This window comes from Vigna unguiculata, chromosome 4, assembly GCF_037176805.1.
Source record: "Vigna unguiculata cultivar grain cowpea cultivar isolate G323 ecotype 2 chromosome 4, ASM3717680v1, whole genome shotgun sequence".
Classification (NCBI taxonomy): domain Eukaryota; kingdom Viridiplantae; phylum Streptophyta; class Magnoliopsida; order Fabales; family Fabaceae; genus Vigna; species Vigna unguiculata.
Window position 1 is genome coordinate 16,528,702 of NC_140795.1, and position 72,089 is coordinate 16,600,790.

General features: G+C 33.8%; 2 protein-coding genes and 1 pseudogene across 4 annotated transcripts; 1 reads left to right on the forward strand and 2 right to left on the reverse strand.

Annotated features, from left to right (window-relative positions):
- Nucleotides 1-25: 25 nt before the first annotated feature.
- Nucleotides 26-4,649, reverse strand: LOC114182109 (E3 ubiquitin-protein ligase RGLG2-like). 3 transcript variants are annotated; one of them, XM_085672696.1, is made up of 13 exons: nt 3,905-3,983; nt 3,590-3,627; nt 3,112-3,447; nt 2,741-2,825; nt 2,505-2,645; nt 2,294-2,407; nt 2,091-2,188; nt 1,768-1,847; nt 1,586-1,691; nt 1,349-1,476; nt 961-1,246; nt 435-491; nt 26-341 (listed from the first exon to the last, which is right to left on the reverse strand). In XM_085672696.1, exons 1-13 carry the CDS (start codon nt 3,966-3,968, stop codon nt 261-263), a joined length of 1,614 nt encoding a protein of 537 aa, XP_085528822.1. In that variant the 5' UTR covers nt 3,969-3,983; the 3' UTR covers nt 26-260. The 3 variants fall into 3 exon arrangements, with proteins under 3 accessions (XP_085528822.1, XP_027924666.1, XP_027924667.1); XM_028068865.1 differs by lacking the exons at nt 3,590-3,627; nt 3,905-3,983 and adding an exon at nt 4,346-4,649; XM_028068866.2 differs by lacking the exon at nt 3,905-3,983 and having other exon boundaries at nt 3,590-3,604.
- Nucleotides 4,650-25,123: 20,474 nt separating this feature from the next.
- LOC146886862 (uncharacterized) lies at nt 25,124-49,035 on the forward strand (annotated as a pseudogene).
- Nucleotides 49,036-67,050: 18,015 nt separating this feature from the next.
- On the reverse strand, nt 67,051-69,227 carry LOC114180315 (uncharacterized). Its single transcript, XM_028066611.2, has 2 exons — nt 68,798-69,227; nt 67,051-67,751 (listed from the first exon to the last, which is right to left on the reverse strand). The coding sequence occupies exons 1-2, from the start codon at nt 69,132-69,134 to the stop codon at nt 67,216-67,218; spliced, it is 873 nt and encodes a 290-aa protein (XP_027922412.1). The 5' UTR covers nt 69,135-69,227; the 3' UTR covers nt 67,051-67,215.
- Between the last annotated feature and the right edge of the window lie 2,862 nt (nt 69,228-72,089).

Here is a 72,089-nt window from a genome sequence, read left to right on the forward strand (position 1 = left end):
GTAAACATTTCTCTTTGGACAACACTGAACCGAACAGAACCAACCTGCTTTTAATTTATAGACTAGTTCGGCTTGGATTTCACGAATGTTTTTTACAAATCCAAACCAAATAAAATTAATTGGTTGGGATTTTTTTTCTTTTACTGTATCATTTTTCAATGGAAACCGAGAGATGATCTAACGTTGTATACAACAAGAAACATTAAAAAATCAAAGAATTTTTGTTCACACCACAAAATTACTTCACAATGAAAGACGCCCTAGTAAAGCTTAATTCTGGTATTAATGGGGCTCCTACATATAGGACACGTCTGAAGATCTGGTCCACACTCACAGCATGTCTGTCATTTAACATAAACAAATATATTATTCATAAACACTTATCTGATTTTTCCCTGAAAAGGTATAGCAAGAAATTGAAAATATTGTTTTACCTGATGCCCACATCCAAAGGCCATGTCCTTCGGATTGGTCAGACATATGGGGCAAAGCTGAAAAATACGAATTGAATTCGTTAATTGAACAGTATGACAAGGACAAAATCATCACAACCATTTCAAATTTAGTCCTTATATTGCAGATATAAAATGCAAACCAGGAAACAAGAAAATGAAACTATGTAACTATAATCTTGATTCATTCAGGACAAGCACAATTTCAGTCTCTAGAAATAGAAGATAGAGTATGAAAATATGCAACAAAATTAAGCAGGTAAATTGATACCATTGGTCTCTCCCCATTAGACCAGCAAGAAGCTCCTATGTAATATCATTTCTCAACTAAGGCACGTAAAAATAATCCAAAAATAAAAGCAAGATTGGAACGGAAAAAAATGGTGTCTATTCACGTAATTTCAAGCAATGCCATGTTACATTTGCATTTTGCATTTGCTTCAAAACTACTTGATCAAGAACATGACATATTTCTATTCGAGCACTTTGTACTTTGTAGGGTTCGTACCTGATTGTCATATGTGGAACTTGGGGCTGGAGGAGCTGTGCCAACTGCATCGATGTTGTCATAATAAGAAGGGGCACTCTTCTCAAAGCCAGTAGCATGAGAAGGTTTTGAGGTGTCAAAAGATGCTGAGCCATATGGTTTTGAGGTGTCAAAAGATGCTGAACCGTACGGTTTTGAAGCACCAAAAGATGCTGCGGAACCATAAGGTTTTGAGGTGCCCATAGACGCTGAACCATATGTTGGAGTTGGGAGGGCAACTCTCTGAGGAGCATTGGCATTTCGACGACTATTTAATAAAATAAACAGAGCCACCAAAATTTTGTCAGAAACTTAACTGAAGGCTTATTTCAGAAAAGAAAAGTATAAATGGTATAAAACAAAAGTTTACCCCAACAGATTGAGTTCTATTGCTGCCTTATACTGAGAAGGAATCTCCATCAGTGCTGCAAGAGCAAATGCTGCCTCTTTTCGAGAAGGAGGAATGTTCTTTGACATAATGTCTGTGAAATTCACAAACTAAAGAAGCACAAAGAAATCACGATAAAATGAATCAAAGAATTCCCACTGATTATAACATTTTAACAGTTATTAATCAACATTATTATGTATGCTCTTCGTCAATTACCTGAAAATTATCGAACGCCCTGGATGGAATATTGTCGTCAAACTCCTTCATCATGTCCCAAGGACCATCTCCAACTCCAACCAATATGATTGAAAGGGGAAATTTACTGTGATAACGCAGGTAAGTAAGAAAAGATATTCAAACACATAAATCATCATTGAACAAATCTACAGGATACTCACCTCGCCTCAACAATGGCATCCACAGTCTTCTGCTCCTGTGGACTCAGCCTCCCATGTTCAGTGTCAATACTTCTTGTTACCTGAAGAAAATATCAACGTAGGTGGTTACACTAAGCTAAGTACCATTATAGCAATTGAAAGTGAGACAAACTACTTTAAATTGCATGGTAGCAACCATGACTTTAAATCAAAATTAGAAGAGTGGAATTTCATGAATGACAAATATATGTTTCCTCTCCATTTAAAGTCTATGTCACATAGATCAGAAAAATGGTTTAATTCAAGACAACTCTACGTTCTGGATATAGAAAAGAATAGAATACCTGGCCATCTGCGATTATCACCAAAACATGGTACTGGCCTCCACTCTGCTCAACAATTGTCATGGCCATTTCAACAATTGGTGCAAATGAGGTAGGACCTGACATAAAACCATTAGTCCAAATTAGCATCAGCACTACAGTAACTACAACAGGAATAAATAAAATTTACAAAAGAAGAACGGGACAAGTAGTAGAAATATAACCTGCAAGTCGAATATTAGGAACAATTTCCCTATAACGACCCAACACTTCTTCAAATCCATTGCAAAATCGCTCATCTGGATAGAAACTGAAGACATCCTGATCATGTGTTGATGCTGCCATGATGTCACAGTATTGCTCATTATTACCACATTTAAACAACAAACAGAACATCGATCAAATAGAAAGTTATCAGAACTTATAGAAACATACCATCCCCAAATCCAAAACAAGGAATCAAGTTATCCTCATCAAATGCAGCCAAGGTTTTCCCAATAATAGATATTGCTTGTTCGTAGGGATTTGGACCATTCCCAATGTGATGCAAACTTTTTCTGTTAAATGAATGCTTTCCTGAAAGAGGCATCAAGTTTAGCAAACATTTCACAAAACACTTAATAAATTGCAATTTTATTGAAAAACCTAAATGTATATCAATAAGGCCTAACCTGTCCACTCATTGCTCTTAGTGAAATCAATACCCAGAATAAGATTTGACGATTCAAGGCCTGCACGTGCAAGAGCCTCAGTCACCTGTAATGAAACGGAAGCAACAAATGTGAACACATAAGAATTAAATTGATCATAAAGCACAAAAGCATTTCATAAAATATGAAAATGAATAGGAAGTATCATCAGTGTAGAAATAAGCAAATTGGAAGACAGTATCATGACCAGCTAAGTCATACCTGATCATACAACAATACACTTAAAAATAGTCATAAACATGCAGAGTCTTAGCCTTTTATTTATGTGAATTCAGTTCTGTACAGTATGTTAAAAATGATAGTACATCAAATATAATTAAACCATTTCTTACCTCATCTATGGAATTGTAGTTATCTGCGATTCTTGAGTACTTCCTGTCTAACCGCTTCTCATTTCTATGGTTGGCCACTCTACCACTATCATGAGGCTGAGGCTGAGGCTGAGGCTCATAGCCATAGTTTTGTTGCGGAGGTGGAGGGGCATAATAGCTCTGCTGTGTAGGGTACGAAGGCTGTTGAGGCTCATAGGCGTAGCCCCCCTGACCGTAACCCGAGTGGGGGTCAGGATATGCACCCCAAGAAGAAGCAGAGGGACTTGAACGCACAGATGAGTTCTGCCTCCAATTATTATCCTCCTTAGAATTGTTACCCCCCATCAACTCAATTCTCTAAAAAATCAAAACAATATCAATAAATCAATAAATAATTACAAAACTCAAAATCCCTCAGCAAAACTGAGCAGAACACAATCCAAAATCAAAACCCTAAGAAACAACAAATACTCCAAAGCCAATTCCAGATGCTATATACCGTGTTTACAAACCCGTCGAGAAGGAAGAGATCACGTCAGCAATGTGAAAGATAGAATGAATATCTAGAATGTGGAACTTGAGATGCAAAAGCTAAACAATTGTCCTCTTATTAGAGGCGAAAACACTACGTCTGGACGTCTGAAACGTGAAACCCAACACACCAAAAATACCAAAATAACAGAATCTCCAAACCTCAGTTATATCTCCTTAACAAAACCAAGAGGAAACACAGTCCAAATTCCAAAACCCAGCATGCAGTATAAGAACTCCAAAGTCAATTCCTGGTGCTATAAATGGAGACAGGGAACTCTCCTCCAACGTTGAATCTTCAAAACTTCTAGGCAAATGCTCAAGATTAAAGACAAGGACCAATTCATAAAACGCTCACCGACTCAAAGAAACACAGCCTTGTTAAGTAAACAACTTAAACGCAAGAAAAAACCCTGTAGCCGCCATGTGTCTTCAAACACATTCAACACACGGCACCTCTGTTTGGTCGCACACCGAAACAAATAACGTGACAAAATCCCGTTCAACGATAAATGGAAACTAAACAATTCAAATTCAAAATAATAATAAAAAAAAAAAAGTTGCCTTAAATATCAATTCAATTTCCTCACGAACTCTATCCATCACCCCAGGATTGCAAAAATCCTTATATTAACTTGTGAGTATGAAAAAAAAGCAATGGCGTAATTAGTGAAAAGCATGGAAACGACATCGGTGGAGAGTGGAGGTTGCGTTTGGGAGATACCTGGATCTGGACGGCGATGAAACATGGCGTTCGGAATATTCTGGAATCGGTGTGGGACTTTGATTAATGGCGAAATGGAGAGTGTATGTGAGAGAGAGAGATGATGGAATAATTATGAAGTCTCGTGAAGGAGAAAAGTGAATACTGGAAGAGACACACTTTCTCTATCTGTTTTTTATGTTTTTTAATTTGTTAGTTTTTGTTTTGTAGCGTTGAAGATGGAGTTTGCAGAAGAGGATGCACATGGAGGCGTAGACGTGTAAACTATGACATGATTAACTCTGGTTTGCAAGCAAGTTAAAAAACAAAACTAATGAATGTATCATGTGTTTCCCTTTCTTGCTTAATTAGGTTATCTCGTAAATTATTAAAAAAAAATGTTCTAATTGATGTTTAAAATACTTTTTATTTTCGGTTGATTGTTGCTGGCATCGGGTTTTTCTTTCTTAAATTTTCTCCAATTTGTCGTTTGTTTCTTTTCTTTTCTTTAAATAAAATAAATTGAAAGAGATAGAAGAAGAAAGGGAAAAAACTTAAATAAAAATAAAAGATATTTTAATTGTTAAATAGAATAGGTGATGTTGGGATACCAACGGATCCGATACGCAATAAAAAAATTAAAAAAATTATCCGTTAAGTAATCTTTAAAAGATATTTGTTGATATTTTAAAATCCACGAATACATGTAAATATTAACAAATATTTTATAAAATTTTAAAATAAAATTTATATAAAATTACAAAAATTATATAAATTAAATTAAATATAAATTATATTTTAGTTTTAATTTAATTAAATTTAACTTCATAAAATATAATTAAATTTTAGATTTTAATTTTTCCGGATAAATAAAATAATACAAATAAAAGTTACAATTATTTTAATATTTTATTTCTTTAAGTGAAGCACTTCATTTATATATATTATATGGTTAATTTCTTAACTTAATTATATATATATATATATATATATATATATATATGAAAATTTTCTTTTCTTTTCACATTTATTTTTTAATTTTATCCTTTAAATAAATATTGTTTCTATAAGTTAACTAAATTATTTTATCAATTTTAGTTTTTAAGTAATTGTTTGCATTAAATTTAATTGTTATTTTTTCTTGATTTAACTATTTTTCTAAACTTAACTACTTTTAAAGTTAACTATTTTTTTAAATTATAAAACTTGTAAATCTTCCTTGGGCTCGCTTGAGCGAGAAAATCTTTCTGCCTGAACAAGGACTTCTAGCTTGAGTGAGACTGGTGCATGGACGTGCTTTAGTTCTGTTTTCTTCTCTAATTTGGTTGTTTGTCTACATGATAGAGTGATTTACTTTAAAAGCATAAAGTATGATGCCATGTAGGTTGTATGAGATTAAATGAGACTGAGATTTTACTATATTCAGTATGAAATGATTTATGAATTTGTTGGTTGGTTGGACATTGGTATGAGATTATAATGCTTGAGATAGCATGCAGAACGATGATGGTAAAAGAGTTTCACGGGAAACTCTTAGTGATGGTGTGGTTAATGTATACCTTGATATAGGAGATGTTTAGATAAAGGAAGGTATCTTGAACTCTAATAATTGTTCACACTCATATAGAGCAAAATGATTTATATGGTGGGAGTGATAGGAGGTCCTAGTTTTTTTGCAGGATAATGGCCTTAGATGATCATGGGATTAACCTTGGAGTGTGGTTGAGTGATAATCTCTTGTGTCTAAACTCTGCAGAGTTTAGAAACCAACATAGGTGCATACTTCATTTAGAATTTTATATCAAGAGTATAATCCGGATAATTGAGTTAGAAGGTCTTGCATTTGTTTGTTATCACATGGTTTGGGTGTCTACTGCTTTGTATGTTTATAACCTGATTTAACATTTACTTGCTCAATAACATGATTAAAAACCTTTTACTCTAGCTTACCCTTTCTTTTTGTGTTTGTTTCCTGCTTAGTTTTCCTTTTTGCGATGATCATCAAATCCTTGGTGTGAGCAAATGTGGAAATTCCTAGAGATCGTTTAGATGGTGGTGATGTTGTTGTCCAATTGAGGGGCGTTAGTTATGACTCTTTTGAGCAACTTTTGAGGCGCTGATGCCTAGGTAGTTTCTTGCTCTGTGAGCAATTCTTTTGCCAAACTATTTCTTTTAATCTTGAACGTGGGCATTTTATTGTGCCTTTGGGTATTCCTTTCAGTATACGATGAATAACTGTAATGGTTGATTCTTATATACTTCTTATCGGTGCTCTATTTTCGACTATAAACATGCGACATTTTATTTATTAGAATTATTCTACTAAATTGGGACGTTATATTTATGGTATCAGAGCAGTTCGTCCTTAAGATGACCTGAGGGTCGTGGGTTTGTCTTATCTCGCAGGCTTAAGTATTCAAGTTTAGTCAAGTTTGTCTGTGGAACCAAAAGTATTAAGAACAGAAAACGTCTTGATAAAGTAATGAGGTTGCACAGTCATGACTATATCAGAGATAGTTTTCCTTTCTGAATTCTGAAGGTTTGGGAAGAAAGGAGTTAGAATTATCATTTGAGTTTTGTCTTTTATACCTTTTCTTGTCATGTTTGTGCCTCTATGGTTTGTGTTTGGTGTTTGTGATTGTAGAGGAATGCAGATTCAAGGTCAAACTTGACCTGCTTACCTTTGCAAGGGTTAAATAAGGCCCTTGGCATAATCTTTTGCCTCTATGAAGTGGTGGTAGGTGGTATATCGGTGAACAAGGAAAGCTAAGTTTTGGTTTATGGGCTAAGAAATGAAGTTGGTGTTCAGAAGTAACACTTTGGACTAAGGAAGCTGCAAGAACAAATTCTGAGATCGTATACCACAAGTTTTACAAGAGGATTTAAGTTCAAGGGTTAGAATAAGAGAAGATATCGGAGTGTGTTCATGTAGTAAGGTATGAGAAATCAACTTGGTTCTACATCTCGATAATGTTTGAGTTCTAAGGTGGAAAGTTGTTGAAAGTTTGAGGTTAAAGCTAAGAAGGCTAAAGACCATGAGGTTTATAAGGATGGCAAACCCTCTGATGGGAGGTTAAGTTGAGGTGGAATTTGGAAGAGCACAATGATGGAGGTAATGAAAAGAGAGTATTATTAAATTATTAAATATTTAATATTAAAAGAGAGTATTATTGTTTCTTCAATATCAACTATTTAGAAAAAAAATTATAATTGTATACATTTCAAATTAATACTAAATAAAAGTTCATAAGTCAAAACATTTATTAAATTTACAAACGATAATGTTATCTAGTTGATAAAATTTAAAAATATTTTAAAAAAATATAAAATGAAAACAAATGTGACATCCATTTAAATAGAGCAATCTATTAAACAAAACATCGCATAATATGGAACAACAGAGTTATCAGATGAAACAGTACACATAATGAACTACCATTACAGTCATCCAAGAAGTTCTTAAAGGAAAGGAGGCATGTCTATCACACATGCCTCTAACAAAACATACATTACAGGGGTACAACAGTACACAAAAGAAAAGCTCTAGAGCTCGGAAAACAAAAAAAAACACTGATGCCTTAAAATGCTCTGTTGAAAGCCAGAGGTGATAGGACCCTCTATGCCGCACCATTGTTACCATCAGGTCCACCTTCAGCGTGCTTCCCATCTGCTCCCACCAAGAGGTGATCATCGCAAAAGAGGTAGCAAAAACAAGAACACAGAGAACGAAAGGGGGTAAGCTAGTGAAAATAACATTTAACATATTATACAACATGTACAAGACCAGGCAGATTATCAACAATCGACTCATAAACATTTCAATCATAAGAGAGCAGACAAATGCAAGTTACTACGACTCGATATCCGGATCATACACTTGATATAGGATTCTAAAGGAAGTATGCGCCTGTGCCAGTTTCTAAACTCTGCAGAGTCTAGACGCAAGGGGTATTCACCCAACCACACACAGGGTTAATCCTCTATTATCTTGAGCCCAAACCGTCCCAAGACTAGGACCTCCTGCCACTCTCACCACATTAACCATTCTGCTCTACGTGAGCGTGAACAATTATTAGAGTTCAGGATACCCTCCTTTATCTAGACATCTCCTATATCAAGGTATACACTAGGCATATATATATATATGTCACCAAGAGTTTCCCATGAAACTCCCTCCCCAACACATTCCACATGCCTTACAATCACCCAATTCTCATGAAATTTCACCAACAAATATATCATGTTCCCAATTCTCATGCCTTAATCTTTGTATACAACTTATGATAATATTCTTAATAAAATTGACATTTTTATTAAATATTTATAGAAATATTTTTAATTTTTTTTAGTTTTATTATTAAACAAAATTAAACCCCAAACTTAATTTTAAAAATTAACAATTTTGTCATCATATATAAAGGCATCAAGTGTATCATATTATACAAACTTGGTAAAGATTAAAAATCAAATAACTTGTCACACATAAATTTAGGAACTAAATTTCAAGTTCAAAACAAAATCAAAGTCTAATGTTTTGTGTAGAATTTAAAGTTAATTTAAAATATTTATAGAAATATTTAATAAAAACGTTAATTTTAGTAAGAATATCACCATAAAATTTATAAGAAAGTAAATTTAGTGTCAATTTGAGAAAGGACAATATTGCTTCATTTTTACAAAAATTGGGACTAAATTGAAACTAAAAACAAATATAGGGACCAAATTGAGTCACTTTGACACGTGGCAAAACTGTGAAGTGACACGTGTCAAAAATAAAAAAATAAAAAAAAATTCAAAAAAAAAATTCAAAAAAAAATTCAAAAAATATTAAAAAAATTCAAAAAAAACCAGAAATTGACACGTGGCGTTGACTTTAACACCGTCTGGTCAAAGTTAACGGTGAGGACCAAATTGAGTCATTTTTAAGAAAATGAGGACCAAATTAAGACAACGAAAAACGTGAGGACCAAAATGAAATTTTATGACAAATAGAGGGACCAAAAGAGTAATTTAACAAAAAAAAAACTAGGACCAAATTGAAAACAAATAACGAATATTAGGACCAAATTAAATATAAAAATCTGATTTTGACACGTGGCATGATATTAGCTTGACACGTGAATTTTTTTTAATTAAAAAAAAATAAAAATAAAAAATGACACGTGGCATAATATGAGCTTGACACGTGTACATTTTAAAAAAACTTAAAAAAAAATAAAAAATTTAAAAAATTTAAAAAAATCATAAAATGACACGTGGCGGTTACTGTTCACATCCGTGAACTATTTTAACGGTGTTAGCGAAAATGACCAAATTGAAAAAAATTTACCAATATTAAGACCAAATTGAAAAAAAAATCAAAAGTAGGACCATATTAAAAAAAACCGAACGAAAACTATGACTAAACTACTATTTAAGCCATTATAAAATTTATTGGTTTAACTTTATAATCAATAATAATATTTTACTACAAAGGAAAACATTTATTTCTATTTTGTAACCGTAGTTTACATAACTTGTTATTAATTTTATCACTATTAATATATCTCATTTTACTATTTTATTGTTTGAGTTTTTTAACTTCTTTTCTTAAACTTAATTAACTATCCACGATAAAAAAATAAATTATAAAAAAATTTATTTTATTATACTTAATTTATAATTATGTATATATAATTTATACTAATATATAAAGAGATTGTTTATTTTGATTTTTATATTTTTTCCCAATTTAATTCTTTTAATAAATATTTTAAATTAAAATATCTATTTTATCAATTTTGTTTTGTAAGCCATCATTTCTTTAAATTTAACTGTTTGTTCTTTGATTTGACTATTTTATTTTTTAACTTAACCGCTTTATTATAAAATAAATAAAAACTATTTACAATAAAACTATAACAACTATTTTGATTTTATGATTATAATAATAATAATAATAATAATAATAAATTTATTCTATTTTATTATCATTAAAAAAATATTAATAAGCATGTATTTTCACTATTTATTATATATATAAAAAAAATCGGTGTTCACATTTCTCTTTTTATTTTACTCTTTCCGTAATTTTAAATTTAAATAATGTTTTATTTAACAGTGTTTTTTTTATAAATTTAACCATTTTTAAATTAAATAAACAAAAATAATCTAGTATATTGTTATTAGTTTTATCATAATCAATATACCTCTTTTTATTAATTTAATCTTTAGATTTCATAACTTTATTTTAAATTTAATTGACTACCCACAGTAAATATAAATTATAAAAGATATTTATTTTATGACTTCTTCTTTATAATAAGAATTAATTTAATAATTTTTTTCAATACTTATTTACATATAAGGATTCAGTTTTATAACGCTTTTTAGTTTATATCATTTTTGCAAATTTTATTCTTTATTAATATATCCTATTTTATTATTTTATCCTTCTTACTTCTGTACATAAAGTTTTTAAACTCAATTAACTATCTATTATTTAAAAATTTATGTCTAATAAAATTACCAATTATTCGTTTTATGAATACTTTCCATATTTTTTTATTTCAATAATTATAATAAAAGTTAATCTTTTATTTCTTTTATCACAAGAAAAAAAAATTGGATACACATTTGTCGGTGTGCGGATGTATTTTTCACTAATTATTAACATCCTTATAAATATTTTTAAGTGTTACTTTTAGTACACATAATTTATTACTAATTGTACTCTTACCAATATAACTCATTTTAATATTTTAGAATTTAAGTTTTGTAACTGTTTAACTACTCACAATAGAAAAACTACTGTAGTAAAATGATAAAAATTATTTATTTTATAACTACTTTATGATAAAAAAATAATTTAATAATATTTTTTATTTTCATATTTATCTATAACTATTAATGTATAACTATTAAAAAATAGATTTTCTTTTGTAATCATGATTTTTAGTGTTTCATTACCAATTTTATATTTATCAATATAATTTATTATTTGTATATGTTTTCTTAAACTTAATTAAATATATAAAAAATTTGACTACAATAAAATCATAAAAATTATTTATAAAAAAACTCTCTCTATTCTTACCTTTCTCTTTCCCTTTCTTCTCATGCTCTTTCTTTTGTATCTCTCCCTTCTGTTTTCTTATATGTACATCATTTCTTTTTTCAAAATCTAATCGTACTACAGTAAAATTAAGGAGTAAATAAACATAATTGATTAGATCTCAAACCAAGAGTAAATTTTTATTTATCAAATAAAATTGTTCCTTTTCAGTTTTATTAGTATTTTAGTCTCAATATTAATGGGGCACTTGAGAAGTGATCAACTCAACTTAATCTACCTTGTATTAAATTTTTGTTTTATTTGGATACCTTATACTAAGTCTTTAAATGTGAATAGCTCAATCGGTTAAGTCGTGAAGTTTAGCTTTGGGAAAACCTATTTTTGAGATAAAGAAGCTTATTATTTTTATAAGTTCAACACTTGATTTGTTGTATGATTTCTAGATTGGTTAGTTTGAATTACTTCTTAGAATTTTGTGAGTCGTTGGTGCAATGATTTGTTGTACTTGTATTATGTGTGGAATCCTTGTGACTGAAATGGAATTGTTGGTATGATGATTAAAAGAATTGTTGTTTTGGTTGATAAATGAGTCCAATTTGAAATGGCAAAAGGTTATGTGAAACATGAATGAGTGGGAGGTTTTTTTGAATTTGGTTACAATATTTTTCTTTTATTTAATTTAGTCATTTTGTTTAATATCATTTAAATAATTAACCGACAATGAACAATGTTTGTCACGTGTCATTTCTATAATTTTTTTGCTTTTCTTTAATCTTTTTTAATTTTTTAATTTTATAAAAATGTCAACGTGTCAAGTTAGTATTGTGCCACATGGTAGGAGTTAATGTCACGTGTCAAGGTCAGTTTTTTATATTCAATTTGGTCATAATATTTATTTTTTTTGTTCAATTCAATCCTTTTTTTTAATTTAGTAATTTTGTTCCTATCAAAATTGAGATCAAAATTAATTTTTATATAAAAGCTATACTGATATTTTTATTAGAATTCATATTTTTAATATTATTATTTTTATTTAGAATTTGATTTGATTTAAAGTTAAAATGAAAATTTTAAAACTGGAAAATAACACCATTTGTTTAAAATTTTAAGAAGTTAAAAATCAATTAAAGTAATATAATCGATTAACATAATGTTGTATGACATTTTTATATGATTTTTAATACTTTATGTGATTTTTAGCCTCTTAAAATTTTAAACCAATTTTATTAGTTCACTGTCTTGAAATTTTCATTCTAATTTTAAACCAACTCTAACCCTAAGTAAAAAATATTTAATAAAATTGTGAATTTTAATAAAAATATTAGTATAACATTTACATAAAAAGGAAATATGGTCTTATTTTGGAAAAGAAAAAATTCTCAATTTAAAAAAAAATGGGGCTGAATTGAATAAAAATAATAAATAATAGGACCAACTTGAATAATAGAAATTGACCATGACATGTAGCACTGACCTTGACATATGACACGATACTAGCTTGACAGGTGGACATTTAAAAAAAATCACGACATGATGCGTAGCAATCATTGTTCACCGTCTGTTAATTATTTAAATAGTGTTAGAATAAATGACTAAATTGAATAAAATTGATGGATATTATAACCAAATTGAAAAAAATAATATTATGACCAAATTGAACAAACATTAGGACCAAATAAGTATTTAAGCATGTGTGTGTGTGTGTGCACGTGTGCGTGTGTGTGTGTATGATTTGAGTAAGAATCTTAATCTAAGTATAGTGTGTAAAATTGATCAATTTAAACTATCATAGGGAGGTTCTCATTAAATTTGAGTCATTTTATACAAAAAGAAAGGAAAAATATCTCAAATAAAACCAATAAATCAACCTGATTTGCATATTAGAATGTTGTTTTCTCTACTTCAGTGCTAGACGGCGTATAAGGTCAGTTGGATGACATTGGTAAATTGAATTTTAGGGAGTTCAAAGGACCTTAGCGTTGGGCACAATATAGGTATCGTTGGGCATTGCTTGGAATTTCACATCCAGGGAGCTTTAAAGGCGTTCTGTGTTGGGCGCCAACTTTCTCTATTGGGACTGAGCGAGTGGCTAGGGAGATGGGTGCCAACTTCTGGTGTTGGACACTAGTTTTCGGATGTTGGATGTTGGGTTCTTGATGCTAAGTGCTAATTTGTATTTGAATTTTTTGTTTTTAATAAAAAGGCTTTCATAAACTCTTTTCTTAAATTGAAATATGAGGTTTCATTGGTTTTTATTAAGTTGATTGAATGGAGTATGGTTGTAAATATTGGAAAATAGTGAAACATGGAAGGATAATACTTTAGGGTGAATATGCATGTTGGATTGTATAGAGATTGGATTTTGTACTCATGCAACAAATGGGTTAAATATTTTATTTTATGTGTGGAAATGTGAAAATGAAGTAATTGGATATGAATGTGGACAATTGGTAAAGACGGAGGACTGCAAATACATGTTATATACTTTTAACTATTTTATTTTAAGTGTGGAAATGAAATAATTGATATGAATGTGGACAATTTATAAAGCTTGGGGATTGTAAATACATATTTTATACGTATAAGTCTTATCAAGCTCAATACTTGTAATATTTTAATTAGTAGAATAACTTGCTTAATTGGAGTTTTGTAGTACATATAGCTATTTCATGTGTGAGACCCCTTTTTCTTTTCTTAGTTTTTTTTAAAAGAAAGCCTTGGGCATGGCCTTACTAGGGGGCCCAAGTCAGCCCATAAGGGAGCCTTAGAAACCCACACTTAACACCTCACTTTCACTTTGGTCTCATTTTCAGAAACTGTTCCTATTCCTTCTCCCCTTTTTGCTACAGAGAGCTTTGCTAGGGTTTGAGTAAGCTCCCCTATTTTTCTCCTTGTTGACATTTTCCCTCATGTAAGTTAAACTCCACCCTCCTCTTCTCTTTTCCATTCCTATTGCCATGTTTCTGTCTTGGGGTCGTTCCTATAGGCTCATTCTTGCTCCTATGTTCGTACTCTACAACTGCTAAGTTCGTTCTTGGAGCTGAGGTGTCTCCTCTATCAGTGTTTAAAACCCCCTCAAGCTTACTCTACTCAAAGGTATGAGAAGCTAAGGTTTCTGCTTGTTTTCAAATATGTTGCATGTGTTTGGTCTGATTAATGTTCCTTAAGCTTGGATGTTACTGTTGATTGCGTGAAAATGTTTTGGTTGTACTTCTGGATGCTACGTTGTGTTGTTTTCTGTCTTACATGCGCAAATAATGGAGAAATATGATATTCTCGCCCAAGCGAGTGGGTCTCGCCTAAGCGAGAGTATCAGAAATCCTCCCACGCTTTTGCTCGAGTTGTCGCCTAGGCGACGAGCTCCAATTTTGAGCGAGAAGTCATCTCGCTAAGGCAAGGAGGTCTCGCCTAAGCGAGAAAACGCAAAAACCTCACTCTGTTCCACTACTCGAGCTCTCACCTAGGAGAAAAGGGCTCACCTGAGCGAGAGAATCTCTCTCGCTTGAGCGAGTGCTTCCAACCTGAGCGAGATCTATGTAGGGACGTGCTCTAGTGCTGTTTTCTTCTATGTTTTTTGTTGTTGGTTACATGATTGATTGGATTACCCTATTTAAAGCATGAAGTGTGTGAATATGCATGTATTATTTGATTTATGAACTGGAATTGATGAGCTTGGTATGAATAAAGTCATGAACCATGGGTGGTTGGTTGGTTGGATATTGGCATAAGATTGTTATGTATGATAAATTTGTGGTTGGTTGGAGAGACATGGTTGTGGTATGAGTTAACAAAATTCCATGAAACTCTTGGTGAGATTTCATGGTGGTACTGGTTGTGATGGACGTAATTCCATGAATCTCTTGATGAGATTTCATGGTGGTGTCATAGTGTATATAGTTAGGTAAGGATTGCATTCTGAAACTCTAAAGAGCCAGTTAGGCTCACGTAGAGTAGACTGACTCAAGTGTTGAGAGTAGTAAGAGGCCCTAGTATTTGGCAGGATAATGGCCTTAGATGTTTGAAGGCTAACCTTGTGCGTGGTAGGGTGAAACCCATTGACAATGGCTTTGCAGAGCAGTAGAGGCTACCACAAGTGCAAACATCTAGTGAATCCGACCGATTATATGTATTCAGATAAATTGAGTCTTAGAGTCTTATTGTTTGCTATCACATGTTGGAATGATTTATGTGTTCTTGATTTTGATGTTGCATGCTTAATTGCATGATAAAAATCTTTTTTACTCTAGCTTACCCTCTTGCTTGTTGTTTGTTTTCTTGTGTGGTTTTTCTTTTTGCAATGATCACCAATTCCTTGGTGTGAGCAGATGTGGGAACCCTTGGTGATCGCAGTGACGATGGGAATATTGCAGCTTAATTGGTCATGATTTGGGCTCACTGTTGAGCTCACGTTTGAAGAGTTTTTGTTGTTTTGTAATCTCTTGCTTATAAGCAAGCCTTTTGGATAACTGTTTAACTTTTATATTATGTCATTACATTGTGTTGTGCATCTGTTTTCCTTATTGGTATATTTGGATGATTGTAAATCCTTTATACTATAAATCTCGTACTCTTTGGATATTATTAAGGACAATGTTTTATTTAATTAAATTTATCTATTTAACGGGATGTTACATCATGAATTTGTACTCACATCTTAATTATAATAATATCACTGTTAATCAAGAGATTATTATTGTAACATAAGTTAAGTTTTTAATATTAACAACTTAGTTATTAATATCATTTTTATCGATATATATAATTTTGTTAATTTTTTTGTAGGTATCTTTTAGAGTGAATTAACTATTCAAATTAAAATATTATCCATTATAAAATTATAAAAATTAATTATTTTATAACTATTTTTTATTATAAAAATTAATTTTATTTTATTTTTATTAATAATTATAATAAAAAATAAGTTTTTTATTTATTTCTATTATAAAAAAAAAGCAAGTACACATACGACGTATTTATACGTGTTTCCAGTAATAATAAAAGAACGTAAATATTGATGGCATGTTTTAGTTCAATGATTTAATTAATAGTGATATACTTGTGAAAGAAGAAATAATTGAGCCACATTCATGCGTTTTTATTCAAAAGATATTCTTGAAAATATTCTATTTTATATTAGTACAATAGTAGCACTCAACCAAACTTAGTGGGTCTTAAGAAGAATTAATTAAGAATTTAATATTACTTTAATAATCACAAAAGTTAAACGTAAAGTTCTCTTTATTGACTTTAGCGGCCCGTATCCCTTTCCCTGCAATCAATCATAAGTTCTCCACAAAATAAGAATTGAAAACCGAAACTTTAATCGTCTTTTTTTACAATCATTACACGTGAATCATTCAATTCTTATTGTAAATAAAAAGCAGCAAGGGAAATACATTCGATTGCCCTTTTTTTCTAAGTTTGTCTTTTCGTTTTTGTATTTAATATTCTTATCTTGTTTTTCATTTTTTTAATATCAATTAGGATCATTCATACGTGAAGCTAAATTAGAATATCTGTCAATTTATTCTAGAAATATTTTGTGTTGTTTAGATATTATATTGGTTTAGATAGTAAGGAAATATGATTTTTGGACTAGTTTCTTATTTATTTAAAACATGATTGTTTTCTGTTATGTAGTTGATCCTCAAATCTTAGAATTTGATCAATTCTTGTGACTTCTTAACTTTAACTTGTACAGATAAAGAAGTAATCATTATTAATTTTTTTATATAGTCAAAGTTAAATGTTTAAGTTGGTGTATAATTTTTGAAAGTTTATGTTTTAGTTGAGATCAAACTTGAAAAATATGTTGAACATTATGATTTAGGAGAAATTTTGATAAGATACTTTAAGATGATTTTTGTACTCTTGTTGGATTGATTTAATAATTAGGTATGTGTTATGAAAATTTTGTAGGTAATAGTATTATATTGTGACGAATGTTGAATTGTATTATAACAATTGTAACTTATTGTGATGTTTGTTGTATAGTGAATACTTGAAGATGAATATTTTAACTTGGTTGAGAATGTGGAGAGAATATATTGAGTTTAAGAAGAAAGGTGAATTGAGCTTTGAAACAAAACCTTAGTTTCTTGTAAAATCATCTAAGAATTCAAAACAAAAATTGAATCAATTTGTACAGGGTCAAGTTTATTGAACAAGATTTTTGAGAAATTGCACCAATTTACCTTATATTTAATGAACAAACTCGATAGAGATAAAGAGAGAAATAAGAAACACATCACAAATTATACCTACATTTAGTTGTCTAATCAAGTTAGTCTACTAAGATCAAGATTTTACATGAACTCTATATATATATATATATATATATATATATATATATATATATATATATATATATATATATATATATAAAGTAGAACAAACACTAGATTTTAAACCCTTTAAGGTCCTTACACACTTGTGAAACTATCACTAACACAAAAAAGACATATTACGTCTGCGATTTTACATCTGACCAACCAGAATCAGACATAAAAATGACTGGTGGCAAACTTGTAATTAAATTATCAATTGCTTATGGACGCCTTAGGGTCAGACGTAAATCTGGTTTTTTTGGGTCTGACTAACACTAGTCAAACGTAAATTTACGTCTGACTGGCACTAGTCAGACATAAATTTACATCTGATTTCTCCTGTCAGATGTAAATTTACGTTTGATTAGTGTCAGTCAGACATAAATTTACGTCTAACTACAGTGCGTCAGACGTAAATGTTGAAAATTAAATCCCTAACATTCTTCTCCACAACGTCGTGACTGCGCGAGACAGGAATATGATTTTCACGTTTTTAAACTGCACCAGTGGACGATCAAGTGATTAATTGTTGAAAGGTTAGTTTCTCTTTTGATTTCGTTTTGGTGCACCTCCATTTACCTTGAAACCCCTAATTTACTGCAATTTTTGGTAGAGGTAGCGACAATAGAACTACAGCGGTGGCGGATTTGTAGCGGTGGCGGACTGGTTGACATGCAGTGGCGAACTGGTTGACATGTAGTGGTGGTCGTTTGGTTGAAGTGCAACGTTAAAGGATTGTGGTTGAAGTGTAGCGGTAGAGGACTCTACAGTGACTGGTCGACGTGCAAGATTGTGGTAGACAAATTTTACGTCTATTCCTCTTGGGTCAGACGTAAATTTATGACTACCGTTACTACGTCTGACCTGAACTAGACGAGAAAAACAAAAAGTGTCGGACGTAAAAGACCTTTTTTTGTGTTAGTGCATTTGACAATAGCCAATCTTAATCACCCTAATAAAAAAAACTTTCAAAATAATCAATGGAAATAACATTTTAAATAAGATCACTAGGATTATGATTGTATAGAAAAAAGAAATTCTCATTAAGAACAATGGTAAATGATCTTGAACAAAGAAATTTGTAGAAAATGCTCGAATTTTGATCTTTGACAAAAATACTTTCAAAAAGAGTTTCAAGATTTTTTTTAGTGTACTTAAACTTTGCTTTCTAAAAAGCTCTCTTTCATTTGATGAAACCTTCTCATTTATGTTAAATCATTTGAAGATCAAAAGCACTAAATAAATATATTCGACTATTTGAAAACACATTTAATCGACTAAATAAATGAAAATATGTTTTGAAAGTCTATTTAATCGGTTGAACAACATTTTAACTTGTTGAAAGAACTTATAATGACTCTTTTAGTAATTTCAATTGATTGATTTGTGTTTCAATTGATTGAAATAGAGAAAATTTATTTCCTATGCATATTTATGGATTTTAACAAACTGGAATTGTTAGACTTGACTAACATGTCAAGTCTCAAGTGTTATTTTGATGATGATGTTTGAAGATGTTGATGTTGAAGATGTATTAAGTATTTTAGTTTCATTGCATGTGTTTGTGAGTCTTTCACATAAGTATTCAAAATGTTTTAATTTCAACACACAACACATATTAAAATTAATAACAAAAAAAGTGTTTTGAAAAGTTACAAACATGAAAAAAAGGTTTCATGGTTATGTTAATTGATTAAAGTTAAAATAATCTATTAAACTGCCTTTGAGATGTTTCATAATAAAATAGCCAATGATATATTTAGTTAACTATTAGAGTAAATTTCAATAGTCTAGGATTTTAATTAAGTGCTTAATTGAACAAATTATAAAGCATGAAGAAGTTGTGTATGATAAATGTTGTATAAAAGAGCAAACCATGGAAGTGTATCATCTTACAAGTGAATAAACACCAAACGATTGCTTCCATTTCGCCTGATAAGTGTTGTTAATAGTAAAATGATAAGTGCAAAATAACTTTAAGCTAAAGTAAATGTAAAGAATATTCTTGAAAACTTAATTTTGTGTTGCAAAAAATGTCTTCACCATCGGCCACCAAGAAGATTTGTGCCAAATGCAAATTCTATTAAAATATCTCTTAGAAATTGAGCTAAAGTTGTTTTGTTCACCAACTATCTTGATACAATCTAGTCCAACTACCTACCTAGAACGATGAGCTTTTACCATGTTTTGCAGTAATATGCTATGCAATATAGACAGGTAAGTACTACCAGCTATCAACGACATTGTGTGAAGAAAAGAAGAGTAATTAAAATTCACTAATGCAGAAAACACTTTCTATGATAGTAAAAATAAATTTTCTATGATAGTTGTACTAGTGACATAGATACAAAAAACATAGAAAGTCTAAATTTTTTGTAACAATGCCAAAGACTCATCATAGAATGTGTTACTTTTAAGACGGTTAAAATTTAATTGTCATAGAAATTGATATTTTTTTAGAAAATATTTTGTAAAAATTCATTTCAAGCTCTTTCATCATATTTTTCCAAAACAGAATCCATGACTAATATGCAATGTAAAGACGCTATAATTTTTTTTTTATCAATTTTTATCAATTTTTTATTGAATTTTTAGAAATTAGTACAAGTTGTAGTAAAACTAATATGGATTTGTGGTTAAGCACAAACTGGACAATAGAAATACATAGACATGGAAACAAAAGAAAAACCAACATCAAGTCTAGAAACAAAAATAACAAAACATGAAAGCAAGCAAACACCACCTCAAACTATAGCATCTAGTTCCCCAACTTCGGTTGTTGTCCTTGAAGGCGTTATATCTAACGATTTCCACACACTGTATTTAACTAGGGATGGAAAAAATGCCAACCACAATTAGGTTTAGGGTTTATCAAGCAAGGGAAGCTAAGAGAGAAAGCAATGGAAGCTAAAGTTTATTGTAAGAAGGATCCATGGTGGTTCACGCTCCATGTTAGGTTCACGCTCCATGTTAGTTTCATGCTCCATGTTAGTTTCATGCTCCAAGCTCCAAGTTCCACATTGTGTGCTCCAATCTAAAGTTTCTTTGAGGTGTGAAAGTGAAAATAAAATAAGAAATATGAAGGAGAAAATAAAAATAAGCATTCAGAAAGAATGAGGATTGTCATAAGGAATAAAAATATCAGCACAACACTTATTATGACGGATCTAAATCTACCTGTCATAGAAAGTGTTTGTAACTTATTTCAAAAATGCAACCGCACCACTTACTATGACAATTGGATTTAGAACCATAGTAGTATATTCTGTAATTTATTACAAAAGTGTCACCACAACACTCTTTATGAAAATTGGATTTAGAATCATTACAATATGTTTTATATTTTATTACAAAAATGCCACCACATCACTTATTATGACGGGTGGATTACAATCGCTATAAAAATTTGTTATAAAATCATGTTTTTCCACTAGTGATTACATGAAACACATTCATTATTTCTCCACTATCAAGCTCAACAGAGAATAAAAGAAGCAAAACATATTTAAAATGAGTTCAAAGCTACTTAAACCCGAAATAGGATTACAATGACTACTTTATTGTAATACTTACTTGAGGATTCTCCTTAAAGAATAAGCACACATAAAAAAGCCATCTTTTGCAAGTGCCTGAAACTCTATCAATGTTTCTGTGTCTAAAAGCTTTGTAAGGACACAATTTGTGTTCAACCTTTAGTTAACTAGTAGAAAATGCTTAGCCTTATAAACATCAAAATACAACACTCCTTTCTAGTGAGACAAATTTGTGATGTATTTATTTATCCCAAAGACATTTTATTTATCTTAAACCAGAAGTGACTTGTTGTTTAAATACTCATGTTAAGCCATGAACGGTTTGTTGTTAAAATAATACTTGAACACAATTAGCCAGGATTGGTTATGATATGAAAGAATACTTGGGGATTTTAGCCAAGAGTGGATAAGTGTTAAAAGAAATACTTATGGGGTTAGTCAAGAGTAGTTGTGACTGAAAAGAATACTCGTACGGGGTTAGCTAGGAGGGGTTACGATTCAAAAGAATACTGATTTGTACTTTGTAATAGTATGCTGCCTAGTGGAGTTTAACCAATTGGTCAAGAACTACACTTAGTCTATTCTAATAGATAAACCAATGTAAAAATATTGTGTGATGTTTCTCTCTCTTCTATATTGTATTGTATACTACTTTACCCACACTAACTTAAGAAATAATAAACTTTGTTTTTGAAAAGACTTTTGACATTATTTGTTGATAAAAAATAACTATTGTATAATTATGCAATCTCAAATGATACTACAACAACTTCTAAAATTAAATTCAATCCTTTCCTTCTTTTGTCTCCTATTTCTGTAAAGTTGGTGTTAGAGCTCGACCTCTAAAGAGTTGAGCACTTGACAACTTATAGAGGCAAAAGGTCCAAAATAAAATGAATGGAGCCATAACATCTAATTGCAGAAGGAGCCTTCAGATCACCAACATTCTTAGGAGAAAACTTTCCATATTTGAAAGATCAAATGGAAAGGTATGTAAAGTCCATACACTATTAACTATGACAGATCATTACATGTGGGGGCATAAACATTGCATCTCAAAAGAACATCGGAAAGAAGAGTTGAAGCAAATGTTGTTGAATAACAAAGCTTGATACACTCTCATATTCATTTTCTAAGAAAACGAACATAAAAGGTGATGAGATGCCTCTAACCAAGGGACCAACAACAAGAGCCATGGCTAGGAGAATACAAGAGGAATAGGCCTTAAATGCGCATGCAAGGCCTAAGATGAACTTCACATGGGCCAAGGAAGATGTGAAGACCTAGCCTAGGACACTTTGCTTGTAAATACTAGATTAGGATTTTATTTTGGGCTTTGTATTTTGGGCCCAGTAGAATAGGGTTTTCTTTAGGCCATGTATTGGGCCTTAGAGGAAATTGGGCTTTAGAAGTAATTTTGGACCAAAAAGGGGAATTGGGCCAAATGGGCCAAGAGTAGTGTGTCTACTCTAGAAAAGCCTAGAAGCTTCTCAAACTTACTCTCCAAGGATGAGAGTTAGCTTCCCATGACAAGACAAGTGTGACTTGCTTAGGTGGCAAGTCACACCTCCCACATGCTCCTTCTTGGCTCCAAAATTCAAATTTCTAGACTCCTTTTTCCCTCCACTTTTTGGAGACTCCTTGGTCTCATTTTAGCTTATAAATAAAGAGCTTAGGACCCTTGTATTTTCATTCATGAATATAGTAGAGAAATTCTGTTGAGATGACTCCAAACTCCTCTCTTTTTGTGAATCAATTTAGGTTAGAGTTCTCCTTCTTGGTTTCCTCTAGCCCCCTTCCTTGAGTGTTGGCCCAACCTCACTAGAGAGCTTCTCCAAACACCATTGCCGCACCACTTCTCCTCACATCTTCTAACTTCCGCATGGCTTCTCCTTGGCTTCCTTACTCTTGAAGATGGACTTATCATGTGGTATCTAGAGCCTTGGTTGATCAAGCTTGACGTCAAGAGATAAGTTCATCTTCCTTGTGGTTTTCCTTTCAATTTTCGTGTTGTTCATTACTTCCTTTGATTGTCTTGTTGTTTTTCTTCTTTTCACCTCATTGGTTATATGGTTCTTATCATTGTTCCTTTGGAACCATTCGGCCATTGTGCCTAAGAACTCAACCATGGTGAATTTGTGTGCCTTTTACATTTTCGTTTGAGTCTTGTTCATTTTCTATTTCATCTATTTGAGTCATTTTAATTTTCTCATCAATATGTTTTGTCTAGATTAATGTGTAGTTCAACTATGTCTTAAATTTCTTTGTTTAGCTTTCCATTTTGATGTTGTTTTGCTGTTGTATTGCTATTGTTTTGCTGCTATTTTTGGTTCATAAATACACCTTCTCTTATCCCTTGGAGCCTTGGAAATGAACCTTCACATCTAGATAACCTTTGTTATCTTAATGTCCAGTGGGAATTTTCCTTGTACTTGCTTAATCACCTAAATTTCATTTTCGTTTCTAGTATGCTTTGTGTGCTTTTAATTTACGCATTTGAGTTCATACTTGTTAATTAGTTCTTGGCAAGTTCTTTAGAGTTAATTTCCATTGTGTTTCCTTGAGTTTCATAATCTTCTTTTGATTCCTTTAAGTTTCCTTCTCTTTTGTTTTTATTAAAATGCAAATGATCAAGCATAGTGTGGTGGTGATTCTAATTTGTGGTGGAAACTAGCTGCTGTAAGAGCTATAAAAAAAGAAAGAAAAAGAGCACAAAAAGAGTACAAGCAAGTGCCAAAAATAATTAAAAGAAAAGATAAAAAGAAAGTGGCAAAAGAAGTACACTAGAATCACAACCATCACTTGAGTTTGAGAGCATTTTTCTGTTGCATTTTACTTGTGTTCCAGTGCTGTCTGTCTGCACACTTTCTGTATTTGTTTTATCACAAAAAATTGGTTATTGCAAATCCAGATCTAATTTTTGCCTCTTGTAGCTAAAACATAGACGAAAAAAAGAAAACAAAAATCATTGAAAAATGTTGAGAAATGAAAAAAATGATAAATCGCTGAAGTAGAGGCTGAATTTCACGTTTTTGGACTGGTAGTGGCTGAATATTCAAATTCTGTGCAGATTTCTAGCTTGTTTTTGGTTGTTTTAATCCATTCTAGTGCCATTCTTTAGGTAATTAATTTGAGTGCTTAACTTGTTTCTTTGCCTTATTTCTAGTTTGTCTTTCTTTGTTAAATCTTTGAGTATGTTTCAACTATATTCCACTTGAGTTTAGCTCTTCTTTCATTTAAGCTTTTCTTGTTTTTCCTTATTGGCTTCTTTGGTTTGGTGTTACATTCTTGGTGGAAGATTTCTTTGGAGGTAACCAAATACTCAAGGTAGCATCCTAGGAGGTGGAAACCAAAGTGGAACTCCAAACTACAAGTGAAGTTCACAAAGGAGAAAATTCAAAGCAAACACTTGAGTGAGACAAAAGAAGAAAGAAAAGAGTGGAGTGAAACACTTGAAGACTTTTAAAGTTTGCGCAAATTTGTGATTATATTCAGTTGAGTTGTATTTGTTCAAGTTTTCTTTCTTGTATCTCTTTGGACTAATTAAGTGTCTTGGGGGAGCCTTAGGTGTTCTCTCATCTCTTAATTAGAACCTTCTTAAATAGTAAAAACGCTTGTAGACGGTGAGTGTGTCTTGCAACATCAAGCCTCACCAAAGTAGGCCGCATAGTTAGACTCCAAATCTTTTTGTTTTTGTTGCTTAATTGTTAGTGTGTGTCTAATTCTATTTTAGAAATTTTGTGCAATATTCTTTGAATTACTTTGGCAAGGAAAGACTTGGTAAGTAAGCAATCCAAGTGATTCACCTTTCTTTCCTAGAAGATAATTCAAGAAGCTTGCTATTTACTTCTTCTTTAGAATTTCTTTTAGTTAGCTTTTAGTAATCATGGCTAGTCAACCCTCCCTACATAGTGCAAGTGATTATGAGGATTCAATTTATAGTTTAAAACATGTTTCTCAACAACTCAAATCACTTGAACTATGGAGACAACAAGAGGCAATTTACAAGGTGAAAGATCAATTGGAAAGAGATGGCCAAATTGCTCTCTTGGAGGAACAAATCAAAGCTTTAAAGAAAAGAGATGAGAAAATCCAAAATAAGCTAAAAAGTAGGAGTAATTCTAGCAAAGGGTCTAGAAGTGGAGCTTTAATATATGGGAAAGAGGAAGGATTAAGATTAGGAGAATATTATCAACAACCTTCCCACATTAGGAGACAAAGAAAAGACCCTACTCCTAGAGAAGTTAAAGTAGACTTGCCTCACTTTCAAGGCAAGGATGATGTTGAAGCTTATTTGGATTGGGAGATGAAGGTCGAGCAACTCTTTGCTTGTCATCAAGTTAGTGAAGAAAGGAAAGTGCCTCTTGCTACCCTAAGCTTTCAAGGGTATGCTATGTATTGGTGGACTTCTATAGTCCAAGAGAGGCTAAGAAGTAATGGATGTTCAATTGAATATTGGAATGATCTTAAGTCAGCCCTTAGGAGGAGACACATTCCCTCCTACTACAATACAGAGCTCATGAACAAGCTCCAAAGACTCCAACAAAGAAATATGTCTGTGGAAGAATATAGACAGAAAATGGAGTTACTTATGATGAGGGCGGGAATAATTGAGGAAGAGTCCATTACCATTTCTAGATTCTTAAGTGGCTTAAACCTTGATATAAGAGATAGAGTTGAGCTTTTACCTTACCAAGATTTGAATGATTTGGTGCAAATATGCATTAAGGTAGAACAACAAAATTTGAGAAAATCTTTTTCAAAAACAAATCAAGCTCAAACTAACTCTTATGTTAAGAAAGACTTTAAGAAAGAAGAGAAAAAGGAGGAGCCACCTAGGAATCTAGGAAAAGGTAAAGAGGGGAGTACATCATCACACACTCGCACAAGTGAAATCAAATGTTTCAAATGTCTTGGTAGAGGTCACATAGCATCTCAATGCCCCACCAAAAAGACCATGATTCTTAGGGGTGTTGATAGATATAGCAGCCAGGATGAAAATGAAAGTGATAGTGGAAGTGAGGAATCCAACGAGTCTAATATAGAAGATGCTCACCCTTGTGATGGGGACCTTTTAATGATTAGAAGGATCCTCAACAATCAACCTAGTCCATAAGCACTAACACAAAGAGAGAACATATTTCACACAAGGTGTAAAATTTTGGAAAACACTTGTTCTCTAATTGTGGATAGTGGCTCGTGTTGTAACTGCTGCAGTACTAGATTGGTTGACAAGTTGTCTTTGACTGTCTTACCTCATCCAAAACCTTATAAACTTCATTGGCTTAATGAAGATGGGGATTTGGCAGTCAATCATCAAGTAAAGGTCAAGTTTTTCATAGGGAAATATGAAGATAGTGTGCTATGTGATGTAGTACCTATGGAAGCTTGTCATATCTTATTGGGGAGACCTTGGCAATTTGATAACAAAACCATGCACAATGGTCTCACCAACGAGATTACCTTTACTTACAAGGCTAAAAAGTTTGTTCTTCATCCTCTTTTTCCATCACAAGTGGCTGAGGATCAACTTCAAATGAAGAACAAAAGAGAAAAAGAGAAAGATGACGACAAAAAAAAAAGTCCTCAAAAAGTCCAAAAGCTAAATAAAGATAGATTTCCTAAGAAAAGGAAGTCTAAACTTAGCCCTCGAGGTGATGGTCCCTTTAAAGTGCTAAAAAGAGTCAATGATAATGCATATAAGCTAGAGTTGCCTGAGAAATATGATGTACATGCCACCTTTAATGTTGCTGACTTAATACCTTTTGCAAGTGGTACAGATGATGAGGAAAAAATTTCATATTTGAGGACAAATCCTTCTCAAGAGGGAGGGGATGATGAGATGCTTTTAGCCAAGGGACCAACAACAAGAGCCATGGCTAGGAGAATACAAGAGGAATGGGCCTTAAATGCGCGTGCAAGGCCCAAGATGAACTTCACATGGGCCAAGGAAGATGTGAAGACCTAGCCTAGGACACTTTGCTTGTAAATACTAGATTAGGATTTTATTTTGGGCTTTGTATTTTGGGCCCAGTAGAATAGGGTTTTCTTTGAGCCATGTATTGGGCCTTAGAGGAAATTGGGCTTTAGAAGTAATTTTGGACCAAAAAGGGGAATTGGGTCAAATGGGCCAAGAGTAGTGTGTCTACTCTAGAAAAGCCTAGAATCTTGTCAAACTTGCTCTCCAAGGATGAGAGTTAGCTTCCCATGGCAAGACAAGTGTGACTTGCTTAGGTGGCAAGTCACACCTCCCACATGCTCCTTTTTGGCTCCAAAATTCAACTTTCTAGACTCTTTTTTCCCTCCACTTTTTGGAGACTCCTTGGTCTCATTTTAGCCTATAAATAGAGAGCTTAGGACCCTTGTATTTTCATTCATGAATATAGTAGAGAAATTCTGTTGAGATGACTCCAGACTCCTCTCTTTTTGTGAATCAACTTAGGCTAGAGTTCTCCTTCTTGGTTTCCCCTAGCCCTCTTCCTTGAGTGTTGGCCCAACCTCACTTGAGAGCTTCTCCAAACACCATTGTCGCACCACTTCTCCTCTCATCTTTTAACTTCCGCACCTTCATCCTTCTCCATGGAAGCTTTATCAATTCCGCATGGCTTCTCCTTGGCTCCATTACTCTTGAAGATGGACTCATCAAAAGGCGTGCAAACTAAAATCACAACCAAGGAGATCTGGTATGTCTTTGTCCTAAACTATGAGGTGAATGAAGACATCTAACTGCACAATGTTGTCACCCTTTCAAGGCAATTTGAATCTTTCACCATGAAAAAATGGTGAAACTGTAAATGATATGTTTGAAACAATGCATATTCTTTTAAATGGTTTCAAAGTGTTAGGATTATATGTTGGAAACCCCATTAGACGAGTTTGAGATTGAATAGGTTTTAATGATAACAAAACGTATAATGAAATATTGAGAGATGTGTAAAATTACTTGTTCAAAATAAGCTTAGAATGATTAGAACAATAACTCAGAGAAAGCTTTGGACATAGAACGAGGTCTAACAAGCATTAAACTTCATTAGACATATGAACATAACCATTAGATGACCCAAAAATGTGTCCATTATCCGCTTGTGAATGTGAATGCTTATATGTGAAAAGAACAATCACAACACAACACATCAAAAAAAAAGTTAGATGAGTTAAAGGCTAAATCAGACAACCAAGCCATCAGATGACTCACGCTCTACACAAGTGTCAGACGACTTAAGTGAATTGAACACGTTAGAAGACTTAAGACAAAAAGTCAAAATATAAGGATCAAACGATTCACATAATGCAAAGAGCAAAAAGTAGTAACAGACAACTATATTGACCAAACAAGTTAACCTAAAGTAGCAAAGCACTGAACTTGTACAAAGGTGTAGATGATTCAAAGAAGCACTGGACGAGTCAAAAGCACTCAAACAAGTCAATGTGACGTATTAGACAAGTTAATACAAAGGGAACATAAAAGATACTAGAAAAGTATCTATCAGACGAGTCAACATGAGATGTTAGACAAGCTAACACTTGCACACAAAGGCATTAGATGAGTATCCATGTCAGACAAGTATCTATTAGATGAATCAAAGTCAACTCATGAAGCATAAAATTGAAATCCCTATTAGACAAGTACTTCCATTAGGCAACCTAATTGTAAATATATCAAAAAAATATTATTGTTGAAGTTGATGATCAAGATGATTAAGAGAATTGAACAAGTATCAACATATTTGAAGATATTTTGATTGAAGACAAAATATGGAGACAAAGGATAATTGAAGATATTGTTGAAGATATATCCAACGAATATCCACAATAATGATCGCTTATCAAATTATCCATATCTCTGCTAGGGTTTTCCCTATATCTTGTGATCTTATCAGTAATTTTCCAATTGTTGTGCCAATCATCCTTAGGCTTATCAAACCTTGGTTTGTGGCGCTTTGCCTTTATCCAAGTTTCCTCTATTTTACTTTTAATTCCTAATTTTCTATTCTTAATTAATGTCAATCCCTAAATATATGCATCTATTCTAGTTAGAATCATATCATTTGGTATTCAGAGCAAAGGTTTGAGCAGTAAGATAATCATGTTGCACAAAGACAACTAAGATTGGATGGGATCAAGTTAAATATTCCCACATTCAAAGGATGAGTGATCTTGAAGCCTACTTAGAGTGGAAACTTAATGTAGAACATGTTTTTTCTTTCAATGAGTTTAATGAGAAGAAAAAAATGAAGTTGGCAACAACTGAATTTCATATTATGCCTTAACTTGGTAGAATAAGTAACATAGGGAGAGGATTAGAAATGAAGAACCCATGGTGGCCTCTTGGGCTGAAATGAAATGAATTAAGGGAAAAACATATATTCCAACAAGCTATAACAGGGATTTGCAACTTAAACTTCAGGGAATGACTCAAGAACATAGAAGTGTTGACGAGTACTTTAAAGAGATGGAGGTGATCATGATTAAAGTTGGAATGAGTGAAGAAAATGAAGTAACCATGGTTAGTTTTTTTAATGGATTGCACCATGATATTAGGAATGTTGTGGAGCTATAAAAGTATGTTGAAATGGAGGATTTATTACACAAGTCTATTTAAGTAGAACAACAACTTAAGAGGAAGGAACCATGAGGAGGAGCTTTAACAATAATATTAGTCCTAGTTGGGGGATAAGGTTGTGAAGGAAAAAGGAGCAAGCTCAAGTTCAACCACATCTTAACATGGAAAGTCACCTTAGAGGTATAATAATTTACCACCTAAAAGGAAGATTGGTAAGGTAAAAAGTTTTAAATGTTTGGGAACATGAAATTATGCTTTAGAATGTCCAATAAAAAAGAATAGGATCATGTTAATAAATGGAGAAATAGACAATGAACCCTCACGTGAAGAAGAGAAGGAAGAGGCAGATGTGAAGGTGGATGTATTGGAAGGTGATTTCTTGATGATTATATATGAGGTTTGTGGGAAGCAAGATACAAGCTTTTTGTCAAAACCCAAAGAGAAAATATTTTCCATACTAGATGTTTCATTCAAGGGAAAATACGTTCACTCATAGTTGATGGAGGAAGTTGCACCAATGTAGCTAGCTCAAGATTAGTTAGCAAAGTGAATTTGGAGACAAAACCCCACCTAAGGCGATACAAACTTCAATGGCTTAGTGAAGATGGAGAGATGACAATAGCAAGAAAGTGGAAGTAAGCCTATCCATAGGACAATATAATGACAAGGTCTCATGTGATGTGGTTCCAATTGAAGCAACTCACATTCTTTTAGGGAGGTCGTGGCAGTTTGACACAAAAGTCATCCATGATGGTTTCATCAACAAAATGTCTTTCATGCACAACAATAAGAAGATCATTCTCAAATCCTTATCTCCTAGACATGTGTGAGGATCAAATGAAATGGAGAGAAAAGAAAGTGCAAGAGAAGAGAGATGAATGAAACACATAAATAGAGTAACAGTGAAACATAAAAAAAGAGCGAAACACATGAGAGAAAAACGAGTGGATTTGTGAAAGTGAGTGAGGTGAAGAAGCTTATACTTTCTACCAAAACCTTTTTATGTACTTTATGGCAAAAACAACATTTTAATTTTCGACCACTTTAATAAAATTAATCTTCCTTCTAGTGTTGAGTCTCCTTTGTAGGATTTCAACGATGTGTTTCTAGATGAAATACCTAGAGAGCTACCACCTCTGAGGGGAATTGAACACACATTGACCTCCTTCCTAGAGCATCTTTGTCAAATAAGCCAGCTTACAAAAGCAACCCTCAAGAGAGGAAAGAAATTCAAACTCAGGTTGAAGAATTGATGAGCAAAGGATGAGTACAAGACAACATAAGCCCATGAACTGTTCTAGTGATTGTAGTGCCTAGAAAGAATAGTTATTGGGGTATGTGCATACATTGTAGAGCATATATTAACATCACCGTCATGTATAAATATCTCATCCTTGGATGATTCATTGGATGAATTATATAGTGCTTGTATATTCTCAAAATTCACTTAAGAAGTGGGTACCATCAAATTACGATTAGGGAAGTAGATGAATGGAAAATTGCCTTTAAAACAAATATGGGTTGTATGAGTGGATTGTAATGCCCTTTGGGCTAACTAATACCCCAAGAACTTTTATGAGAATAATGAACCATGTTCTGAGAGAATTTTTAAGCAAATTTGTTGTGGTGTATTTTGATGACATCTTGATCTATATCACTAGTCTAAAATTGTACGTGGTACATTTGTGTGATATTTTGACTGTGCTTAGAAAGGACAAGTTGTATGCTAATCTTGAAAAATGCACATTTTGCACTAAACAGATTAGCCTACCCCTAAACATTTGGGTGAGGTTAGGAGCTTTCATGGCCTAGGTAGTTTCTACAAGAGATTTGTAAAGAATTTTAGCACTTTTGCAACCCTCCTAAATGAGATTGTTAAAAAGATTATTAGGTTTAAATGGGAAGAAAAATAAGAAAATCCTTTGTTGTCCTTAATCATAAGTTGACTAATGCCCCCACTCTTGAATTACCAAACTTTGCCAAATCTTTTGAAATAGGATGTGATGCATCTAATGTAGGTATATGGGCTATTTTTATGCAAGAATGTCATCCAATTGCTTATTTTAGTAAGAAATTAAATGAGAGAACCCTAAATTATCCCACTTATGATAAATAATTGTATGAGTTAATGAGAGCATTATAAACTTGGCAACACTATCTTTAACCTAAAGAATTTGTGATTCATAGTGATCATGAGTAGTTAAAGTACTTAAAAGGCTAAGGAAAATTAAACAAAAGACATGCAAAATGGGTTAAATTTTTAGAACAAATTACACATGTCATAAAGCATAAAAATGGAAAAGGAAATTTTGTGGTTGATACTTTGTCTAGAAGACATTTGTTGCTTTCTACTTTTGAAACAAAGTTATTTGGTCTTGAATTTTGGAAAGAAATGTATCCACATGATTCTATATTTGTTGAAACTTTTGTTATTTGCACAAATTTAGCACCAATGGATATTTGTTTAAAGAAAAAAGATTGTGTGTGGCTAAGTGTTCCATTAGGGATCTTTTAGTAATAGAAGCACACAAGAGAGGGCTAATGGGACACTTTGGGGTTCAAAAGACTTTAAACACTTTACATGGACATTTTTACTGGCCCATGATCGTGGTCGTACCCAACCAAATTAAACAGATAAATTTAGTACTTAGGAGTTAATCCAAGGTCGTGTCCTAGTGACCATTGCTTTCGACCAAAGCTTTCCAGATACAATTCAACACAAAAGGGGGAGGGGTTTGGCAGATTAACAACAAAAATTCAAATCATAATGCAGATTAATAAAACAGTAATGAAAACAATATTGATTCCTTGATTCAAATGAAATTCTAGCAATCATAGATTACACAATTAATTATTCTAACCAATTTTCTCTCATGAAACCCAAAATTACACAAAAAGCTTAGCTAGACATGAAATTCGAAATAGAACTCAAGCAGAAATGAAATTGCATTATAAAAGTAAGGAAAAAGGGAACAAACACGATTCAGATTGAATGGGACGAAAACCCTAAGTTGGGTGGTGCTTTAATGGTCTCAAAATCACAAAAGCAAAAAAAAAACCCTATGTGAGTGCTCTCCTCAAAACGTGAAATTAGAATGGGGAAGAAGATAGTTTAAAACCCTCTTTAAACCCTAAGAAAACGTGGTCCTCCTAAATCTGCCACTCATATTTAAAAAAATGTCATTAAAGGCTTCAAAATTACAAAAATGCCACTTTGGACCCAAAAATGATAGCCCAATGACGTGGACAGGCTAATTGGCATGGCGCAAACGTGACAATGATGTGAGAATGATGTGGCAACCCTCTTTTCACCTTATGATTAGCATCCAAGCTCTAAATGTGCTTCACAAAATACCTAAAAATAATTAGAAATAAAAATTAGACTAATTAATGCCAAATTGATCAAAATTCAGAATAATGGCCCAATGAACCTCAATTGATGAAAATTGATGAAAATGTACTAAAGATAGAAAATTTAGCACTAAACATCCATAAAGATGAGCACAAAAAGGCAATAGAATATGGAAAAATAATGAATCATCACCCACATGAAACATGTTGTGTAAAATTTTGTGAAAATTGCATTACTTGTAAAAATGCCAAAATCAAAAGTGAAACCATGCAATGGAAACAACGATACCAAAATTTAAAGCCTAATTTCTACAAAAGAACACAACAATAACAGTTTTAATTGCCACTCGCGCCTGTTTTGATTTTCTGATTTTTAGACCAAATATTATGATTCAACTTGTTCATACCACTCAAACTAACTGAAACAAAGCATTGACAATTGGGAAAACACATAATTCATGCATAGAATTGAGAATTATAGAAAAACATGTTCAAAAATAGTTAAACTTGAGTTTATCACCAATTTACTTCAAATTACCAGGTTTAACGTAGAAACCTTGGTATTTTTTTGGTCTTTTGGACACACTAGGTTATTGGAATAAATTCATAACCAAAAACCTAGAAAATATGGAAGAAATCTGGATCCAAATTCGAATTTAAGATGAAATTGAACTAAAATAGTGGAGAAACATGGTGGAAGAAATGCATCAGTAACAACAAAGATGTTAAGCATAAAACAGTAAAATTAAATGATGGAAATGGAAAGAAAACATTGAACTAAATCAAATATACTAAAGTTATGGTTAATAGTTAGTAGCTTGTTAGTTTCTTTAATGTTTATGTCTTTGGATGTGGTTGCAAGAACCAACGATCCACAAAGTTGTAGAGGTAATTATCTTCTCCATATCACAAACAATTTTCTTTTTTTATAAATTTTTACTGACTTTTTGCAATTTTCTAACTAGTCTAACAATTCACTTTCCTTTTTTGATTTTAACTTGGATTTTGCAGCTACTACAGGTTGGTTAGTGTGACTAACAACGATGCAATCAAATTTTTGAAGACCATCTCCTTAAAGCTATATGGTGGTTCAATTTTAGCTTTCATTGTAATTTTGGTCTCATTTAAACCTTTACTTGGTGTTTCAAGTCTGCATTATTGTATTGGTTAGGTAGATTTCATTTTGACAACAAATTTCATTTTTAGTTATGTTTTAGTTAGATGGAAGTTAGCTTACTTGCTTGATTAAGTAGATATGATTTCATTTACTGTTTTAGTTAGATGGAAGTTAGCTAATTTTTAATTTTACTCATATGTCATTGTTTTAAATTCGTAGAGATTAAGTAGATATGATTTCATTTACTATTTTAGATTAGAATGTGGATTCGTTTCTACTTTCTTAGTGTTCTATTTCTGTTTTGTTGTTTTAAGTTTTTTTCGAGATTGACATAGTCATATTTTGCATCCTTAGTAAGGTCCTCCAAATATGAGCTCAATAGTGAGCTCAGCATCAATGCATGACCACTACGCTGCAACATTTACATCATCACTTCGATCACCAGGGGTTCCCATATATGTTCACACTAAAGAATTGATGATCATTGCAAAAAGAAAAAACCACACAAGAAGACAGACACAAGCAGAAAGGGTAAGCTAGAGTAAAAAGGTTTTTATCATACAATCAAACATGCAATTTAAAGTCAAAAACACATAAATCAACCAAACATGTGATAGCAAACAACAAGACTCTAAGACTCAATTTATCCGGATACATATAATTGGTCGGATTCACTGGGTGCTTGCACTTGTGGTGGCCTCTACTGCTCTATAGAGCCATTGCCAATGGGTTTCACCCTACCACGCTGTGAAGGCATGACCACCTCCTTAGAAGCTCCCTCAAGAAGGATCATTACAAGCATGTCTAGAGGGGAGTCTTCTATTCCATCACCTTTATCTTTGTTTTGCATTACTTTAGTTTGAATTCCCTAAGTTGGTTTCTAGTTGACTTATTTTGGTTGACTTGTTGACTTTGATCCAAAGTTGACCTTTGACCAAGATTAGATTAACTTAAACCAATATGCTAATCCTTGTTTGTCTTGTTTTGTAGGTAATTAAGAGAAAGTAGAGCATGGCTAGGTGGCACTTGGTGATTGGAGCACTTGGATGAAGTGGAAGAGAGAGGAAAGCAAAAAACATAAAGCAAAAGCAAAAGTAGACATGTACCTTGTCTCCTTTTGCCTTTGTGGTTTATGCCTTAGAAGGTCACTTGGTCTCCTTCCTCTTTTGGCCTAGAATCCTCATGGGAATGCCTCCACCAATCTTCTCCCTTCACTTGGCCAAGACTCACTCTCACATTAGGTTTAGGGTTTGCTAGTTAATCCTTTTTCATGTTTTTGTATTTGCTAAAGGACCCCTATGAACTCCTATTTAAAGGGTGCTCCTTGTCTTGTAAAAGGGGTTGATCATTTTGTTATAAACTTTGTGCATTCAACCACCAATTTTCGTGAGCTCTCCTTCTAAGAAGTGAACTCACCTTTGCCTTATCTTGCTTGCAAGTGGTGGCACCATCACTCATCTCTAAGGTTTGGTTGGCTTAGATCCCCTCATATGAGTGGCGTGCTTCTTCCATTCTTCATCTTCTATGCTTTCCATTTTTATTGTTTCTTCTTTCATTTTGCTCTTTAAGTGTTGTTATTGCTGTGTGTGTTTAAGCTTGAATCCAACTCTTTTCTTCCTTTCATGAGCTTGAGAAATGAACTTTCACATCTAGATAACATGCTATCTTAATGTGCAGTGGGAATTTTCAAAAAGCTTTCTTAAACAACTTCACTATATTCATAACTCTAAAAGGAAACAAGATAATCCTTCATCAAACACACAAGGTTAGCCTTCAAACATCTAAGGCCATTATCCTACCAAAGACTAAGGCCTCATACTACTCTCACCACTTAAGTCTCTCCGCTCTACGTGAGACTAACTGACTCTTTTAGAGTTTCAGGATGCAATCCTTACTTGAATCCTTACCTAATCATATACACTACGACACCACCATGAAACCTTACTAAGAGGTTCATGGAATTACGTCCATCACATAAGGCACCACCATGAGATCTCACTAAGAGGTTCATGGAATTATGTCGAACTCATACCATAGCCATGTCTCACCAACCAACCATAGATTTATCAAACATAATAGTCTCATGCCAATATCCAACCAATCGAGAAACCATGATTCATGCACTCATTCATACCAAGCTCACCAATTCCAGTCCATAAATCATATAATACATGTATATTCACACACTTCATGCTTTAAATAGGGTAATCCAATCAATCATGTGACCAACAACCAAAAACATAGAAGAAAACAACACTAGAGCACGTCCCTGCACAGATCTTGCTTAAGATGGAAGCACTCGCTCAAGCGAGAGAGGTTCTCTCGCTCAAGCGAGCCATTTTCGCCTAGGCGAGAGCTCGCGCAGTGGAATAGTGGGGTTTTCACGTTTTCTTGCTTAGGCAAGATCTCCTCGCTTGAGCGAGATGACTTCTAGTACAAAATTGGAGCTCGTCGCTTGAGTGAAAACTCGAGCGAAAGCCTAGGAGGGTTTCTGATACTCTCGCTTAAGTGAGACCTGCTCGCTTGTGCAAGAATAACAGTTTTCTCCACTGTTTGCGCAGGCAAACCAAGAAAATACTACAAGGCCACATCTAGTTCAATCTCATGCAAGCATACCAAGCATTTTAATCATGAAATAGAAGCCAAACAAGCAACATATTGTAAAAATACGAAAACCCTAGCTTCCCTTACCTAGACAAATGCTAGCGGAAGATACATGCACGAAACAAATGAGTACAATAGCTCTAGGAACAGATTTGTGAACTGGAAATACTAACACCAGAACCAAAAACGAGGCTACTAAGAGAACCCTTGTTGGAACCACAAAAAACAAGCTATCTAATAGAAAGTATGAGCCGAGGACCAACTTACGTGGAATAGAAATAGAGTTTAGCTAACTTGACAAAGAACGGGGTCAAACCCTAGCAGAGCTCTGTTGGAGGAGAAATGAGAGTAAGAAAAGAGTTGTTTTTGCAAAGTGAACAGAATGAAAGGCACAAGTGGCTGTAAGGGATCTTGGGGTACCCCTACGGGATGGCTCTTAGGCCCAATAGTTAAGACCAGACCCTTAAACATAAATAGGAGAAAAAGGGATCTTACAATTTTACCTTTCAAAAGATATGTTCATTTATTACCTTTCAAAACAGTGAAATTTTTGGTTTTATACATTATTATATATATATATATATATATATATATATATATATATATATATCACGGGTATCAGATTTCCCCACGACAAAATAAAAAGAAAAATTGCAGATTTCTTCTGATACAGTGAAGGAATCCATTCTTGTATATAAAAATGGGGTGGCTCCTGTAGAGTATCTGTCTTGGTGCGTTTACAAAATTCTATCAACATATTTGAGACATAAGAAAAAAATAAAAATAAAGCATTTAAGTTTAGTTTAAAAGTAAATTAAATTTGAGTTATTCCGTTTACTTTTATAGGTAGTTTTGCTTTTAAAAAGAGAGTTTGTCTAATATGTTGAGAATGGAAGGTGGTTGAAATTAGTGGATAGACATGAAAGGCGTGACAGAGTGGAAAGCAACATGATGACGATTGGCATGCCATCCACCCCGAGCTTCTTGTCGACTCATGCTTCTTCACAAAGCCTGCTTCTTGTTTTGCGTCACTTTCCCGCGAAACGCGAACCACGCACGCATACTAAGTATAAATGTAACGGAAGCAATTTAAGAGTTTAGGAGGTCTAAAATAAATTTATAGAAATAGGTTTTTTTATTGATTTTTTTTAATTTTTTTATGTAAAATTATTTATTAATTTTTCATAATTAATTTCATCTAATTTTTTTAATAAAAAATAAGGTTAATTTATTTAATCTTTCTTAAAATATTGTTGATCTATTTATATTTTTTAATTTATTTCTTTTATCTAGTTTCATAACTTTTTTTGTGTTTTTGTGATGCAATTAAAGTCTTAATTATTCTTTTTTTTTTGAATTTTTAAATAGCTTGATCCAAGTTTTTTGGTTGACATATCGAACTACTTTTATATGAAATAAAAAATTATATATATAAAACACAACTAAAAATAAGTATATAAAATGAACTAGTTAAAACAATCATGTAAGGCCCACTTATATTATGTCTTATTTTAAAAGGGTCACTCCGAAACAGATGGGCCTAGGGCTGGCCCAAAGGATAAAACTGAACCCCAAGTAAGGGAAGTTTTATCCTTCTGAATGTTCCATGAAATCTACCTGTTTTACGTCTATTTCGTGATTGAATGGATTGTGTGTGAATATGTGTTTTTGGGATTACATGTTTGAACTGCTTGGATCCTGTTGTGGGACTGTTGCACGAGAGAACAATGGTAAGCACTGGTTTTCTCGCCCAAGCGAGCATGTCTCGCCTAGGCGAGATTAACAGAGGCTCGCCCAAGCTATTTTCCACGAGTAGTTGCCCAGGCGACCAACTTTATTTTTGAGCGAGCGAACGTCTCACTTAGGCGAGGAGAGTCTCGCCTAAGCGAGAATGCGTGTAAGGCGACTATACTGGAAGTCGAGCTCTCGCTTAGGCGAAAGGAGCTCGCCGGAGCGAGAGTCCTTCTCGCCTGAGCGAGAGTCCTTCTCGCCTGAGCGAGAGTCCTTCTCGCCTGAGCGAGACCTTTCTGCCTGAGCAAGAAGCTGGGCGAGAATGTGGCTGGCTCTGATGTTTCTTTGATCTCAAATGTTGACTCTATGCTTGTATGGATATTACTTTTAAGATATGAATTGAGTGACTTTTTATGAATGAGATGGTGTATAAATTGTAATTCATGAGTTTTAACATGATGTGAGCATGATGTTTATATGAGATGATTCATGGAATTATAATGATGAGTTTGGTATGGGTTTGACATGAGACATGAGTGAAGGTTGGTTAATGAATACGGCGTGGTGTCGGTATGAAATACACTTTTACATTCGTGGTTTGGGAAATATGAATGGAATGGATTCAACATGGAATACAAATGAGGATGGATTGTAAGGGTGGCACGATATATATATATATATATATATATATATATATATATATATATATATATATATATATATATATATATATATATACATACATATGCATGTTAAATATTACTTGTTTTGTTTATGATTGGTCCATGGTCAGTGCGTAATTCCTTGAAATCTCTAGGTGGGGTTTCAGGGTCGCACTTCAGTGGTCTGGACATAATTCCATGGCCCTTGTTAGTAGGTGTCCATGGTGGTGCCCCATCTATATAATTTGGTAAGGATTCAAGGTAAGGATTGCATCCTGACACACTAAGGAGTCAGTTAGTCTCACTTAGAGCAGACTGACTCTTGTGGTGAGAGTAGCCGGAGGCCTAAAACTCATTAAGGGCTAACCTTGTGTGTGGGGGATTGATTCATTGTAACACTTGTAACACATAGCTCGGGGGTGAGCAACTCGTGGGTGAGCAGAGGTATCCACCATAAGTGCAAGCATCCGCTGAATTCGACTAGATTATATGTATCCAGATGAGTCGAGTCGAGTCTTAGTGTATTGATTGAAAGTTCATAACATGCTTGGATGATGTATGTATATTTGACTATGAAGGCATATCTGATTGCACGATAAAACTATTTTGGATCTAGCTTACCCTTCTGTTATTTGTTATGTGTTCTGCTGTGTGGTTCTCTCTTTTGCAATGATCATCAACTTGTTGATGTGAGCAGATGCGAGGAACACCCCTGGCCAATAGGGAGGCAATGGTTTCGCTGCGTAGTCGACTGGACTTGGGCTATTCTTCTTATGTCTTTTTGCTAGGGCTATGGCCCATGTATTATTTTGTTTTGTGTTGTGTTTCTAGTTACTTTAAACCTCGTACCTTGTCTTGTTTGGCATCGTGGTGTGCCCCAGGATTATTCTTTTTACTCTTGGATATCTTTAGAGAGTGAGTCCCTACTCCGTACCTCTACTCGTATTATTATATTGTGTGACGTGTCATTTAAGTATGTTTATTTATTAAATGGGACGTTACAAATCACACCTGATAGTAGACTTGTATTATCTTGAAGTCTTAAGTCTCTTTCTCCTTCCAAAGATTCAACTTTTTTCATAAACCTGCAGAGTTTAATTTAAAATTAATCATTAATTAAAATAATTATTGTTCTTCTCAACTCGATAATAAGTCTTTTTTTTCCTAAACATGAATTATCTTTCTATAGAAAATTCAACTTTGAATTATGCTCCAATTTATCTATTATCCATCAAAAGACTAAACCCTAATCTAATTAATAATTTTGTAGAAAAAATACAATAACTCTTCAAGATATATGCAAAAAAAATTCAAAATTCATAAATTGGAAAGTACCGAAAAATAAAACTGGACAAAAAGAAACACAGTTCTAATTCTAATACAAATCCAAAATAGACTAAAAACAACAGTGTAGGGGTTGACCGATACCATCCCGGCCCACGGAGGTGGGGTTGGTCAGTATCATCCCGGCCCAACCAAGATGTACGAACGACCGACACCATCCCGGCCCAATTAGTAGATGCTGAAGGATGACCTCTTTGCATAGCAGCCCAACAAAGCGCAATTGGGACATTGGCAAGACAAGAAGGTCGGGAACATCCCGACCCAGTTGGCCATGTATATCCCAGCCCAATAAGGCTATGGATGGAAAATGGAATTGCTTTGTAGAGGTGCAGAGAAGCAACGCGTAGTCTTATTAAATAAGGGAAGAGTTGATGTTTGGCAAAGTACAAACAAACAAATCTCATAATGGAAAGAGCTGATCTTTGACAAAAGTACAGACAAACAAATCTCAGAATGGAAAGAGTTGATCTTTTACAAAAGTACTGACACACAAATCTCAAAATGGAAAGAGTTGATCTTTAACAAAGGCATAGATGAACAATCTCGTTCAAAAGTATATAGTTGATCTCTGACAAAATGCAGACACACAATCTCAGTCAATAAGGAAATAACCGACGCGTACAACCTTAGTCAGAAAGGGAACGAATTGATCCTCGAATACAAATGGCCCGCAAATAATAGTAACAGGTTTGTTAAGAAATTAGTATAAATTAAGGCCTAGTGAACACGTAAAGGTATGCTTTTCTCACTTTACTAGATACACCACATATCAAATCATTATTTGAGTTGAGCGTCGGAGTGCCTGCAGGTACCCCCACCCTTGGAGTTCAAACGACAAGAAGATCCAGGAAGAGGTTGGAGGGGAACATAAGGACGTTCGACATAGAGGGTTCTTGAGATCGTCTGGTTCCGTACTAAAATAGTATCGATCAGGTACAATTGGCGTCCACCGTGGGGCCAGGCTATTCTCAAGAAGGATGGTGTCGACAAGAGCAATAGTCGATCAAAATACAGTAGTAGCAGAGATGCAACGATAGATGAACCGTCAGTTGGAGGAATTGAGACGCAAGAACGAGGAAGAGATAAATGCCTTGAGAAAGGAGAACCAGCGGATGCGAAGGCAAATTGAGCAAAATTCCCCACAAAGGGAAGAATCTCATAGTAATGGAGAAGGAGAGGGCGGCATAGGGCGAGACAAATCCAGGGTACACACCACCACTTCCCGTACGCTGAAAGGGATTGACTATGAGCTAGTGTAACACCCTAAAGCTGCAACACGTCAAAACATGCAATATAACATGCAACCCCTTTAATTATACCACCAACCCTAAGAGTTAAAGGCAACCTAGACTTGACAAAAGAAGAGATACCCACGACCATGCGTTGCAATCTTCTCAAGGATATCTCAAATCAAACCTCATACTTCATACACACCATGGTAAACAACCCCATGAATCATGCACACACCCCAACTATCAAAGCTTCACAAAACTAGAACCTAACCCATGTATTACAAGAAAAATCATGACCCCAAAACAAACGAAAAGGTTAATATTGAAAAATGCACAACTGCACATACTATCATGTTGTACCATCAATAAAAAAAAAAAAATAATGTACACCCTTGTCTCCCAACACTGAAGCTCAACACCAACAAAAAACCCCAACACTACACGTAGAGCAAGAATCCATATGGCACTCCAACATCAAATTATAGAAATAGAAACAGATTCACACCATCATCATACCACAAGAACGGGAAGAAAATAAGCAAGATTAACAAAAAATAGAATACAAGGTTGGCTTCCTCTACACTACACATGCATGCCTTTCAAGTTTCATTCATCAAGCAAACAAAACAAGGTCAAGTTTTAACCCAAATAGAAAAGAAAGTTAACTTCCCCTACACATGCATGCTTTTCCCATTCCATCCATCAAGCAAACAATAAGAAAACAAGAGAAGAATGCAAGGTTGGCTTCCCCTACCTAGATTTGGTTCTTCGCGTTTCTCCCGCTGCCTCCTCTTTCACTCTCCATGTTTCTCCCGTTTCTCCAGCTCTTGTTCTCTCCCTCTCAAAATCCTAATATTTAAAACTACATTTTGTCTCTTATTATTCCTAGCCTATTCTGTTTATATTTTTTTAAAATAAAAGTATATTATTTGGCCGTTTGGCCTTTCTATTAATATATGGCAGCAAAGCTTTTGAAGGGAAAAAGAAACGGATGCATCTGCACATATTAAAAACGTGAATGAAAGGGCTTTTAATAGCCATGCATGTGCATTTAATGACACAGGAGAGAGAGAAAACCTAATCAATTTTTGTGGGCCCCACCATTAAAGAAGAGAGAGAAAAATAGAAAAATATGATTTTACACATCCACCAAAGAAACTCAACCAACCGGGTTAAAACCTGCGTCCTTGCACACATTGCACACAACTTTCACCACTAGGCTACATGCCGTCACATGACATATCATGCATTATAAGTATAAAAACACTTATACTTCACAAACCATAATTTCTTACATCACTTAAATAATTATTATAAATACAACAATAACTTAAATTACTCAGATAATAATTATTTCATATTTCATAATTTAATAACCTAATTAAATAAATTAGCAATATTAATCAAGCCATTAGTTTTATCCATATGTTTCCCTTTAGTCTAATTTGTTTAGGTCTTACAACTAGTACGATGGCACTACTGATCCAGAGGAGCACGTGTTGACCACCCAAGCAGGTTGTACACTTTAGATGACGCAATTCTCTGTCGTGTATTCTCAACATCCCTGAAGGGGCCTGCACTCAATTGGTTCACACGATTACCACCCAACTCTATCGATTGTTTCGAATACATTGGTCACCCATTTTGGCATTCAGTTCGCCACCAATAAACCACGTCATCTCACCTCTCTGGCATTAGTGAATATATGACAAGAGAAGGGTGAATCTCTGTGAGAATTTATGGAGCGGTTCGGGAAGATATCATTGAATATCTCTAATCTGAATCCTGAGGTCGCCATTTACCACCTTATAACAACATTGAAGCCTAGCCCATTTGTTGACAGTCTGTGCAAGAAGCTCGTGAACAATATGGACGAGCTTCGAACTAGAGCAACCAAATTCATGCAGATGGAAGAATTAAAGGATTTTTGCAGTACGACCCGATCAGACACTCAGGAAAAGAAATACATCGACAAGGAAAGGGTGTTAGTGCCATGACTTGACAATAGGTTCAAGGACTCTAGACAACCAAAGTACAACAAGTATACACCCCTCGTGTCTAATAGAGCGAGAATTTTGGAGTACGCCCTGAATGCCGACCTAATAGCAATCCCTCAAAGGGTCCCGACTCCCCCAAATGCGGACACCACTAAGCATTGTAGGTATCATCGAAATTATGGGCACACGACGGAGGATTGTTTTTCCCTGAAGGATAAAATCGAAGAGCTTATAAAAGCAAGACACCTGAGAAGATTTGTCATACGGGGGGAAGGGGGATTCTCTTCTAGAGAAGAGCGAGAAGGAAGATATGAGGAGCGACCACGAAGAACGTCAAGGTACCAGGAGAGGCGAGAAGAAGGCACCAAAAGGAGTGTTGAGCCCTAGAAAGATAAGGAGCAGGATGTGAAGGAGAAGCCACTGAGAGGGGTTATCAACTATATATCAAGAGGCTTCGTAGGAGGCGGAGCCACAATGTCCACGATAAAAAAGTACGTCTGACCAATCCAAAGTGTCAATGTCGTATCTACATGTCCCCGGCGGCACATGCCACCCATCACATTTCGTAATGAGGATTTCCAAGCCATTGACCCCCAACATGATGACCCAATGGTGATCTCAGTGAAGATTGAAAACTTTGCAGTAAGGAAAACCTTGGTGGACCAGGGTAGTTTAGTGGATATCTTGTACTGGGACACTTTCAAAAAATTAAGAATTTCGGAGGCAGAAATCTAGCAATACTCAGAGCCGATCATAGGCTTCTCAAGGGAACGAGTGAATACGAAGGGCTACATTGATTTGTTCACCAAATTTGGAGCAAGGAGAATGACACGAATGGTAAAAATTCAATACCTTATTGTTGACGCTCATGCCTCTTATAATATTTTGCTAGGGAGACCTTCGTTGAACATACTTGGTGCAGTGGTATCCACATATCACTTAGCTATGAAATTTCCATCAACTTTGGGAGACAAAATCATTGTACATGTAGACCAACCAACTGAGAGCAGATTCAAAGCAGACAGCCTGAGAGAAAGACTCGTACACCAAGCTGAGAGCCCACCGCCGCTACAATACCAAAATCAAACCCATGTCTTTTCACCAGGGAAATCTAGTTTGGCGAATGGCAAGTGCTACCCAAAAAAACGAGGGGAAATTCTCACCCAACTAGGAAGAAGGTCATTCTGTGTCAAGGAAGTTGTGGGTAAGGGCGTATACAGATTGGAACACTTGTCAGGTGTTCCTATTCCAGCAACCTGGAATGCCTCATGTGACGCCCCGACTACTATACTAAATAATTATTATTTGATAAAAAGATATGGAATTAATTTTTCTTTTACCATAAAATTTTCCTTGAGAGAACATTAATAATAACATAACTTCATATTCATATATATAGTTTACATCTCTGTAATTGTTCATGAAATATTATAAAAATATATATTTGTAAAATATTAAGAGTCCTACATCAGAATAGAAGATTTATCAATATTTTTAATATCTCCTAAAGATATTAATATAAATTATCCATGAGTCAATCTTCAGAAGATCCACCAATAATATCCCGAACAACTCTCACTGAGCAGATTCCTCTTCTGCTCATGCAACATGTACATATGAAAGAAAAATATGAAAGGAGTGAGGTCTTTATAAGCCTTAAATATCAATCTTAATAAAATCAACAAAGAATACAAACACCGGGGACCTAAATTTGGACCTATAACCACAAAACTTGATCTTGTTTTACTAGACATATGGATCCATATTCCACTTCTGATGATCCAATCTGAACATCAAAAGTTACTTTGGGAAGTGATTAGGTAGTTGAGTATTTCTCATAAAACATTGGTACAATCATAATTATTTCTTTCTCGAGAATATTAGCCATTCATCGGCTCACAAAAGAGATATATACTCACTACCTAACCTTGGCGATGTCGAGCAGGTATCGGATAGTCCTAAGTTTGGCCTATGAATATCCTAGTCCAATGTGTTATTCTAAACTATCCAGATATTCACCTACTTGGTAAAACTTCCTTAGACCCCACCATGGTCCATGCCTTTCATCCCGTAGTGTACCAAATTGTGACTTCCCAAATACAAACACTTTAACACTAGTTTAATCTCAACTTATTGAAACCAGACTTAACTCTTACTTAACTGACACACTCTTGGATATTTCAAAGGTCATAAAATGTGATGACTATCAATTCATGTCATTCTATAAACTATACACAAAGAATATAAAACAACGATAAAATGTACATGCAATTTTCTTCTATCCAAGCTCATTGAATAAAATAATATTTACTTTCACTTCACATCTATTTTTTTTATAAAATAATGATAAAATAAGAATCAAAGCAAGAACTTTATATAAATAATTAGATAAGGATTAGAACGTTATAAATAAATATAATAACAAAAATATAAATTAAACGGGACCGGTGTGTAACTGTAGATAAATAAAATAAAATAAATAAATAAGACCAGTGCATAACTACAGATATATTAAATAAAATAAATAAACAAGACCAGTGCATAACTGGAGATAAATTAAATAAAATAAATAAACAAGACCAGTGCATAACTAGAGATAAATTAAATAAAATAAATAAATAGGATCAGTGTATAATTGAAGATTAAATAAAATAAATATAAGAGGATAATAAATGAAAATAAGTTAAATAAAAGTAAATAGAGTAATATATGAGTCAAAATAAATAAAAGATTAATATAAAACTCATGAGTTTATGAAGATTAATATAAAAAGAGCTTAACTTCACTCCCGCTTACCTTATTGATTGAAGGCACACTAATAATATGTGTAGAGGACCAACTTTCTCTATTTTATTTCTCTCCTTTCTTTCTTTCTCACTTTCTCACTTTCTTACTTAACTCACCTTCACTCTTTCTACATTTCTTCCATGTATTTATAGGTTAGGATAAGATTCCTTTCAGTAATGAAAGATAAGCCAAAACTTTCCAAAGTAATCCATGTGGATGATGTAATCTTAGGTCATCTTTCTTTCATCATCCATTTCTTTCATCCATTTACAAGCCATGCATGTGCCAACTTGCCAAGTAATGAATTGATGCATTAAATGTAAGGTTATCACTTCTAATTATTCTTATCTTCCATGCATTTAGATAAAACTCCTTTAAATCCCCTTATCTTCTTTCTTTTTTCTTTTATTTCTTTTCTTTTCTTTGTTTTTCTTTTTCTTTTCCTTTTTTTTTTCTATCTTCTCTCCTTATCTTTTTATCTCCTTAGAAGATTTTTTTTAATACACACCTATTTAATAATATTTTAATTAATATATTTTTACCTAATTTTTTTAATATATATATATATATATACATATTTTATTAGTTTTGTTTTCTTCTTATAATTATTTTTAATAAGTAAAAAGTACATCATGATAAAATATATTTTTAATGTTTAAACTACAACATAATAAAATACAAAGCATTAGTAAAAGTAGAATATTTTCTAAGTATTTTATTTAAAATAAATAATACAGTTTATTAAAAATAGGGATGTTACACCTCACATCTCAAGTTCTATTACAGTTAGTTTGATAAATGCTTATTTTTAATTTTGAGACTTCTTACGAACGATTTATGGATTGATTGCATAATAAGTGGTGTACTCCTTCCTACCTTGGTCTTTTTTCCCTAAGGAGGGTTTTGGTCAAGAAGGTTTTAACGAGGCATTATAGCAATAAATAACGCATAATTTTTCATCAATATTACTCTATGCTTACATTTTCAATCGCTAAAGCACGCACACATTTACATCAAGTGCATCAATCAAATCCTTTTTTAACATTTTGTCTATGGGAAAGGAAGCTTCATCAAACAGATGATCCCTCATATCTGTATCAATGAGAAAGGAAGCTTCATCATCCTAGATGATCCCCTCATATCTGTATCAATGGGAAAGGAAGATTCATCGCCCTAGATGATCCCCCCATATTGATAAAATAAATATGACAAAGATGACACACAACAACACACAAAGGTCGACATACTAACCCAGGAGGGCAAGAGGCTGGCCACATCTCGACCATGATTGGCCTAGTACATCTTGCCCAAGACACATGTTGGCAGCGTCAGAGCTACATCCTGGCCAGGAATGGCTGGTACATCTCGACCAAGACACATGTTGGTAACGTCACAACCACATCCCGACTAGGAATGGCCGGGTACATCTCGGCCAACCACACTCTTTCTTTCCTTCATACTCGATTTTACACATTTTAGCCTCTTGTTTCACTTCGTTCACTACGAGACTGGGGGGTTGGCGTAGGGGTTGGTCGATACCATCCCGGCCCAAGGAGGTGGGATTGGCTAGTATCATCCTATCCCAACCAAGAAGTACGAATGATCAACACCATCCCGGCCCAATTGGTAGCTATTGAAGAATGACCTTTTTGCACAACAGTCAAACAAAGCGCGATTGGGACATTGGAAAGACAAGAAGGTCGGGAACATCCTGGCCAACTAGGTCGTGTATATCCCGACCCAATAAGGCTATGGATGGAAAATGGAACTGCTTTGTAGAGCTGCAGAGAAGCAACGCGTAGTCTTATTAAATAAGGGAAGAGTTGATGTTTGGTGAAGTACAAACAAAAATATCTCATAATGGAAAGAGCTGATCTTTGACAAAAGTACAGACGAACAAATCTCAAAATGGAAAGAGCTGATCTTTGACAAAAGTACAGACGAACAAATCTTAGAATGGAAAGAGTTGATCTTTAAGAAAGGCACAAACGAACAATCTCGTTCAGAAGGAAAGAGTTTATCTCTAACAAAATGCAGACACACAATCTCAGTCAAAAAGGAAAGAATCGACACGTACAACCTTAGTTGGAAAGGGAAAGAATTGATCCTCGAATACAAATGGCCCACAAATAATAATAACAGGTTCGTTAAGAAATTAGTATAAATTAAAGCCTAGTGAACACGTAAAGGTATGTTTTTCTCACTTTACTACATACACCACATATCAAATCATTATTTGACTTGAGCATCGGGGTGTCTGCAGGTACCCCCACCCTTGGAGTTCAGACGACAAGAAGATCCAGGAAAAGGTCGGAGGGGAACAGGAGGAGGTTTGACACAGAGGGTTCTTGAGATCGTCTGGTTCCGTACTAAAATAGTATTGATCATGTACAAGCAGCAACACAAATGACAAAAAAAACATACTAACCATAAATGAGGATGAAAAATAAAATTAGTACATATTGGTAATCTGATATTCAAGAAATATAATTTGTTAAAATCCATAGAAAAAAAAAGAACTCTTAGCAGAGAATAATTTAAGAGGCAATAATAGTCATAAAGAGATAAAAACATTAAAAAAAACAAAATAAAATCCAGATTGATCATAAGAAAATAAAAATAACAAAAATCATTCCATTTTTTTGAACAAAATTATAATTTACTAAATAAAGGTTTTAATTCATTAGTCATCATTTTTAATACCATTAAAAATTAACATACATTAGTAATAATTTAATTCATTTTATTCTCAAACATATAAACTTATGATTAATTTAATAGAACTATATTGGTAATAAAGTTTTTTTAGGCTTTTTTTAAACATCCTTTTATAATTAATTTAATAGAGAAATATTAGTAGTAAAAAAATTTAGGTCTTCTTTTGCTCGAGACCTAAACCGAATGCTTTACTGACTTTACCCTTAAACCGACCCTGAATTGCGGATAAAATAAACATTATTCGTTTTAAGGATTATATGTGATATATTATAGTTATAAATTTTAAAAAATAATTTATATATAGTCTTTTTAATTTAATAACATTAATTTCTTAAGTATTAAACAACATTTTAGGTTGAAATTTAAGTTAGAATATATCAAATAATATAACCAACTCAAACATTAACTTCATACGTAGTTTTATATGTTAAGATCAAAAAAATTATATCTATTTATTTTTAAAATTTAAAGACCAAACTATAACAAAAGACTGGTTTATGCTTAAGTCAGTAAAAGAGATGTGATATTTTAGAGTAAGAGAGAATGAGTATGAGAGTGAGTTTTGCATGAGGTCCATGAGATAAAACAAGTAATATAGTGATATCAAATAATATCAATAAAATAACGACTAACCGTGAATATGTGATAATAATAATAAGAAGAAGAATAATTATAATTATAATTATAATAGTAAAAATAATAATAATAATAATAATAATAATAATAATAATAATAATAATAATAATAATGTGACATTTTACCTCACACCAAATATTTTGTAGATATATGGTATTAAGTGATATTATGATGTGACCGAACTACCGAGATTTGTCATTATTATTGTTAATATGAGAATATTTATTCTAAGACATGTATCTCAAAATATTTTATAACCATTGAGATTTAGTGGGCCTTGTTGGATTGTGTTATTGAACACGTTTATTGGGTCGAGTAGGTACATAGGCGACTTTTGGTCGAGTTGTAGCTAACTTTAAAATCGGCAAGTGGGCTGATTATTAAGTCGAGTTGTGAGAGGTCATTTTTTATTTTTTAGGTGGATTTGGCCGCTACGAGTTGCTGATTGGGACAAACTTTGATGTTGTTTCTCTAAGCGAGCCATATACTACTAACTCGAGTAGGTTTCTGTGCATGTTATAGACTTGGGCAGGCCTTGGAATGTGGTGTCGACTTCGGCAGGCTTTGGAGTGTACTGCTAACTTGGCCAGGCTTTAGAGTGAGCTGCCATCTTGGATAGGCTTTGGAGTGTGGTATCGACTTGGGATGGCTTTGGAATGCATTGTCATCTTGGATAAGCTTTAGATCATGTTGCCAACTTGGATAGGCTTTGGAGCGTGCTGCTGCCATGGACAAGCTTTGGAATGTGTTACCGATTTGGGCAGACTTTGGTACATCCTACCTACCGACTTGGGTAGGTTTATTGGGAATTGTGGAGCATTGCTAAGGGTTTTTTTTTAGACGTTGTGATGATTGTGTTACCCTATGAAAGGTCTTATGAGATAAAATTCGTTTGATTGCTACTAATGTGGTTGTATCTAAGTTGATTTTAGTTTGGGAAGAAGAAGCGTCAAGAACTATAATTGGTTTTAGAGGGAACGACGTGGTCGCATCTGGACGTTTGAGCTCGGAAGACGAAGCACTAAAGTCCGCGATGGAGGGAAATGACATTTAGTAAGTTGTTGAACCATTTCAAAATCATTTTTAAGTTTCTCCTCTTTGCTTTCTTCCTCTTTTATGCTCTTGAGTTGTTAGTTGATCCTTTTGTTCACTTCTACCAATTCTTCCTTTATCCTTCGCTATTCTCCATTTAGCTTCTTGTTTGTAAGTATGTCTTCTTCTTCTCTTTCTCCTAATATCGGGTATGGTACCGTTGACAACATTCGATGTTGAATAGGGAGATTACCCGCATGAGCGAGGGTTCTTTTCTGATACTCCTCCTATTTTTGATGAAAGGGTTTCCTCAGCAGAGCCTCTCTTTGTCACCCCAAAAGGAAGAAGAAGGTGATTAAGAGTAAGGCGCATCTTCTGCGATGCAGGCTGAGTTGTTAGCACTAGCGACCTGAAGGCGCGGTCGATTTGCCCCATTAGGGATCCTAGGTACAACTGGATTAAGATGAGATGGCTTTTTATGCCTTTGAGCTCATCATAGGGACGAGGGTACCCAAGCTAAAGTTACTTGTTTAAGTAACTTTGCCAGACAAAACCCAAATTAGGGACAAAATCCAAGCAAAAAAAGAAGTACACAAATCCTCAAACGTTTAATTGTAATACATCTTTAAAAGCGTAGCATTCCACGTTCTAGGGACAAGCTTTCCTTCGAGCTCTTCTAGTTTGTAGTTGTGATATTTTAGAGAGTCGACTACATGAAAGGGTCTTTCCCGATTGAGGGCTAGTTTTCCATCAGTTTTGTCTTTACAAGCGCTACCAAGAATTCTCTAGACTAGATCTGCTTTCTGGAAGGATCTTTTACGAACTCAGGTGTTATAGCATCGTGTCGCCGTTTGTTTAGTTGTCGCTTCTCTTATGCGTGCTTCTTCTCGGACCTTGTGTATGAGATTTAGCTTGGCTAAGAGGATTTCTATGTTACTCATTTCGTAAAAGTGTTGTCGGTGCCAGGAAGTTTCGCCGAGCTCTACTGGTATCATGGCATCAAGGTCATAGGCTAGTCAAAATTGTGTTTCTTTTGTTTATGATTGTGGGGTACGGTGGTAACCCCATAATATGGTCGATATTTCTTAGCCTAGAGACCTTTGGCTCTCCCAAGCTTCTTTCTTAGCTTAGTAAGGATGACTTTGTTGATTGCTTTGGCCTGTTCATTTCCTTGGGGATGATCAACTAATGAAAATTTGTGACTGATGCTGAGTTGGCTAAGGACTTGTTCTAAGTCGGCATCGGTCAACTGTAGGCCGTTATCGATAACTATGAAGTGTTGTTGTCCATGTTGACACATGATGTTCTTGTAGCAAAATTTTTAAACTAGTTAGATCAAGATGGTAGCCAGTGGTTTTTCCTTTATCCATGTAGTAAATTAATCTACGAGCACAATGAGAAACTTGACTTGCCCTTTTGCTAGGTGAAAGGGGGTTCCGCAAGTAGCGAATGGTCATAGAGTGGTTATAGTGTGCAACTTTTCAAGAGCGACTTGATGTAGTAGGCGAAATTGTTGACATTCTTGGCACCTCGTGATGTACTCATAGGCATATTTTCTCAATGTAGGCCAATAGTACCCAACTCTCACTACTCGTGTAACCATGCATCGAGCTCCAGAGTGCATGTTACATATGTCACGATGCATCTCGACGAGTACGTATTGGACATGTTCTTGATTCAGGCACTTAAGTAATGTGCAATGAAACCTCTTCTTAAGAGTTTCCCATTCTGCACTATATAGAATGATGTTTGTCATTGTATGTGTTTTGCCTCTATCGAGTTGGCAATGAGTATATTAGCTATTAGGTAGCCTAGAATTGGGGTTCTTCTAAGACGATGTCAGTGGTTCCTTCTAAGATGATGTCGGTGCTACAAAATTTCTTGTTGGTGGACCTGTCAATGCTAAGGGACAACCACGCGAGTTGTTCCCCTTTGGACGGGAGCACGGTAAAGAAATCTACCAAGAATTGTGACTTCATTAGTCCCCTATTCTTATTGGTTAGTCCGAACTCGGAGAGTTCTACTAACCATGTCGTCATGCATCCTACCAGCTCGATCTTTTATAAGATCTTCTTGATGGGATAATCTCTGCAAACACAAATATTGAAAATACGTAACTAGAGTCATAGTCGTCGAACTCAAAAGATTAGGATCAGGACGAGCTTTTCTATGATTTGGTATCACTCCTTTGTAAAAGTACATTAAATATTTCTTCTTGTCCTAATTCACGACAATAATTGAGCTAATTGCTGAATGTGACACAACCAAGTACATGACAAAGGCTAGTTTGGATGAGGACTGTTATGGACGGGGAGTGGCATCATCTCCTTCTTAGTTGGTGAAACATGGTTTCACCTTCCTCGATCCAATCGTGGGTTTGGGATTTCTTTAATAGCCTGAAAAGGACTTTACATTTTATGCAAGGGATGACAAGAAATGGGCCAGCAAGACTAGTCAACTATTCAAACTCTGAACTTCTTTCAGGTTGGTCGGGCTCTTGATGTTGAGTATAGCCTCGCATTTATCTAGGTTGTCTTTTATTCCACGCTAGGTTATCATGAAGTTCGGGAATTTGTCACCACCTACACCAAAGAAATTATTTTTGGGTTAATCCTCATGTTATGATGGCTACCTTGTTAAAGATGGCCTAAAGGTGTGCCAAATGGTTAGTTGCAATGGCTGATTTGATACCATGTCATCCATGTGAACATCCATTATCTCTATCGTGAAGGCAACGAACACCTTATCCATCAAACGTCGATACGTTACTCTGCGTTCTTTAAACCAAAGGGCATGACTTTGTAGCAAAAGTTAGCTCCTTTCTTCATGACGCACATCTTCTCTTTGTCAGGTGGGTACATGTGAATTTGATTGTACCTCAAGTATGCATCTAGGAAACTTAATAACTCATAACCTATGGTGTTGTCTACTAGTCGATCGATATTAGGTAATGGATATGTGTCCTATGGACATGCCTTAATAAGATCAATGTAGTTGACACACACGCATCATTTACTGCTAGCCTTTTTCACCATCACGACATTAGTGAGCCACGTGGTGTAGGTGACTTCTCTGATGAATCTGACTTCAAGGGGCGATGTTACTTCTTTGTTGATAGTGTCTGATCTCTCTAAGATTTCTCTTTCTTTAGGCCACGAGTTTGGCATATGGAAGGATGGATAAATTGTGGTTAGAAAACCAGGATCAATGCCAGGCATGTCGGCTAGACACCATAGGAATTAGTCCACATTTTTTTTAAGGACTTCCATTATCTGGTTATGGACTGGTTCATCCACATTATGACCTTTGTGACTTGGGTTGGCAGGGCCCCTAAGGTGTAGTCTTGCATAGGCTCATTGAATGAGAGTCAATTATCTTTCGAGAATTTAGACTTGAAGTCGAGGTGAGGGTAATATTGCTTGATTCATTTTCTAAGATCTGTAAGAAATGGTTAACATGGTGATGAGTCCATCTTCAAGCTTGGAATCCAAGAACAAGTGATGAAAGACTCCACGAGTTGATGAACGACGCAAAATCAAGAAGGTATGATGGTGAAGAGGTTCGGTGATGGTGTATAGAAAAGGATCTCAAGTGAGGTTAGGCCAACACTTAAGGAAGGAGGCTAGAGGAAACCACTATGAACGCTAGCCTAAGGTGATTCACAAAAAGAGAGTACTCTAGAGACATCTGAATAGCATAAATCTACTAAAATTCATGAATGGTTTTAAATCATCTAAAGCTTTCTATTTATAGGAGGAAAGAGGAGTTGTTTGTCTCCAAAAATGGAAGGGAAAAATGGTCTAAAAAGTTGAATTTGGAGCCAAAAGGAATGCATGCCAGAAGTGTGACTTACCACCTAAGCAAGTCACATGTTCCTTACTTGTATTTGTTAGCACAAGCAACCTTGATGCAAATATTTGATAAAGCAAAGTGCATGAGATCACATGTAATTGATGAAGATCCATTCGATGATCATGTTTCTATTGTGTTAAATCTAGAAATAAAGTGAACAATATGATGTTTACATATGGTACCATATTCGTAGGCTATATTACATAGGTTGGATGACTTGTTAGTCTTAGTGCATCCTTTTTAATTTTTTAAATGGGTTTTAACAAGTTAAAAGGCTTGTTGTATATAGTTTTTGGTATGAATGTATTCAATCAGTTTAATTATTTTTCAATCGACTGATTTCACTTAAGTCAAGTGAAATCAATATATTGTACGGAAAAATCAAAATTCACTTAAGACCAAACTATATAAGTTATCTTTTAGAGAGTTGGGGCACGATTTTGAGTTTTTGAATGCAAAAAACAATCATTCATCTTTGGAAAACTCTCTATCTCTGAATCACACAGCTGCAAGTGGTAGATTGAAGATCTTGGTTAATCTTGGAGGCATTTTGCCTTGGTTGGAGCTTGAAGAACTCGAGTTTGGTTTGCTAGGAAGAGCCACCATCAGGCTTTTAAGTTCTTGTGCCTCTTGTTGTGTTCCTGATGTGATTTTAGGCTTGTAAATATTTTCTTACAGTGGTGTGGTTGAGATTTTTGTGTGATTAAAAAATCTTGGTGTTTTTATTGTTCAAAAGTGTAATCTTGGTGTGATTTTTGTAAGACTTATGATAATAGTGGAAATCAGGCTCACATTATTCTGATAAACTGGATGTAGCTTTGTGATTGAGTGAAGCAGTGTAAAAACAATTGTCCATTTCTCTTTCTCTCATCTTGATCACCTTTAAAATCTTAAGAAAATAATTCAAATCAATCTTTGTTGTGCTTTCATGTGTTTTCACGTAATCTAGTAGTGTAATCTTGTTAGAAATACTATTTAAAACGAATCTTGTGTAAGAAAGTATGTTGTTTGAGTTGGATTTGCGAATTTTGAATTCTACATAATTTCTCAATATTTTAGCCGATTGGTTTCATATTTTAATCTATTTATTCCTAGTGTATGAACATATTAACCTGCTATTTTTATTTTTAATCATTTAAAAGTGTAATGTTCTACAACTTTTGCATTCTGATTTTGTAGTCTAATTAATTCAAGCAAAAGGGGTTTTAAGCTTTCGAAATTTTCATATAGCCAATTCAACCCCCCCTTCTAGGCTTAAACTACCATTTCATTACTAACAATATTGGCATAAGAAAGGGATCTTAACCTATCTTGCTCACTTAGCTAGCGGACAAGACTAGGTTTAAATTATGCATCTCCTCAAGCCCACTACTTTTAGGCTCAAACTCCTTTTCAAGCCTAAAACCCTCTAAGCCCCAAATACATGGTCCAAAGAAAACCTTATATTGTTGGGCCCATAATACAAAGCCCAATTTAAAACCTTAATCTTATATTTACAATTTATAGAATCTCGGGGTAAGTCTTCACATCCTCCTTAGCCTAAATGAACCGTAACTTGGGCCCGTCATGATCAAAGGAGGTACAATCTTCTTGAATCCTCCTAGCCACAACTCTAGTTGCAGGTCCCTTGGCTAGAGTTATGTCATCATCCCTTCTCTCTTAAGAATGATATGGCCTCAAATTTGAAGTGTATGCCTTATCCTTAGTTCCACATGCAAAAGGAATTAAATCAGTGACATTGAAGGTGGCATTAACTTCATACTCCTCTGGCAGCTGTAGCCTATAAGCATTATTGTTCACTCTCTTAAGCACTTTAAAGAGACCATCTCCTCAGGGGCTAAGTTTGGACTTCCTTTTCTTAGGAAACTAATATTTGCTTAAAGTAAGCCAAAACCAATCCCCTTCTTCAAATATGACTTCCCTCCTCCTTTTTTGTTGTATTTGGCATACCTCTCAATTTATTGTTGTATTTGTCTTTTAACCCACTCATGCAATTTCTTTATAATCTCATATCCGGCTACCCATTTTTTATGAACAAAGTCAAAAAATGTGGAAAGTGGTAGTAAATCTACTAGAGTAGGAGGATTAAATCCATAAACAACCTCAAAATGAGAGATCTTAATAGTTTTATGAAACACCATGTTGTAAGAAAACTAAATATAGGGAAGGTACTCATCCTAAGACTTGTAGTTTCCTTTCAAAATTACCCTTAGCATAGTATAGAGAGACCTATTGATTGTTGACATGAGAAGTCAAGGTGGTGTGTCTCATGAAGATTTGATGAAACTTTTTGAACTACTTAGAAGCCATTACCTTGGAATCAAGCCTACATTGATAAAGATAAGGAGTTTTGATGAAATTCATGTTGATCAAGTCTGAAATGTGTGCTCTCAACATGGATAAATCATTAGGAAGGAGTATTTGATGTTTATAATTTACATTGTAGACCTTGTAGCATTAATTTAATGTAATTTGTCTTTGTTGTGTTTTTTTTTAATCTGTTGAATGGTTTTTCAACAGGTTAAAATGTTAGCTACAGTAGTCTTAAACTATGACTTATTCAATTAGTTGATTTATTTTTTAATCGACTGATTTCACTAACGTCAAGTGAAATCAACCGATTGATTTGGAAATCAACCTGTTGAATTTCGTAACAGTTTAACTATAAGTGCTTTGATTTTCAAAAGAGAGGTAACTTGATCATTTTTTAGCGCGAACTGTTTTGGAAACTTGGGAAATCTCTCTCTTTCTTGATCATTCAGACTACAGCTATTGAAGATTGATCTTGGATCAATTCTTGGAGCTTTTAGCCTGTGTTTGAAGCTTGGAGAAGGTGGTTTGTGGTAGGCAGGGTTGTGCTACCACTGAGGTTTGATCTTTCTCAAGCTTTGTGTGTGCCTGGTGGTTTTCTAGGTCTGTAAGAGGGTTCTTGCTGTGTTGTTGTGATTCTTGTGTGATTCAAGAGTCTTATGTGTGGTTTTTTCTTATTTTGAAAGTGTAAGAGTTGAAACTTTGTAAATCTTTTGAAATAGTGCAAAGTCAAGTTCGGGTTTCCTTGACAAACTTGATGTAACTCATGAGTGAACCAGTATAAAAATCTTGTGATCCAATCTTTTCTCTAACCCTTCTCTGTTGCATAATAATTTAAAGTTTAAAGAACTTGGGTTTAAATAATCTTTTTCATATTCTTGAGTGTTTTGATGGCATCTGTAGCATAGAGCATGTTTGCATAATCAATTAGAACATGTCTTGATTGTTCTTGTGCATTGTTTCTGCTTAACATCTCAAATCTTCATTTATGTATTTTTCCCAATATTTCAGTCGACTGTTTTTGTGTTTCAATCGGTTGTTTATATCAGTATAGAATCTGTTTAGTAAAATCAATCGATTAACTCTGTTTTTGATCAATTGAAAGTATATTGTCCAGTGGTTTTTGCATCCTAACTGGGTGATCAAATTGATTCAATAAAAGAGGGTTTTTAGCTTTAAAAGATAGCCTAAATTTGTAACTAGCCAATTCAACACCCCCCTTCTTGACATTTCAACCATTTTAAAACTAACATTGACAACTTTTGTCTACCTACCAGTTTAGGGATGACAATAAGTAGAAAAGTTAAGCTTAGTTCCTAGACTAGACAAAAGAGTTTTCCAAAAATGGCTAAGGATTTTAGTGTCTCTATCAGATACTATGGTATGGGGTACTCCATGAAGCTTTACAACATATTTAAAGTAAATTCTAGCAATGTTGCTAGCATCATCCATTTTGTGACAAGGTATAAAATGTGCCATTTTTCTAACGTGATCAACCACCACAAAAATGGAAACACAACCCCTTTGGGTTCTTAGGAGACCTAAAACAAAGTTCATTTTAATATCTCTCCAAGGGGCTAAAACAATATAGAGTCCATGAGGCATTGTTATAGATTTAGATTGTAAACATGAGATAAATCTATGACAATGTCTTTGGACATTTTTCCATATGTGGACAGAAGAATTTTTCCTTTAATAAGTTAAGGGTCATCTCTACACCAAAATGGCCATAAGCCCCCCCTCCCCCACCCACCCGACCCCCCATGTGTTTCTTGCATTAGGAGCTTTCTATGTGAACCTTGGGGAATGCAAACTTCTCCTTCTTTAAACAAGTACCCATTCTTCACATAAAAGCCCCTTGAGCTCTCTCTAAACATTCAACATAGGTCGATGTAAACTCATAATCTTGAACGTACATTTTAGGAATATGATCAAATCTAAGAATTTAGGTTCCCAACTTTGAAAACAAGGTGTGTCTCTTAGACAAGGCATCAACCACCACATTACTTTTTCCTTTTTTTTATTTTATCACATAAGGAAATTGTTCCAAGTATTTCATCCACGTAGCATGCCTTTTATTCATCTTATGTTGACCCTTGAAGTGTTTAAGTGACTCGTGGTCATTATGAATGACAAAGTCCTTGGTGTGGTATTTGAGGGAGGCACCATTAAGTTCTTCATTGAAATTAGCAAATGGATAATATGCTTGCAAAAACACTACACCTACTCCCACACCTGATGCATCACACTCTAGCTTAAAAGTTTACGAGAAGCCTAGTAAGGCTTCAATGGATGCATTGGTAGTTCATTGAGTTGCTGAAAAAAACCTCTTATTTTTCTCCCTAACTAAAAGAAACATCATTTTTCACTAATTAGGGGAGAAGCCAAACTTGAGAAGTTAGGAACAAACCTTCTATAGAAACTTGCTAACCCATGGAAGCTCCTAAGTTCTCCTACATTTTTAGGTGTATGTCAATCTTGAATGACCTTTATTTTCTTAGGGTCGGCATGAACCCCATGTTTATTGACCACAAAACCTAAGAAAATGACATTATCTACACAAAAGGTACATTTTTCTATGTTTATAAAATGTTTATTTTTCCCAAGAATGGTAAGGACAAACCTAAGATGGTCTACATGCATAGGCAGACTCTAACTGTAACATCCCATTTAAATAATAACATAATTAAATGAAATCTTACACCGGATAATATAAAGAGCCAAGTTGCAGAGTATAAAGTCACTCCTTACAGTTATCCAAGGTACTTAAAAGGAAATACTAAAGCTCACTACAATGCCTACAACCCAAAAGGAGTAAGAGATAGCCAATATTTGAAATAAAGTCTTAAGGGCAATACAATAGACGGGCCTTCGCCCTAAAGAAAAGCCCAAAGAGACCTGAAGTCTAGCACGGGTAGACTGTGCAGCGGAACCATCCCTTCTCTGTTGACCTCGAGTACCTCTTGCATCTGCTTCCATCAATAAATTGATGATCATCACAACGGTAGAAAAACAACATACAAGGCAATCAAACAAGCAAAAGCGTAAGCTAGAGCCAAAAATATTTTATCATGAATCAGATATACTTTCACAGTCCAATATACATACATCATCCAAGCATGTTATGACCTCTCAATCAATACACTAAAACTCGACTTAACTCATCCAGATACATATAATCTGGTTGGATTAAATGGATGCTCGTAGTTGTGGTGGATACCTCTGCTCACCCCCGAGCTATGTGTTACAAGTGTTACAAGTGTTACAATGAATCAATTCCCTCACACACAAGGTTAGCCCTTAATAAATTTCAGGCCTCCTGCTACTCTCACCACAGGAGTCAGTCCGCTCTAAGTGAGACTAACTGACTCCTTAGAGTGTCAGGATGCAATCCTTACCTTGAATCCTTACCAAGTTATATAGATGGGGCACCACCATGGACACCCACTAACAAGGGCCATGGAATTACGTCCCAACCACTAAAGCACGACCCTGAAATCCCACCTAGAGATTTCAAGGAATTACGCACTGACCACAGACCAATCATGTTCAATCAATCAAGTAATGTTTACCATACATAATATCTCATGCCAACCTTTACAACCCATTCTCATTCATAACCAAATGTTGAATCCATACCAACTCATCCTTCCCAAACAGTGAATATATATTTGTATTCCATATCAATACCATGTCTCCTTGATACCAACCATCTCATTTAAATCACATGCCAAGTTCATACCAAACCCATCATCCACAATCCATGAATCACATCACTCATGCATAATCATTTATCACATGCTTTTAATATAACAATTAGATTCAAGCCAGTAATAACCATTCAAGATCAGAGAAACAACCAAACTACAGCGATCTTGCGATAAAAACTGCTCTCACTACAGAGCTATGATTCAAGATCGGACCGGTCAAAATCAAAAGCTATGTGTTAAGGATCAGCTGTTAAAATTTCAGCTCGATCCAACAGTTAACATAGTAGAAATCTTCATTTTACGAAAAGTGTGCAATGCATAAAAAGAGTAGCGCCACATCAATCAAACATACTTGCACACCATACATTTTTATTCGACCAACAACCTCATTCAAGCATCACAACCATACAACAGACCAAAAATCGGCAAAATAACTTTAAAAACATAAACCCTAGCTTCCCTTACCTGGAAAGAGCTAGTCACAACGACCCTGACCCTTAAGCGAATGAGCAAGACAGCTCCAAGAGCATATTTAAGAGCTGAAAATCTCAATACAGAGGAAGCACAGGATTATTACGAGGAACCCTAATGGCAAGCACAGAGATTAAACTAAAAGAGAAGAGTATGCATCGGAAGTAACTTATGTGAGTGAAAGAAATGGGTTGGACTCAGTTGAACTTAGATGAATCTCAAACCCTAGCAGAGGAACGTTACTGTTCTAAGAGAAAGGAGGCTATTTTTTTGAAAGTGAGAAGAATGAAAGTGTTTCAGCTGGTTTAGGGGCTTTGGTTCCTTATGGGCCAGCCCTAGGCCCAACTTATTTGGGATAGTCCTTTAAAATAAAGGTAGTAAAGTAAGTGGGCCTTACACTAACTATATATATCAAAATATCATCAAAATAGACAACTACAAATCTACCTATGCAATCCCTAAGGATATAATTCATAAGGCTCATGAATGTGCTAGGTGCATTAGTGATGGCATACCCCCTAGCCATGGCCAAGCACACTTAAGAAGAGTTGGAGTCATCTATGAAAGGCGAGCCCAAGCTTTTATCATCATGGCCCATTAGTGAGTTTATAGTAGATTAAGTTTATTTTGGGCCTTGTATTATGGTCCTAGTAGTATAGGATTTTCTTTTAGGCTTTGTATAATGGGCCAAGTAGTCTAGGTTTTCTTTTGGACTTTGTATTTTGGCCTTAGGTTGTAGTGAAAAGTTTTGGGCCTAGGAGATGAACCCTAAGGAGACACATGGATCTAGGGTAAAAACCTAGCTTGAAGAGAAAAAAGCAATTTTCCACTCATCACCTTCTTTTATTCTTATTCAATGATAACCACTCTTTAGATCAATTTTAGAAAACATGAGAGACTCATGCAGCTCATCAAGCATATAGTCTAGCCTCGGAATGGGATGCTTATATTTAATGGTTATGTTATTTATTGTCCTACAATCGTAACACATTCTCCACTTGCCATCCTTTTTAGGTACTAACAAAACATACACAACATAAGGGTTAAGACTCTTTTGAACCCAACCCTTCTCTATGGACTATATCTCCTTGGTTTCTTGAGGGTTTGTCCTATAGGTTGTCCTATTTGGAAGACTGGCCCCAAACACCAAATCTATTTGGTGCTCTATTCCCCTAAAAGGAGGAAGCCCAATAGGCCCTTTCTTAAGAAATACATCACCAAATTCTTTAAAATATTTTCAATGTTAGGAGGTACAATCTTAAGCTTAAGAGATGTGGCAGTGCATGTGAATGTTCCTTTACACAAAAGGAGATACAAATGTTGTTCAACATGGAGAACTTTATTTAAAGATTCTTTTTGTCAAAAGGTTCTCACATTGAATGGCCTCAGAGGAAGGAACACTAAGTTCCACCACTTGAGACTCATCTTTAATTACTAGACTTTAGTATAGACTTAGACTTTTTTTTCTCTTCATTTCTTCTTATATTCTTCTAAGCATGCTTTTGATTAGGCCTTTGATTGGGCCTTAGGTCCAAATCACCAAAACTTAATTGAACTTGTAGGCTAATCTTTTAGGATAATTAAATTTGATCATATATTTTGAGAGTTCAATTTATTCTTTAATTATTTTAAAATATTTAAAATTATGTTTTAGTTGGTTTACAATTAATTCCAGTAATAATTTAAAGGTTACATCATTCTAGAGGTCCTCATTTTTGTAACGAAATTTCAAGTAGGTCCCCCATTTTTATTTGATTCAATTGAGTCCCTATTTTGGAAAATTTGAGGCAATCAGTTCCTTTCCATTAGTTGTATAGTAACAGTGTTAACTATGTGTCACGTCTCAGCACGTGATTTTTTTTATTTCTTTTTAAATTTTTTTTAATTTTTACATTTTTTTTATAATCTTTTAAAAAAATTAAAATTGCCACGTGTTAATTTGACATTATGCCACGTGGTAGAGAAAGTGTGATGTGGTAGTGACAGTGGTAGTGACACGTGTTATTGTTGGATGTGAAAAATCTCAATATAGTCCCTATATTTGTTATTTTGTCTCAATTTGGTCCCAATTTTTTTAAAACAGAATCAATTTCATCCATGTATCAAATTTAATTTTTATATAAATTTTGCAATGGTATTTTTATTATAGTTGATATTTTTTAAAAAATTAAGTTTATTTAAATGTATATTTTGCACTGATATTTAGTTAAATTTTGTTTTAAATATTTATATATCTATAATTTATAGATAAATGTTAGAGTTGCTTTATAAATAAAAACTTTATAAATTCAAATATAAAATTTTAAAAAAAATTTATAACAATTCTAGCATTTGTCAATAAATTATTGATATATAAATATTTGAAACAATATTTAAATAAAGTTCAATGCAAAATATACATTTAAATAAACTTAATTTTGTTAAAAATATCAATTATAATAAAAATACTATTGTAAAATTTATATAAAATTAAATTTGATATAGAGATGAAATTGATTCAGTTTTAAAAAAATTAGGACCAAATTGAAACAAAATAACAAATACAAGGACTACATTGAGACTTTTCACATCCAATAATGACACATGGCACCATCACTACCACATCACACTGTCTCTGCCACGTGGCACAATGTCAGATTGTCATGTGGCAATTTTAATTTTTTTTAAAAAAAATTATAAAAAAAATCAAAAAAATCACGTGCTGATACGTGACACATAATTAACACTGTTATTATACAACCAACAAAAAGGAACTGATTGCAACAAATTTTAAAAAATAGGGACTCAATTGACTCAAATAAAAATAAGGGACCTACTTGAGATTTTGTTACAAAAATGGGACCTTTGAAATAATTTAACCTAATTTAAACATATCAATGTATTTAGTATCTAATTATGAGGACAGCGTAAAAAAGGAAAAGGTTAATTAAAATTAACATATAACACAAAGAAACCTTAATTTACACATTCATAATTTTTTCACTTACCAAAACCTCCCAAACTTCAAACCACCACCAGATACACATGGAACATAATAGTCATGATAAAGCGAAATTGAGAAAAGGAGGATTCAACATTCAAATAAAACACCAAAGGAAATATTCAAAGTTATGGAGGTGCAATTAGCATTTAAAGGGGTATAAGCAGAAACCTTATATAAACCCAAAGTTTGTATTACAAAAAAGTATTATCAAAGCGAAGAATTCATTCTCACATATTTAAAATTTTGAAATTTTCATATTATATATAATTAACTTATTTCCCAATTTTATAACTTTAGTAATAACTTTGAACACAGAAGAAAGTGTATAAGAAAAAAAAAATGTATAGTGTATCTCAATTCTCTTCATACTAGTTTTACCATTGCTTAAAAGTAAACACGTTAGTTTTTATTTGATTTTTCGTCTTTTTAGTGTTTATTTTCGATATATTAAAATATAAAAGTAATTTAATCATTACCAAATATATATATATACTCCTAAGTATAGTAGATATTCACTTCACCTTGCGTATTGATATGAAGAGTTTAATATAAATTTAATTGTGATGCGGACTTACAAAATATTAGAAGTCATATAATTACAATACGAATGTTATGGGTCATATATAAGTTATATACTTACAGTATGATATATTATGAGTCATACATAAATATAACATATATGTTATATTAAGAAACTTTTATATATATATATATATATATATATATATATATATATATATATATATATAAAATATAAAATCTTTATAATATCTCATCTTGATTTTTTAATTCTAAAATAATAATTAATTTTGAAAACAAAAATATTTCCTAAAAACTAATTTAAATAAAAAATATATTAAGTAAATATTCTTTGAGTCATATAATAAATCTTAGAAGAGATTGAACAAACCATGAATGAGGTCATCTTAGAAGTCTGCAATTGAATCAATAGTGAATTTGAAACTGATATAGACAAAGTTTACTAATGCGATGTTATCTTCAAATAATTAGAAATTGTTGTCAACCTAATGTCAATATAAGCAAGTTGAAAGATTTTCTTTATTTATCATCGAATCACTTAAATAAAGCTCAAGATGCGCTCTTCACCCTCGCATTTGGTCAATCAATAATTACACATGAACGAATCAAAAATAGTCAAAAAATAACTTTACTTACTTTTTTCTGAAAATAAAGTCACAAAATTAATAAATTTTAGAATTTTCTTTGCGGATTAATGCGGAAAGAAAATTTAAATTAATGTCTACTGTATCCGTTGAAAATTATGGAAGATTAAAAACTTAAAATTCTTATATTTTATTTATATATTTTTCTAATTTTAAATAAAAATGTAACTGATAAAAATATTAATACTACTCGGTTAACAAAATTTGGTATTGTTTACTAAAGAATATATATATATATATATATATATATATATATATATATATATATGCGCGTGTGTGTGAGATTATTTGCTAAATAATAGTGAGATTATGAAAGAATATTTCAATTTTTTAAATAATTATATATAATTAATAATTAATTTTTACTTCATAAGACTATATCCAACACAAGTAAATAATTGTAAAGATATTGAAATTTGTTATATGGTAATAACTCCATCCAAAATATAATTTAATTTAAAGGTTGAAACGAGAATATAACAGATAATTAAAATCCCACGACTACTACCTTCTTAAAAACTCTTAATTTGTTCCTACTATAATGAAAAAACATTTAACTCCCATTCTTAGGTTCACAACTAAAAATCTTTAGTCAACCAATATAATTTGTAATATGTACAATGTTAGAATATTAAATAACAACTAAGGTTTTCTGTATGACATTTTGAATTAATCTAAATTTTCTACAGTTAGTGTGTATATATATATATATATATATATATATATATATATATATATATATATATATATATATATATATATATATATATATTAAATTACATATAAACATTACTACTTAAATTTTCTCACCAGTAATAACTTCAAAAATTATTTTAATGAATATTTTTATTTGAATCTTTTAGATTGATTTTGATAATATGTATTAATTAGTAATAATATAAATTAAAATATATTGGAGCCGCCAATTGATTGGCACAAATGTACCTCTTTAATGGAAATCCTTAATTAAATCTATTACAGTTAAAAACGTTAACGCACGATCAGAAATATTCTTGAATTTTTATTGAATTAAATAACATTCCGAAAGAATAAATTAAAAGAAAAAGTATTACTTTTCAGATCTGCATATTATATTTTTAAAACTCCAATATTATAACATAGATATTGTGAAGGGGAGGTTCCAAAGAATACAATAAAATTATGAAGGGAAAACAGATTTAGAAAAACAAATCACAAATATTTATATGAAGAATATCTTTTATTAATAATGATTTTCTAATATATTTAGATTTTCAATATCTCTATTATTTTTACCTAATATACTGTATTTAAAAGTGTCCATAGTTAATGAGTAAGAATGTCAAAACCAGCAAGTTAATACAATAGAGTAGATGGACTGACCCAATTGATATCCAATTGCATCCTAATCCAAGAAAGATCAACCATTTACTTTCAAATGGAATAAAGTGTAGAAAGAAAATTGATATACCATAGCATCCTAAGCTAGGAAAGATCAACCATTTTTACTTTCAAAATGAAACAATGTAGAAGGGTATGGCGAAACCTGATAATCAAAAACTAGCTTAAGATCTTAAGGGTATAATTTTAAATAGTAAATCATCACAAATGAAAAAAGTACAATTACATGACTTGGACTACAAAAATTTTGACCACAAAAATAGAAGGACCTTCAGAACACCATTTATAAGAGAAGGGGCAAAAGCACTAAACATCTAGTTTGCCCTAGGGGTTGCCCATTCAACTCTAAGTATGAGATTATCGTAACCATACCCATTAAGTTTGTTGATAGCTCTCTGTGCATCTTCCCTGTTCACAAAGTTAACAAAGCCAAAACCCCTGCTCATGCTAGTCTTCTGATCAATGGCAACATAAACTCTGCTTACAGGACCAAAAGGACGGAACAGCTCCAGCAAATCTGGTTCTCTTGTGTCTTCAGAGAGATTGGTTACCCTCACAGAGTTCTCATCATTCCTTCGCCGCATATCAGATCCACTACTCCTCTCAGCCCCAGCCCTCATACCAGGAGGCACGTAGGCTCCCTTGGTTGCGCCACCTGTTGCCGCTGCAGCATCTAATGTTGCAGGCTTATCCACGAATCCCTCAGATGGCGGGGCCAGATCCTTGTATGGACACCTTGAGGTCCAGTGATCACCCTTCTTCCCACAAGTCCTACACACCATCAGAACAGCACCTTTCTGGAATTGAGCCAAGGGGTCTCCACCACTCTTCGGCTCCTCCGTTTTGGACCCTGTTAACAATCACACAAACACAGTAATTAAACACTGATGATAGATTAATCTTATTATCCTCCTCTATAACAATCATGTATCTAGATACCTATACTAATCACACTGACCTCAAGTTCACGTCTTCACTCTCATGCACAACCACAGGTTTTTCAAAACCCAGTAATTTAGAGCCCTTTAAATTCTTTTCTCACATTGCTTTCTTTTTTTATCACTATTTCCCTAAACTTTTTTACAGTTTTCAGCAATCAATTCCTCATCCAAAATCTACTGGGTTTTGAAATTTGTTCAAGCTATTAGTGTTTCGAAATGAAAAAGAAAAAACAGAATCTACTGAGAGAGATTTTCTTTTCTTGTGTAGTTTTCATGATGTTCAACCACTCCCACACCCAACCTCTCTAAAATAAAGTGTGCAAATGTCGTTATCGGAAAATCAAATTGAAAGTCCAAAAAACCATGCTATAAATAGTGCCACATCATGATTTGTTTCAATTGTGATGGTCATCCAGAATTGTGAACAGAAAGAGGTGATTCAGTGTATGTAATGATCATAAGTCCTTAGGAGAACCACACCCCAAAACTAGCTATTAGAGTGGGAGAGCCTAAGTCTTTATAAGGACTCCCCTTTGAGGTGACCTTCCAATGTGGGACTCATTACATTACCACCCCTTCAAAAGCCGACGTCCCGGCGGCTCTCACCACCACGACGGGCCTCACCACCACGACGGGCATTTAGCCCCGGCGGGTCTACAACCACTGGTTGGCCGGCTCTCAATGAAAGCACCATTTGTAATGAACATAAGTCATTGGGAGAACCACACCCCAAAAGCTAGTTATTAGTGTGGGAGAGCCTAAGTCCTTATAAGGACTCCCCTTTGAGGTGACCTTCCCAATGTGGGACTCATTACAGTGTAATTGCAGTTTATGCATTTTCTCCAATAGCTTATTAGCATTCAGCACGGACATTACCACAGTGCAATTAAGAAAGAAAACAGAGAAATTGTAATGAAAACGGTAATAAAAGGTAGATTCTGCGGAGAGGTGTTACCAAGAGGCTTGGGGCGTTCGAGGAGGATCTCTTCGGTGGATACCATGGTGAGGCGGCTGCCGACGTCTTCGTGGACGGCGTCACCGAACTTGGGCCAGGAGCGGCGCTCGACAGCGCGTTTGCTGAGACGCGCGTTGGCGAGTTTACGGGTGCGCGTGGTGGTTGTGATCTTCACCTTGTTGCCGTCCTCGTCGAACTTGTATTCGATGACCTTCTTTATGCCGTTGTCGTCGGGCCCTATGACCTGTCGCGGCGGGAGGAGGAAGTCCAGATCCTCGCCATCGTCCTCCTCCAGCTCGCCCCACCGCAGCTTCGTCGGTTCCCCTTGATGCGCCATCGCTGTAATCCTTCTTTCTTCTCTTAGATTAACTTCTTTGTCGTTCCCGACCACACCTAGAGAAGGATAGAACCACCCAATTGTAAAATGAAAACTTGTTCTTAGGTTTGTTCTGTTCACTTATCAAGTGATTGGGTCATGGGCTCTCAAATAAGGCCCATATTTCTAATTAAATAAGCCCAAAGGCTTTCCATCACGGATATTCTATAATAGCTTGTGTTTGCTTTTTTAATTATAAAATTATTATTATTATTATCACTTATACGGATTTTCTCTTTTGGTATATTTTAATAAAAATAATTATCTCCAAAAAAATATTGTTTGTAATAAAATTGTAAAAATTATTTAATTTTTTTACCATAAAAAAAAAGAACAACGTATGCATGCATGTGTTTTCACTTGTAAATTACTAATGATATATGTAAAATTTGTATCCCTCTTCTCTTATTATTCTATGTTCTATCTCCCTTTCAGTTTCTCTAATTTTTTGTTTCCTCTTCTCACTTGGCGCAATAGCATCTTAAGAGAGAAATATTCTCTCCCTTTCAACTTTCTTTCCAACCGTCTTTGTGCAGTCTTACTCTAGAAAAGGAAAAAAACATCCTTTTTCACCAAGTTGTTTCAAGAGAGTAAGCTTTTCTTCTACTCTTTTCTTTGAGTCTAAAATTGATTCATATGTTTGCACAATGGTGGTTGTGCATGTGCTTCCATAAGATCTTCTAAACTTTAGTCTTAGTGAAATCTAAGAGCATATTAGATTTTGATTTTAGGCCCTTTCTTGTGTTGGTTGAGTGTTTTTCCGCAAAACCTAAAGGTTAGGGGTTGTGGGAGATCAAGTGGAATTCCCAAATCAAGGGAAGCTAGTTATTCTCCCGTTGAATTTCATTTACGATTGATGAATGTGAAATGAGTTGTGTTTCTAAATCTGAATTTCATGTTTCTCTTACTTGAGTCGTTGAATTTTCCTTTATAACATGTTGAATGAGAAATCTCTCAAAATGGGAATTTTGATGTTCTTTAATGGATAAAAGTGTGAAATGAACTTGTTGGTTGATGTTGGCATTTCTAAATTATTGTTTTGGTATGTTCTTGGATTGTTGAAAGCATGAAGTGGTATTTTATTTGTTTAGTACTTTCAAATTTTAGGTTGACACTATTTACGATTTTGCAGATTCTCTGGATGAACCCCCTTCTCGTTGGCCGGCGACAAAAAAATTGAATTTAGTAGAGAATCAAAGAGATCTTCTTGTTGGACAAGAAGACTCTCGTTGACGGAATGTTGAATTTGATTTTGGCCGAGAGTTAGTAGGATAAGGATTTGTTGGGCAAGTCTGTCTCAATAAGCGAATTAACTTTAAATTGGTTCTAGTGTTGGGTTCATTAAGTGAGGCATCAATTCGCTAAGCGAGTGACCCTCTAGGGGTGACTTGTTGAGCAAATGTATGTGTTCGCTAAGCAAATCTATGAAATTCATATTTGAATGATTTGGAGAAGTAAATTGATTAGATGTATGAGAATTATTCAAGGATGATAGTATATGGTGAGAGGAATATGATATTACTATTCTTGTGTGAACTATATGGTTGTATCATTCTTAAGGAGGAAAGGTATAATGTGTAGGTTTAGTGTTATACATTCACTAGGGACACTCATTGGAAACTATCCTTATACTCTACTAGACTTATAAACTCATATAAAGGAAGGAGTTTAGGTGGTGAAGAGGGAAGAATGTTCCTATTGTTAGTTTTGGAGTCGTGGACTCCATTTCTTTTAGGCTATAAGTGAACTCATTTTATCGTGAGAGGAGAAAACCAAGTATCATTACTTGAAATTATAACACTAAGAATTTGATTTTACATGACAAAGCAAAGTTTCTAGAGTTTGAGTGGAATGCATAAGTCCGAATAAATTGAGTCTAGAGGTTGTCTAGTTTTGAGTGTGATTTTGAATTATCAAGTGTGTGCTTAATTACATTACTTTAAATTCCTTTGATTGTCACGATTTCTCATATTTTATAATTAGTTTACCCTTGTTTCTTGTGTTGGTTTTACGTTCTTTTGCTATGATTGCTTATGGCGTGAGCAGATGGGTTATAGATGGAAATAAGGTTAGACAGTAGGATGAGAGACATCCATGAAGTTACTTTTGTCTTTTTTTAAGTGAAATACCTTCTTCAATTTTAGTTATTGAAATACCTTCTTAAAATTCTTCAATGTCATTTTCCTAAATTTTCCAAATAAATGAATTAGCCTCTTGAATTACTTCATCGAAACATACCATCATGGTTCCAAAGACAGGTAAAAATGGCTAGCAAGGGAAGAGATTTTGGATGAAATTTTGTGGTGTTCATGGACAAGAGGAAGGAGACCAGCTAAGATACTAGACTTTTTCTTTTGAATTACATTGCTTATGTATTCATGTAAGTATATTTACATTTGCTATTTGCTTAAAATTAGTGTACCATTCTTCTCTCATCAGATTAAATTAGTGTACTTTTAATTTTTTGTTTCTTTTAATATTTTTAATTTTAAGTGTTTAAAATAAATGCTAAAAAAGAAAAGAAATGTTACAACAACTCATAAACAACTATACACACAAGTTAATTCATACAAAATTATTTTTTTCTTAAATTTCTCAACATAGGTCCTTGAATAAGCTTTAAGAAATCAACACTTCTTCCAACACGTCTTCTTTTTAAATTATGACACCATTTGTTATGAACAACAACAATTATGATTTATGGGACTCAATCCACTACCAAACATCAATCAAATTTTGAAAGATTAGAGTCCCTGCACTTCAAATCTTTATTTTATTTTTTATTTTTTAAATTAATCAATTTTGAAAAACTGACCTATCTTCTTCAATAAACTTTCTAATTTTTTGTAAAGCTCTCACCTTGGTATACTTGCTTTTCATCTTCTACAAATAAATAATGTGCATTACATCTTTTCT

What these genes read in the sequence shown, in the direction of transcription:
- LOC114182109 (XM_085672696.1), bottom strand. Translation starts at nt 3,968, where the DNA reads ATGAATTGGTCCTTGTCTTTAATCTTGAGCATTTGCCTAGAAGTTTTG. An exon ending in TTGTTTTGGATTTGGGGATG is followed by an intron (nt 2,408 to 2,504) that starts GTATGTTTCTAT and finishes ACATCATGGCAG; the next exon opens with CATCAACACATGATCAGGAT. An exon ending in TCCTAATATTCGACTTGCAG is followed by an intron (nt 2,189 to 2,293) that starts GTTATATTTCTA and finishes GTTTTATGTCAG; the next exon opens with GTCCTACCTCATTTGCACCA.
- LOC114180315 (XM_028066611.2), bottom strand. Translation starts at nt 69,134, where the DNA reads ATGGCGCATCAAGGGGAACCGACGAAGCTGCGGTGGGGCGAGCTGGAG. An exon ending in CGAACGCCCCAAGCCTCTTG is followed by an intron (nt 67,752 to 68,797) that starts GTAACACCTCTC and finishes GATTGTTAACAG; the next exon opens with GGTCCAAAACGGAGGAGCCG.